General features: G+C 27.4%; 3 protein-coding genes across 7 annotated transcripts; 2 read left to right on the forward strand and 1 right to left on the reverse strand.

Moving 5' to 3' along the window:
• Nucleotides 1-4,656: 4,656 nt before the first annotated feature.
• On the reverse strand, nt 4,657-6,029 carry LOC135930197 (probable serine/threonine-protein kinase clkA). Its single transcript, XM_065466978.1, has 4 exons — nt 5,876-6,029; nt 5,430-5,710; nt 4,971-5,217; nt 4,657-4,919 (listed from the first exon to the last, which is right to left on the reverse strand). Exons 1-4 carry the CDS (start codon nt 6,027-6,029, stop codon nt 4,657-4,659), a joined length of 945 nt encoding a protein of 314 aa, XP_065323050.1.
• Nucleotides 6,030-21,680: 15,651 nt separating this feature from the next.
• On the forward strand, nt 21,681-46,070 carry LOC135930515 (ferrochelatase, mitochondrial-like). Of its 5 annotated transcripts, none has more exons than XR_010572801.1 (9): nt 21,681-21,797; nt 21,865-21,997; nt 22,035-22,147; nt 26,979-27,150; nt 27,193-27,291; nt 27,362-27,469; nt 27,511-27,744; nt 39,934-40,031; nt 46,022-46,070. XR_010572801.1 is itself a non-coding variant. In XM_065467317.1 (8 exons), the coding sequence occupies exons 1-8, from the start codon at nt 21,700-21,702 to the stop codon at nt 42,424-42,426; spliced, it is 1,092 nt and encodes a 363-aa protein (XP_065323389.1). In that variant the 5' UTR covers nt 21,681-21,699; the 3' UTR covers nt 42,427-43,181. The 5 variants fall into 5 exon arrangements, 3 of the variants coding, with proteins under 3 accessions (XP_065323389.1, XP_065323390.1, XP_065323391.1); XR_010572800.1 differs by lacking the exon at nt 46,022-46,070 and adding an exon at nt 42,292-42,426; XM_065467317.1 differs by lacking the exons at nt 39,934-40,031; nt 46,022-46,070 and adding an exon at nt 42,292-43,181.
• A 6,607-nt stretch (nt 46,071-52,677) lies between these two features.
• LOC135930198 (uncharacterized) lies at nt 52,678-54,651 on the forward strand. Its single transcript, XM_065466979.1, has one exon. It carries the CDS (start codon nt 52,678-52,680, stop codon nt 54,649-54,651), a length of 1,974 nt encoding a protein of 657 aa, XP_065323051.1.
• Nucleotides 54,652-72,089: the final 17,438 nt, after the last annotated feature.

Raw genomic sequence — 72,089 nt, forward strand, 5'->3', positions numbered from 1 at the left:
TGAATGTGATAAATAATATATATATATATATATATATATATATATATATGTATATATGAGATAAGAATAAATATTAACAAATATAAATTAATATTAACAATAATATTTTTGAAAAATATAATCCGGCATCTGCATTTTTTGGCTTTGGGGGGGGGGGGGGGGATTTGTCCCCCTGTCCCCCCCCCGCTGCGTACGCGCCTGATTTTTAAATGTAAATTTAAATTTTAAAATAAAATAAAATTAAAAGATTATGATTTTAGAATTAATTATAAAATTGTTATAATTAATTTTTGCTATTTATTTAGTAACGAGCTACCGTTATCTCTCTTTTTAAAAAAATGTTGCACGCTAAAGATATCGATACTAAAAAAATAGCTATGGAATATCGTGCTAATATAGAACACTGCATATTATATATTTCAAGTTCAGGATTGGAACCGAAAAAAGATTTAAAAATTGTTTTATCTTCATTCTCTTTTATTTCTGTAAATTCTATCCAACTAGACATTTTGTTAACATGTTGACCCCCCCCCCCCAGACCAAGTCATACCCATCAAGACCAATCATACCCATCAAGACCAATCATACCCATCAAGAACAAGAATAACGACTTTCAATCAAACCATATTAAAATTAGCTATTTGATACCCATATCAAAAAAAATTATTTTTTACAGCCCCCTATTCCCACCCCTGAGACCAAGTCATACCCATCAAGACCAAGAATAAAGACGTTCAATCAAACCATATTAAAATTAGCTTTTATTTGATACCCATATCAAAAAATACTTTTTTACAACCTCCCCCCCCCCCCCCACCTTCACTCCCTAGACCGCCTATTATGGGGCAGACATTGACCTCCAGTTGAATAGATCTTTTAATTGGTTATCGATTGATACCCATATCACAAAAAAAATTTTACATCCCCCCCAGACCCATTTTGGGGTAGAAATTGACCTTTAGTTGAATAGATCTTTTGATTAACTATCGATTGATACCCATATCAAATAAATTATTTTTTACACCCCCCCCCCCCCCTCACCCTCAACCCCCAGACCGCCCATTATGGGACAGAGATTGGCCTTCAGTTGAATAGATCTTTAGATTAGCTATCGATTGATATCCATATCAAAAAATATTATTTTTATACCCCCCCCCCCCACCCCCACCCTTACCCCCCTAGACCGCCCATGATGGGGCAGATATTGACCTCCAGTTGAATAGATCTTTTAATTAGCTATCGATTGATACCCTAGACATATCTTATATCATAAGGCCAAAAAAACAACATAGAAAATTAAAAAACGCAACGAAACTCGTGGAAAACGCTTTTAAAATAAGATTCCTCTTTATCACGATTAAAAGGTGATAATACCGTATAGTTCTTTTATCCTTTGAAAAATTGAAATTTTAATGGGATCCTTTTAAATCCCGTGAAGATCCCGGATAGTCATGATCCCTTTAAAAAATTACGACATATATATTATCTAAAAATATAAATTAGAATATATATGATCAAAACGAAAAACAAAAAGTAAGGTTACAAAAATTATATTTAAAATATAAATTTCTGAAAGAAAAACAAAAAGTAATAATAGGTAAGGTTATAAAAATTAGATTATAAATATTAATTTCTAAACGAAAAACAAAAAGTAATAATAGGTAAGGTTATCAATTTTGAATATATAACATTCTCCTTCTTCTAAAAAGCCTTCACACTTTAATTATGTTATCGTAGTTAGTTTGTTCATCAAGTTGTTTCACAAGTCATCATATCGTTGGCTTGTCCCAATCGTTTACTGTGTTTATACGTTGGTTTGTTTAAATCGTAAGCTTGATATCCTTATCGTAAGTTGTCCTTATAAATCGTGACTTTGTCATATAGCTTGCTTGGTTGTACTCAGTTGTTATTATTATCATTTTTCAAAATTGTTATTATCATCAGTAAGTTGCGATAGTTCATCATATTGGATATAAGAATAAACGAAGAATGATAAATCAATAAGATTGTTATATAATATTTTCAGCCTTTTAATTTTTTGCGTTTTAGTGTAAGCGTTTTAATTTTTAATTTACTTTATGCAATTTAATATTTATTTAATATTTTAAGTTATGTAGTCTTTTAAATAAACAGGTTTTTGTTTAATTCGCATAGGTCTAGAAATAGGTGTTATATCGTTATTATCAGTAATTTTTATATTTTTGTCCACTATTCCCTCCTTAAAAGAATCCTTAGAGTCATGGTTAATAATTGTGTTAAAACAGTTTCTAATTCTTATTTGATCTAAATGTCTCCTCAAAATACCTTTCTCTGTCTTAATTTGGAACATCATGTCACTTTCTTTATGTGTGATCATACCTTTGCACCATTTATCATCACCTTGTACTTTGTACCAAAGAAAATCTCCTACGTTAAAGGTTCTATTACGTGGTAAAGTAACGTTTATTTTATTCTCCTTCTCCTCCAACGGTTTTAATAAGTCCCATTTAATTCTAATATCTCGATTAAACATTCTCTGAGATGGTGTAACTCCTGTAGTATCATTACGCGTATTTCTGTAAATAAATAAAAATTTGCCAAGTGCGATATCTAGGTCAATTTTAATATTCCTTTTCATATGTGTTTTGAACGTTCTCACCATGCGTTCTACCTGGCCATTGGATTGCCGGTGATAAGCAGATGTGAGCACATGTTTAATACCGAAATTGTTGCAAAATTTTTCAAAATCGTTACTCGTAAAGTTAGTGCCGTTATCAGTAACTATAGTTTCAGGTATTCCATATAGCGAAATACTTTTGAAGATTTCTTTTAAAGCAACATCAGTCGTAATATTTTTAACAGGAATAATAATTGGAAATTTGCTGTAGGCATCGACTATTATCAACTAAAATTAATAGGTAAATCCCCATATTCATTTATTATAGTGATATTTTCAATAGTTTCATCATGACATTCTTGTGGTAATCTCGAGAGACAATCAGGAAAAACATTATATTTACCGGCTTTATACTTTATATTAAAATCATATCATCCTAATGTAATATTCCACTTCTGGAGTCTTAAGGACATGGTGTTATTATCCTTAAGACCCTTGGTAAAAATGTGAACTAGAGGTTTATGGTCAGTAATAATTGTAAATTTTGTGCCGATTAAGTATTCCTGGAACCTCCTTATAGCGAACATAATGGCGAGAGCCTCACGCTCAATATTGGTATAGTTCATTTCGGATTTTATTAAAGTTCTTGACGCGAAAGCTATAGGTTTTTCTTTACCATCTTTTTCAGTATGAAATAGTACAGCTCCTAAACCACATTTCGATGCGTCAGTGGCTATCCCTATAGGTAATTCAGGGTTAAAATATGTCAAAGCAGGTGGAAGACTAATCAACTTCTTAAGATCATTAAAACTTTTAGAGTGTTCTGGGTTCCAAGCCCATTTTTCTTTGTTGACAATCTTATATAGAGGATCGGCAATTTTTGCAAAATTGTTCAAAAATTTTCTATAGTAGCCAGCCATTCCCAGAAATGTTGATAATTCAGCAGCTGATTTTGGTTCTGGCATATTAATTATTGCTTCAATTTTGTCGTGATTAGCATGAATCCCCCTAGCGTCAATATCATGACCCAGGTACCTCACTTTGTTTTTAAAGAACACACTTTTATTGAAGTTAGGTATTAGCCCAAACGATGATATTCTATCAAACACTTTTTTCATGTTGTTAAAGTGGGCTTCATTGTTTTTTCCAGTTATAAGTAAATCATCAATATAAAATATGACGTCATCCATATCACCGAAGATTTGATCCATAATCTGTTGAAAAATTGCAGATGAGGTCTTAAGCCCAAAAGGAAGTCTAGTAAATTGGTAATACCCCTTGTGCGTAGATATGGTTAAAATATTTCTGCAACTTTTATCAATTGGTATCTGTAAGAAAGCATATTTAAAGTCAATCTTCGTAAATTTCTTTCCTTCTGAAAGTTTAGCTATTAGATCATTGATTCGTGGTAGAGGGTATCTGAAATCTTCTAGAGCTGGGTTTACAGTGTCCTTGAAATCAGCACAAAGCCTAATGCTCCCATCATCTTTGTAGACAGCGGTAACAGGACTTGCCCATCGGACATCATTCACCGGCTCAATTATTTTATCATGTATCCATTTTTTAAGTTCATTGCTAACAAGCAATTTTTGAATAAGGAATACGTCTAGGCGGTATAATTTTAGGTTGGGCATCTCTTCTTAAATGTAACTTGACACTTGCTTTGTTGATTGGCCCATTAGTCAATTTGAATTCACACTTATTAATCAATTTTTTTATTTCATCTTCGTAATTAGTGTCTACATTTGCTATAAATTTATTTAAAATATTTTTGAAAGCATTGATCCATATACGTCCCAACAAGGCATTTTTACTTGATTCGACGACTATCGCTTGTAAATATTTTGAGATACCATCATAAGTCACTTTAACTTGAGTGGTGCCGATGATCTTGATTAAATTTCCGTCATAAGCGGTAAGTTGTAGCTCGGATTTCTTAACATCTCTAATACCAAGTTTTTTAGCCAGACCATGAGGTATAATAGTATGTTTTGAGCCTGTATCTACTTGCATACATGTAATCGTTCACTTTTAAAGTAGTCAAAAATGCATTATCTTTGTCATTGATCACCAGATAAGTTCTTAACATTGAAATCATTATCATTTTTGTTCTTTGTAGAGTCAACTTTCTCTTCAATAATTTCTTCAATATTCATATTATAATCATTGTTGTATTGTATTTGCTTTCTATTATTGTTGTCGCCACCTCTATAATTATTTGAGTTGTTGTTATATTGTATTTGCTTTCTCTGATTATTGTCACTACCTCTATAATTATTTGAATTGTTGTAATAAGATTGGTAATTGTTACGATTTCCGTCAGCTTATTGGATTTGTTTTCTTTGATTATTATCATGCCATGTATTATTTCTACCATAATTAGATTGATTATTATTGTTATAGCGATAGTTATTGTAGTTATAGTTGTTATAATTATCGTGGTATCTCGAATTATTATTACCGTAATTCCTATCATTGTATCTAAAATTATTATTGTAATACCTATTTCTATCTCTATTATCATAATTATTTCTAAAATTATTTCTAAAATTATTATCAGGTCTAAAATAATTATTGTTGTCGTTTCTATTTCTATTGTAAAAGTTTTTATCTTTATCGGACTTTTATCGTTATTCATATAACTTATATTATCAACATCTGACTTATCGCTGATACTGTCTAACTTAATTCCTAACTCAACCATCTCATTTAAAGTTAAATTAATATTTTTACAAAATTTATATTTTATTTTGTCATTTAAGGTAGATGTACGTAATTTTTCTTTTAATCTACTGTCATCCGAAAAATTACATTTTTTATGCAGTTTGGATACTCTTATGTACCATTGTATGAAATTCTCACTCGAGTTCTGCTGTAATAAGTTAAATTTATTTATTAAAATGTTTTTATCTTGCACAGGTAAAAGGTAAGTTAACTTTTTAGTCACAATTTTAAGATCTAGTATGTCGGTATCGGAACAAATTGATTTAATGTTGTCAAAGACCTCGTCTGATAAATTATTAAGCAAAGTATTTATTTTAATAGAGTCCGATAATGTGCTGGTCGAAAAATAACTTAATATTCTGTCTAAGTAAATCTCAGTAAGTGGTCCAACTAATTTAGGAATTTGTATATTAATTCAGGTTTTATTTCCATATTTTATTAATAAATCATATATATTAGAAATGATAACATTTCAGATTTTAACAAAAATGCAGTTTAATTGGAAAAATTCTGACTCCTTATACACGTAATATTTGCCATTCAATGATTCAAAACAATTTATCATATCTTTGAGGTTCACAAACTCAAACAAAACATCGTCACTACCCAGTATTCTAGAGTCGTGCACGTCACAGTTGTAAGTCAATTCGAATAATATGGCGTAAACGGAAATTTCATAAGGAATATTGATGAGTTTAAAAGCAAACATAATGGAAATAATATCAAAATGATTTTACTTTTTTTCCCTTCTTTATATAGAAATTATTTGTATCGTTTTATAATTTTTTATTATTCATATTTACAGAGAGAAAAAAAAATTTTTTTAACAAAAGAAAAATTTCTAAAAAAAGAATTTCCATAAGGCGAGTTTTTTTTGTCAAACTGGGAGCACCATGAAGAGAATCATGATAAACGTGCGAGTAAGTAAAAATATATTTTATTATTATTATCTCTTTTTACACATACTATATATATATTATCTAAAAATATAAATTAGAATATATATGATCAAAACGAAAAACAAAAAGTAAGGTTACAAAAATTATATTAAAAATATAAATTTCTGAACGAAAAACAAAAAGTAATAATAGGTAAGGTTATAAAAATTAGATTATAAATATTAATTTCTAAACGAAAAACGAAAAACAAAAAGTAATAATAGGTAAGGTTATCAATTTTGAATATATAACATTTCTTTATGAAAAAGAAATAGAACTTTTAAAATACTACTTCTCTTAAAGGGCATGGTGGGCAAAGCCAATTCCAATAACTCGAGGTCTGTAACTGATTTTTTCTTATGGACCACATAATTTGCTATCAAACAGGCCGCTTTTACTTCTGAATTTATGTTATCACTTGAAATATTTTAATCACATACTTCATTAAATTCACAACTAGTAATATGCTTCTTTTGATATCGGAGTTCCAATAAATAAGAAGCATTGTGATCACATGTATTTATATCGTTTTTTATTTTTTCAAACATTATTTTAATTTTTTCCCCAGATTTTTTAGAATATCTGACCGTATTTGACAAGGTCACCTGTAAATTGACCGACTTACTAACCTCTATAAAGCCTTTAGATAAAAACTTAGAAATAATAGCGATTAGATTATAATTTAAAGAATCACACTTAAAGTATATCAATTTAAAAGGTATTAGTTATTTTATAACTATTTATATAATATATAAAATTTAATGATTTTTGCTTTATACTTTATGTAACAATTATAATAATAATAATAATTTAATAAGCATATGGATTGAATCTAAAATAGGCTACTTATCGTTTTATAAATAATAAATACTACAATCAAATGTCTTAAATTGAAATTTGAAGATTTTGAAATTAATATTATACTTTTTGGACATTTTGCATTTGCTAAGGTTAGAATTAGTTCCTGGAATATAGGATGTTACTATAAAGTATTTATTATATTTGGGCCATGGTATGTAATTCAAAATAAGATGTCTAACAACATCCATGCTTATACTAATCCATAAAATATAAATAATTTTAAAATTAATAAATTCTAATATTAGAAAGCCAGTTAAAAAAAATTCAAATGTTATAAAGGAAACAGCTGATTAAAAAATAACCCTTTTTCTTAAAAAATTTGGATTTATATTATATTAAAGTAACATTTTTTATTTAAAATAAGAAGATTTTCAAAAATTGAACAAAATTAAAAACGAACAAAAAGAACGTTTACGTTTGTCAAAAATATAAGAATGTTCATAATTTTTTCAAACGGCGCTCTAAATTTTTTAAAAAACAATGGAACGGGAGCAGGAGCTAGCTTCTTTTAGGGCTAGAGCGAAAATTTAATGTATAAATTAAATTTTTTTAAAATATTAATAATATTTGTTAATTAAAATTCAATAAAAATGAAATATTATATTTAAATTTATCCATTATTAAATGTTTAGCCGAGTTTTATATTAGTTTTTCATCTAATCATTTTAAATATTAAACATCATGTTTTTCCTTTTTATATTGAAAATTCTTTTGAAAATCTTGTAAGTCATATTAATATTCATTTCATATATATATAATAAAAAATAGTTTTAGATATTTTGGATTTAGAGATCATAGATGAAGAAATCGAATTTCCATTTCCATCATGCAAAAATTATTTTTAACTCTAAAAGATATTGATCCAAATGATCAAACAAATTTAAGGGCAAAATGTCTTATAAAGCTATTTATTTTCAAAAGTGAGCAGTTTCAATCTAAAAAAGCAACTAAAAGTAAAAAATATTTCTTTTAAATACAAAATGATTTGGAAGATTTTTTTGGATTCCATGAATGTTCATCAGGAAGATAATATATTGGACAAATATTTTTTAAATAATGATAACAAAATTACTATTTTTGATAAATTCCCTGAATTAAAAAATAGCTTTATAAAATACAATACCCCGCTACCCTATAGTGCTCCTGTGGAGCGCCTATTTAGTATTGCAAAAGAGATCTTAGAGGAGAGGCGTGGATGTTTGTTAGATTCTAATTTAGAAAATTTATTACTTTTAAAAACTAGTAAAAGGTTATAAATATTTTGATAGATCATTTAATATAAATAAAACTTTTTGATAAAAAAATATGATTTTGTTTCGTATACCTTCTAAAAAAAATGAAAATCAAAGGAGCGGTTATGGAGTGGCGCTCCAATATTTGGAGCGGTAGCTAGCTACTTTTAAAAATATAGTAGCGAGAGCGGGAGCTAGCTCCTCTTAAGAAGGTAGGAGCGGGAGAGGGAGCTAGCTACTTTTAAAAAGGAGTGTTAACAACTTTGAAAATATTATATAACCCAAATTAAATAAATATAATCATTTATTAATTGAAAATTAACAAATTTAATATTAATTAGCCGAGTTCAAAATCACTAATCAACTATATTATGTCTCTTCCTAAAATTATTTTCAAGGTCCAAATCCAAATAAGCATTTTTTATAAAAAGTAAATAGACATTTAGTTTATAATCCTCTATAATATATAATTATTTATAAAATATCAGGTAAAATGCCACTTTTACAGACGTATTTGACAGCTATATAATATATTACAGTTATTTTAAAAAATTTAATAATAAATGCTTTAGTTAATAAATATAAGTAACAATTTGCATAAAATTATTTAACGCCATATATTTATTTAAAATATTATTAAAATTAAACATCTTATTTTTATCCCACAATGGATGTAATAAAATAGAAATCTTTTCTTCTCTTTTTTTATTTGTTTTTAGGAAAGCTATTTTTTTCTTCTATGAAAAACAGTTTTGAGTTAAATTTTTAATATGAATATATTTTTGATATTATTACAAACTACTATTATTTTAAGATATAATATACCAACTAGAGATGGTGAGACAATAATATATAAAATCTTAATTGCTTTCATGATATCACTCTGGTTCTTATTTTATAGTTATAAAATATTTCATTTCTATATGGCATCCTTGCCGTGTAAATAACTCAAGGCTTCAATATATTTGCACTTTTAAAGATTTTTAGTGTTTTTATATTATCAATTTATCTAACATTACAAATTCTGATAAGGGTTACCATCGTGAGAAATTAACCAGCATCTATTATTTGTTTGGCTATGTAATTTAAGATTATTACTACAGCTGCTGAGAGCATATGATTACATATTTTAGATAAGCAATAATGGTCAACTGTGTAGTCGTTTATATGTCATAAATAATGGAAGATAATCTTTTAGAAATTTAATATCTCACGATAATTTTCTCGATTACTTATCTAGCTTCCATCATGTCATCTAAGAGGAAACTCTAACCACCATATAGTTTTATGATTTGGATTGGTCCTCTTCTTCAAGAATTGTTGAGGGCTAATAAATTTTTCCTTATTAGTCCATTCTATAAAACATTGTCTAAAATGACAATAGAGATTTATATTATTTTCATGACTTTTTGTCAGTGTAACTTGCTAGAATTATATAGTCCTATGTCGTTTTTAAAAACCATTATCAATTGAGGCATATGTATGAATTAATTAACCTTTTTTATCACTTGTAATTCTTTGCGGAAAATTTTTTTATATCAGCAATCGAAAATATTTTATACTGTATAAATAGATTTTGTATTAAAAATCATTATTTTTGGAAATGTCTTGTATTGTTTTAATTATTTATATGCTAGTTTATTTTGTATGGAAAATATTATGAATATTCAGAATAATTGTCTAGAGTTAGCATATTTAAAAAAGGTATAATATATTAATATAAAACGCGGCCGAAGGCCAAGCAAAAGAGGGCCGAAGGCCCGCAAAATAAGGGGTATGGAAGCGAACCCCCCCCCCCCCCCCATCATAAAATTTTTATTAGTTAGCCCCATGAGTTGTAAAGGCTAGCGACGCCCCAGATTTTATAACTTCAAATAGATCTGTAAAAGTGGCATTTTACCTAATATTTTATAAATAATAATGTATAATAGAGGATTATACTATATGTCTACTTACTTTTTATAAATAATTCTCTTATACTTATTTGGGTTTGGACCTTGAAAATAATTTTAGGAAGAGACATGATAATTAAATTTAAAAATCAATAATATAGTTGATTAGTTATTTTGAACTCGGCTAATTACAATATTAAATTTGATAATTTTCAATTAATAAATGATTATTATATAATAATTTAAATAATAAAAGTCAATTAAGCCTCAACTGTTAATACTAAATTTATATTTAGTGAGTGATATTGATATATTTTTAACACAGAATTGAGCAAGCTGACATAATGAAAATATAATTTATATCTATTAATCTAATCTAATAATTAAAATAGTATTCATTTAATAAAAATTTAGATAGTCCTATTAATTTTTAAATAAAAATTAAACTATATATTACGCAATAGAATTATAAAAGAAATCGTTCAGGGGGCAATTAAAAATTCAAGGGGATATTAAGGAGTAGTGTTGTTAATCGACTCAATTTAGTCGACTAACAGACGACTAACTAATAGTTTTAGTGGAAAAATTCGACTAAAAACTTTAGCAACTAAATTAGTCTAATAGTCGACTAATTTAGTCGACTAAAACGAGACTAAAACGACTAATATAGTCGACTAAAATGACTAATATAGTCGACTAAAATGACTAATATAGTCGACTAAAACGACTAATATAGTCGACTAAAACGACTAACATAGTCGACTAAAACGACTAATTTAGTCGACTAAAAGAACTAATTAAGTCGACTGAAACGACTAACATAGTCGACTAAAACGGCTAATTTAGTCGACTAAAAGAACTAATTAAGTCGACTAAAAGAACTAATAAAGTCGACTAAATTAAGTCGTACATAAACATAACAGAATCGTTATTTTTGAACATTTTTTAAATTTTTTAGGTAAAAATATATATATTGTAAATGTGTTAAAATAAAATTTCAGTGAAGATGTACCATAGAAGAGTGACAATTGTCATAATCGTTATTTTTTTTTAACTTTTTGAATTATTTTAAAGTAAATAGCTAAAAATTATATAATGTAAAAAAATAAAATTTCAGTGAAGATATACCATAGAAAAGTGACAATTGTCATAATCGTTATTTGTGAACTTTTTTGAATTTTTTTAAAGTAAATAGGTAAAAATATATATTGTTAAGATATTAAAATAAAATTTCAGTGAAGATGTACCATAGAAAAGTGACAATTGTCATAGCCGTTATTTGTGAACTTTTTTGAATTTTTTTAAAGTAAATAGGTAAGAATATATATTGTAAAGATGTTAAAATAAAATTATAGAAAATAATTGTCATAATCGTTATTTTTTAACTTTTTTTGAATTTTTTTAAAGTAAATAGGTAAAAATATATATTATAAAGATATTAAAATAAAATTTCAGTGAAGATGTACCATAGAATGACAATTGTCAGAATCGTTATTTTTGAATTTTTTTGAATTTTTTTAAAGTAAATAGGTAAAAATATATATTGTAAAGATATTAAAATAAAATTTCAGTGAAGATGTACCATAGAAAAGTGACAATTGTCAGAATCGTTATTTTTGAACTTTTTTGAATTTTTTTAAAGTAAATAGGTAAAAATATATATTGTAAAGATATAGAAATAAAATTTCAGTGAAGATGTACCATAGAAAAGTGACAATTGTCAGAATCGTTATTTTTGAACTTTTTTGAATTTTTTTAAAGTAAATAGGTAAAAATATATATTGTTAAGATATTAAAATAAAATTTAAGTGAAGATGTACCATAGAAAAGTGACAATTGTCATAGCCGTTATTTGTGAACTTTTTTGAATTTTTTTAAAGTAAATAGGTAAGAATATATATTGTAAAGATGTTAAAATAAAATTATAGAAAATAATTGTCATAATCGTTAATTTTTAATTTTTTTTGAATTTTTTTAAAGTAAATAGGTAAAAATATATATTATAAAGATATTAAGATAAAATTTCAGTGAAAATGTACCATAGAAAAGTGACAATTGTCAGAATCGTTATTTTTGAACTTTTTTGAATTTTTTTAAAGTAAATAGGTAAAAATATATATTGTAAAGATATTAAAATAAAATTTCAGTGAAGATGTACCATAGAAAAGTGACAATTGTCATAATCGTTATTTGTGAACTTTTTTGAATTTTTTTAAAACAAATAGGTAAAAATATATATTGTAAAGATGTTAAAATAAAATTTCAGTGAAGATGTACCATAGAAAAGTGACAATTGTCATAATCGTTATTTGTGAACTTTTTTGAATTTTTTTAAAACAAATAGGTAAAAATATATATTGTAAAGATGTTAAAATAAAATTTCAGTGAAGATGTACCATAGAAAAATGACAATTGTCATAATCGTTATTTATGAACTTTTTTGAATTTTTTTAAAGTAAATAGGTAAAAATATATATTGTAAAGATGTTAAAGTAAAATTTCAGTGAAGATGTACCATAGAAAAGTGACAATTGTCATATCCGTTATTTGTGAACTTTTTTGAATTTTTTTAAAGTAAATAAGTAAGAATATATATTGTAAAGATGTTAAAATAAAATTATAGAAAATAATTGTCATAATCGTTATTTTTTAACTTTTTTGGAATTTTTTTAAAGTATATAGGTAAAAATATATATTGTAAAGATATTAAAATAAAATTTCAGGGAAGATGTACCATAGAAAAGTGACAATTGTCAGAATCGTTATTTTAAATTTTTTTAAAGTAAATAGGTAAAAATATATATTGTAAAGATGTTAAAATAAAATTTCAGTGAAGAATTACAACAAAAAAGTGACAATTGTCATAATCGTTTATTTTTAAATTTTTTTAAAGTAAATAGGTAAGAATATATATTGTAAAGATGTTAAAATAAAATTTCGGTGAAGATGTACCATAGAAAAGTGACAATTGTCATAATCGCTATTTTTTAACTTTTTTGATTTTTTTCAAAGCAAATTGGTAAAAATATATATTGTAAAGATGTTAAAATAATTTTTCAGTGAAGATTTACCATAGAAAAGTGACAATTGTCATAATCGTTATTTTTTAACATTTTTGAATTTTTTTAAAGTAAATAGGTAAGAACATATATTTTAAAGATGTTAAAATAAAATTTCAGTGAAGATTTACCTAGAAAAGTGACAATTGTCATGATCGTTATTTGTGAACTTTTTTAAAGTAAATAGGTAAAAATATATATTGTAAAGATGTTAAAATAAAATTTCAGTGAAGATGTACCATAGAAAAGTGACAATTGTCATAATTGTTATTTGTAAACTTTTTTAAATTTTTATAAAGTAAATAGGTAAAAATATATATTGTAAAGATGTTAAAATAAAATTTCAGTGAAGAATTACCATAAAAAAGTGACAATTGTCATAATCGTTTATTTTTAAATTTTTTTAAAGTAAATAGGTAAGAATATATATTGTAATGTTAAAATACAATTTCAGTGAAAATGTACCATAGAAAAGTGACAATTGTCATAATCGTTATTTTAGAACCTTTTTAATTTTTTTTAAAGTTTATAGGTAAAAATATATATTGTAAAGATGTTAAAATAAAATTTCAGTGAAGAATTACCATAAAAAAGTGACAATTGTCATAATTATTTATTTTTAAATTTTTTTAAAGCAAATAGATAAGAATATATATTGTAAAGATGTTGAAATAAAATTTCGGTGAAGATGTACCATAGAAAAGTGACAATTGTCATAATCGCTATTTTTTAACTTTTTTGATTTTTTTTCAAAGCAAATAGGTAAAAATATATATTGTAATGATGTTAAAATAATTTTTCAGTGAAGATTTACCATAGAAAAGTGACAATTGTCATAATCGTTATTTTTTAACATTTTTGAATTTTTTTAAAGTAAATAGGTAAGAACATATATTTTAAAGATGTTAAAATAAAATTTCAGTGAAGATTTACCTAGAAAAATGACAATTGTCATGATCGTTATTTGTGAACTTTTTTAAAGTAAATAGGTAAAAATATATATTGTAAAGATGTTAAAATAAAATTTCAGTGAAGATGTACCATAGAAAAGTGATAATTGTCATAATCGTTATTTTTTAACTTTTTTTGAATTTTTTTAAAGTAAATAGGTAAAAATATATATAAAAGAAATAAAATTCTCTCTTTATTTCAATAGTTGCTGATATAATATGTTATCAAAAGTTTATAGTAAATAATAAATTTTTTTATATGGTAAATTTAATAAAGGTAAAAAAAATATAAAAATATAAAAATATAATTTGCGAAAGAGGGTAAGGGATAAAAGAATAGAAACTAGGAAAGAGAAGGGAGAGAGAGAGCATAGACATAGGAGATTATTCAATGAAAGAGATGAAACTTAGGTAGTTAGAGCGAATGATGGCGGTAGCAAGTCTTTGTCGTAAGAAAAGGGACTCTTTAGGCTGATCGGTTTTTTCCCGAATCCGTTTGTCTAATTCTTTAAAAAAACTTAGAGCTTTGCTACCGAAGGTGGTAAGAGTAGAGCAGGCGATAGGTATGAATAAGAAAGAGGGGTCTATGGAACTATATTTGATAGTTTTACGAGTTTCTGCTAGAGCGAGGGCATCGACGTTGTGGTTGGATGGGCATTTGGGTCTATGCAGGTGAAGTCCCAGACTAGTAGCTGGCCCCTTGACCAAGAAATCAAGGACTTTCCATCAGGACGTTTTCCGTCGGATCTAAAAATGCCGGTCGGTTCAAGTCTTGATGGAATGCCTGCGGATTTGAGAGCGCGCAATATGATGTCATTGCAATTGGTGTGCCGTGGAAAACGGCCTCGGCAAAAGAGGCAATGGAGGCAATGTCTGCCCTTGCGATCGACGCTGGTTTCGCAGTGTTTGCATTGGTATGGTAGAACAATTTCGCAATTAAGCCGTAATCCAATGGCAAATCTTAGCTCGTCAGCGGTCAGCAATAAGTCGAGGTTGTTGGAGGGTATAGTTTCCAGAAACTCGTAACCCGATCCTTGGTTTAATTGGTGAAAGACTGTGAGATCGTCGTCATGAAGGCTCGATTTTAGGTAAGCGACGGAGCCTTCGTTGAGTGGAGTATCCCAGTCTCTCTGTAAACAGGAGGAGGGTCGAGGAGTGTTTGGGACAACGGAATTGTCCCAAATGGTCTGGGCTTCAGCTAATAATGGGTCAGGAAAGTGAGAAAGCTGGCTAATGTGTGAGTCAGATGAGTGGCGGGAGGCGATGAATCCACTGATGGAAAGAGTTAAAGGTGAGCGTAAGCCGATGCCCCCGAGCTTACATGGAAGTGATGCTTGTAGCCATGAATTATGGTTGAAGCGAAGATTAAGGATCTCTTCGGCAAGAGATTTGACGGAAGTTTCAAATGATTTTAGTGAGTCGGGAAATTTAAAGATTGAGGTGGATCGAATAGCGTAAAGAATTTTAGGAATGTAGTAAAAGTTTTTGAGGAGAAAAAAAGCTTGATGGCGAGGGAGAGATTTAGAGATGTTTTTGAAATGAAGTAAACTAGATGATGCGTTAGAGAAGAAGTGATTAATGGATTGCAAGCCACCGACAGGTGAGCCGAGATGAGTGAGGGATGATAGCTCGGTTGTAAGGAAGTTATGGGTGAATGGGATGGAACAATGAAGTGGACAGATCTCGGTTTTTTGTTCGTTAAGTCAAAGTCCAATTGCGGCGGAATGTGTATTAATGATGGCGAGGGTCTTGGCGACCTCGTGAGGGGAGCCGCAGAACATTCCGTCGTCGATGTACCAAGTGTGGAGTGGAAGATTGCAGTTGGTAGAAATGTTTTTGACCACTTCATTGATTCCAATGCAGAAAAGTATCGAGCCTAGAGGATCGCCTTGCTGGATTCCTTCAGATGATGAAAGTAAGTAGTTGTTGAATTGGAGATGAGATGGCTTGGAATAGCAGGAGTGGAAAAATTGGGAGAAGGTGGGAAATGAGTGGTATATTTGTGGAAGAAAGTGGGAACGGCGAATGGAGTTGAAGGCGTTAGAAAAATCAATTTTGAAGAGGATTTCGTCGCTAGGGTTGGTTTGGAGATGGATGCGAGTAGCGTGTTTGGCTATTTCGCAACCTCCCTGGATGCCAATACCGAGTTGATGGGGTGCTAAAATTAAGGCTGCGTTGTCCTTAATTTTGGAAGCTATGAGTTTAGCAACGAGGCGACGGAATACGGTCCCGATTGCTATCGGCCGGATGTCCTTGTTCGGCTTTTCGAGTGCGATTAATTTAGCGCCGAACAGGAGTGGCCTGATGGATTCGGGAACAGGTCCATGTGCAATTTTGTTGCAGAATGTTGTTAGATTCTGTAAAATAGGGACCTGGCTGACTATGAGGGGGGATGTAAGGTCCTGGAGGAAGATGGGGCGAAGCCCATCATACCCGGGCGAGGAGTCGTGATGAAAGGATAGGATACTTTTGCGCACCTCGACGGGGGTGAAATTAGTGGGAAATATGTTGGGTGGAGGAGGAGGTATGAGGTCACCTCTAGGAGGGTGCTTAAGTTTAAGTTTGTTGTAGCTCTCCTCATTACTGGTTGCAATTGAGTCGTCAGATGCTAGTAAGCGGAGAGCAGATTTGATGTTTAGATTGTTTATTTTGTTAGAAATTATCTTAGCCTTTAATTGGAGGCTGGAAAGTTTTTTAGAATTATGAGGAGAAAAAGTGGATATGAGGGTGAGGGGGTGTATGGTTGCGTCTTTAATTTGTTGGGTTAAAGATTTGTGAATCTCAGGATTGGGAGGTTGGAGAGTCGTGAAAGAAAATGAAAAAAGTTTGAGCCAATGATCTAGAGAGGAAAAGTTATTTAATAGTGAATGAAGACAGGTAGAGAGAGCTTTGGCTACTTGTATTCTAGAGCCTTTGGGAATTCTAGAAATAATTCGAGGTTTGTCGGATTTTAGAAAGTTAATGATGTCGACGTGAGTGGTAGGTGGGAGGGAAATGAATGTGTCTGATGTGGTTGGTATGTGGGCGTTATTGGATGAGGTGGAAGTATAACTGTGAGTAGAAAAAATGGAGAGGGGATTTTGGAAGGGAGGGGAAGGACGCTTTCCAGACTCAGGACAAGCACTGCCTTTGGATTTGTGCTTGGTGAAAAGGCCGGATTTGGTGATTTTTATGTTTTTGGAACACGTGGGGCAGCGTTCCATTGTGTGGATAAAGAAAGGTTGTGAATAATTGTGTTGAGAATGGGGATGTGACAGAGACTAGGAAGAAATAATCTGCAGAGAATAAAGATGTTGTAAAGATAAGGTTATTAAATATGAGAGGAAAGAATGGGCATAAAGGTTGTTGGGGTTGGTTGGTGTTTGATAGAGGTTGGTTATTTGTTTTAATAAATGTAATGGTTAAAGTAAATAAAAGATTGAAAAACTGAGGAACATATATAAAAGGGAGAAAAAAAAATAATTATTTAGGGTATGTTTATGAAATGGAAAAGAAAAATTATGTTGTATTAATGGGGATATTACAAGGAACGTAAGATAATTTGAGTCTTGAAGAATATATATATAAGAAAGTAAAAAAAAAAGAAAAGATTTGGTTCAATTGTGAGGAATAAATGTGTACAAATAAAAAAAAATAAATATTATGCATGTAAAAAGAGAGTTGTGATTATGAAAGAATAAAAAGATATATATATATGTAAATGTTAAATTAGTTGAAATGTTGAATGTTGTTAAAAAGAAACAATATATAAAAGGGGAGAAAAAAAAATTATTTTGGGTATGTTTATGAAAGGGAGAAGGAATATTATTTTGTATTAATGGGGATATAAAAAGGAATGTGAGAGAATTTGAGTCTTGAAGAGTATATAAATGAAAAAGTAAAAAGAAAAAAAAATTAATTTGGTTCAATTGTGAGGAATAAATGTGTACAAAGAAAAAATGTGCATGTAAAAAGAGAATATGTGATTATAGTTGTGAATGAAAGAAAGAATAAATATATATATAAGTGTTAAATTAATTGAAAGCTAAATGTTGTTTAAAAAAATTTGTGAATTTATTGAATATTTAAATGTTATAAGATGAATCAGTATGGAAATTCGTGAATGTATAAAATAAGTGTTAAATTGGTTATAATGTTAAATATTAAAAAGTCTATATGTAAATTTATTGATATATTATAAGTGTTGAACTAATTGAAGGTTAAAAGTTATTTTTAAAAACAAGTTGTTTAATAAGTTTTAAAAATAAGTATTGAAAAAAAAGAAGAAAGTAAGATAACTTCTGGTGAAAAAAAAGGGAGGCAATCCTTGAGTCTAAATTGGGTGGATTGAGAAGACTTTTGAATATTAATGTTTGAAGTTAAATTATCCCTTTCTTTGGAATTGAATCCTCTTGAAGACATGTTTGATTTAATAGAGAAAATAGACCGGATTTATTGTTGGTACATAATTGTTGTTAAGATTCCAATTAGTTTTCCTTTACAACATTCTGTTATATTGCTGGATTCAATTTTATGAGGTTGGGTGACATAATGATGATGTTAAGGTGAATTTGTGGTTGCTGTAGAAGATGTTACTTTATATCTCTATTGTTTCTCTTTAAAAAGAGTGTCAAATGTCATAAATGCTTGAAGATATAATAATGTGCTGTAACCATCTTGATGGATGATGCTAAGGTGAATTTATAAGTTGCTTCAGTTTGTAAGGCCAACTAAATTCAATTTTAAGGTTGGGATGGTAAGGTGGATTTATAATTGGGGAGATGTTACTTCTGATGTGTATAAAAAAAGATGGAGTTGCTTGATTAAGGTTATTTCAATTGGTCATTGATATAATAAATGAATAGTCAAATAGGTTTTGTTAGTTGGTATTATCTATTTAGTCTGTTGTTTTCTACTTAGAGAATATGAGGTCACATTATATTGGTAATTATAATTTGATTTTTAACTTTCATGAAAAATTTGCCAATTCTTCCAGAATATTTTGTTTTAATTGGTCAAGATGATTATACAGGGGAGTAGAAATTAATACTTCTTTTTAAAGCCATTTATGAACTGTCCATGAATATGGTAATTTTTCTGTTATATTGCTGGATTCAATTTTATGAGGTTGGGTGACATAATGATGATGTTAAGGTGAATTTGTGGTTGCTGTAGAAGATGTTACTTTATATCTCTATTGTTTCTCTTTAAAAAGAGTGTCAAATGTCATAAATGCTTGAAGATATAATAATGTGCTGTAACCATCTTGATGGATGATGCTAAGATGAATTTATAAATTGCTTCAATTTGTAATGCCAACTAAATTCAATTTTAAGGTTGGGATGTTAAGGTGGATTTATAATTGGGGAGATGTTACTTTTTGCTATATTAAGATTTCTTTAATTTTTGAATATCACTTACACCTGATATACCAGAATATTTTGTTTTAATTGGTCAAGATGATTATACAGGGGAATAGAATATATTAATTATTTTTAATATATATTATAAAATAAAATTGTCGCTCAAAGAACAACTATAATATAACACAATAATGAATAATTAATGGTTGTTTTTTATTTTATTTTTATAAAATAAAATAGAAGAGTTTACAGAAAAAAATTACAATTGTCACTTTTCTATGGTACATCTTCATTAAAATTTTATTTTAACAACTTTACAATATATATTCTTACATATATTTACTTTAAAAAAATTCAAAAAAGTTGAAAAATAATGATTATGACAATTGTCACTTTTCTATGGTACATCTTCACTGAAATTTTATTTTAACATCTTTACAATATATATTCTTACCTATTTACTTTAAAAAAATTCAAAAAAGTTCATAAATAACGATTATGACAATTGTTACTTTTCTATGGTACATCTTTACTGAATTTTTAATATAACATCTTTACAATATATATTTTTACCTATTTGCTTTGAAAAAATTCAAAAAATTTTAAAAATAACGATTCTGACAATTGCCACTTTTCTATGGTACATCTTCACTGAAATTTTATTTTAACATCTTTACAATATATATTTTTACCTATTTGTTTTAAAAAAATTGAAAAAGTTCACAAATAACGATTATGTATGACAATTGTCACTTTTCTATGGTACATCTTCACTGAAATTTTATTTTAACATCTTTACAATATATATATTTTTACCTATTTGCTTTGAAAAAATTCAAAAAGTTCAAAAATAACGATTATTTTAACTTAATATGTTTACAATATATATTTTTACCTTTACCTATATATGCTGCTAACTAAAAATCAACTTAGTTAACTAAATTAGTCGTTTTAGTCGACTAAATTAGTTGTTTTAGTCGACTATATTAATCTTTTTAGTCGACTATATTAGTCGTTTTAGTCTACTATATTAGTCGTTTTTATCGACTAAATTAGTCGACTAATGGAATAATTTAGTCGCTAAAGTTTTTAGTCTATTTCCATGATTACAACTATTAGTCGTAGTCGAAAGAACTCGACTAATTAACAACACTAGTTGTTAATAAAAGCATTAATAATTTTAATTTTTCAAAATTTATGAAAAATATTATAATTAATAATGTAGAAATATCGCTGTACAAGATGCAATAGGGAGGTAGCTATTGTTTTTGAAGGGGGTTTGCATCTAGTGAATATTCTATAATGTAGAGGCTAGTTCCATCGAATAATCTTCCATGCCTCATCATGCTTTCTTTTTTCATTCTCCTTCCTTGATATTTATAATTATTTTCTTTATTAACATCTTTTAAATCTAAACCGATGACCAAAAAAATAAATAAAATAAATGATAAAATTTTTTAGTTTTTATAATTTATTTGAACTCTTTTCTTTAATTGACATTTGTCAGAGTGAATCAACTATAAAATCATAATCATATCAAATATTGAATTTAATAAAAGTATAATTAGTTAAAAACTACCCTCAAAAATCAATACCTACCCCCAAAAATTCCACCCAAAAATCAATATCTACCCTACAAAAGCAATACATACTCCCCAAAATGCCAATATATTTTGGAGGTATTGATATCCTACCCTTCCATCTCCGGTCATGTAGACACTGAGTGGACTTAAAGACTGGGGGGGGGGGGTTGGGAGAGAATAAAAAGAGTCTGATTGACTTTTTAACACCTAATTTATATATAAATGGACATTTGGTAACCATTAAAGATTAAAATCGTAATTCTCTTATTTTAATTTATTTTTACCTCGGGATTCGTTTCATCTCTATGGGTCATTTAAATTCGCCGCTGCTCTAGGTTGTTTAATCTAAAAATGTTTTGCTTTTCCGAATATGTATTTATATTTTGTCATTTTTCGCACTGCTGTTAAATGATTGACAAATTAGTTTTTGTTCATGTTAGTCATTAGTGCACAATGAAGTAAAATGAAATAATGCTGCATATTTTATATTTTCATAGAAGTAATAATAAAATAGGGGTATTGATGATAAATATGGGTGGACCTAAATTCTTATCAGAAGTTGAAAATTATCTTAGTCGCATCTTTACAGATAAAGATATAATGAAATTGCCTTTTCAAAAGTATTAAATATTATTTAAATTGTAAATATTCACATTTTTTTTAAAACCACATTAAAAATTAAAAAAGATATTTTGGTGCCTTTCTTGCAAAAATAAGAGCTCCAAAAGTTAAAAAACACTATCAGATAATTGGTGGTAAATCACCAATTTATAAGTGGTCAAACATTCAAGGTGAAGGGATGATATATAACTTCTTACAAGTATTATTATTTAATTATTAAATTTATATTAGTACAGAATAAAGACAAATTGCTCAATTGTAAGGACCTAAATTTTTCTGATATTAAACATTATATAGGATTTAGATATGCTGATCCACTAACTGAAAATGCTATCATTGATATGGCTAAGTTACATTTTATAATTTTAATATAAACCTTTTTATATTTATATAAAAAATTTTAGATTATTGTTATGGGGGGTGGGGGGGGGGGGTGCAAGGATTCAAGGCTCATGTCAAATTTTTATCACAAGTATTAGGCCTCATTTATATTAAGCATGAATCTCTCAAGCAACACAACACACATCGCTGGGTATTTTTTTAAAATAATAATAGATAGAATTTATAATCTAGAACATTGTAGTGCAGTCATTACAAATTCTACTTATTTGCTTTGAAAAATACCCAAAGATATATGAGCTTACAATAAATGAGGCATTCGTTGCATTTTTGCTAACAAATTCCATGTTTGTTAATTTTAAAAATTTTAAATTGAGCCCCTTGAAATAAATTTAATATTTATCCTAATTTTTAAACTGGAGAGAATATGGTCTAAATAAATCATTAATATCTGAGACTACTAGAACAAAAGTAAGTTTGTTTAAGGTCCTGTATTTATTGTTTTTGGCGTTTTCAATCCTAAAGAGGGAGTCTCAGATTTTGTAAAGTGATCCAATCAGGTATAATCCCATACCCTTATTTCCACATCTTGTTTGGTGTGGAGGGCTCAAGAGAGGGGGGAATATAAGTCTTCAAAGTTCTTACTATTATGGAATTGACTACATAGTGTTTTGGTAGTCTGTCTCCCTAGAAGTAACAATGTATAGGGTAATATCACATACTATCAATTTACCTTGCTTATATTAAATATTACATCAGGACTGATGTTTACCATTTTTTTAAAAAAAATTGGACAATTTTTTTAATTAAAAGACTAGGTTAGAACTAGACCTGTTCAAAAACAAATGTGAATCAACTAGTGCACTTTTTATATTTGATTTGAATTTGTTTTTTTATATAAGTTAGGGCTGTGCCAATATTAAATATTGGATTGGCACTGATATGTGAGGTTTTCCAAGAATATCGGATTGGGCTGATACTTGTCATCAACCGATCCGATCTTTTTATTTTTCTCTTTTTTGTTATTTTAAGTATATTTATTTTATATTAATAATTTTTTCTAAATAATTTTTTTTTAACAATGCAAATGCACAACACCCCTTAAATTTTATTTATTTTTTAATTTTATAAAATAGAAAGGAACACCCAAAGTTTTATTTATTTTAAATCTTTAAATAAAATTTTTTTTTAAATATGGTAGTAAATTATGTAAATATTTTACAAAAGACAAATATAATTTTGCAAAATGCATTATCTGCGAAACTAATTTCACAAGGAGGAATAATGAAAAATTCATTTAATACTACCAATATCCTTAAACTTTCTAAATTATTATATAGATAAAAAAAAATTAAATTAAATGTATAATTTGATTATTTGAATACAAAATATTGATTTCTTAATTACATTTGGTTCAAGGGGAGGGGGTGAAAAATCAATATAAATATTGGATCGGTTTTGAACCAATATCAGATTGGATCGGCACAGCCCTAATATAAATAATTCATGAAAATATATTGACAGAATTTGAATTTTTTTTTTATTGCATGTCTAATTTTAAACAGAAAAAATTATTGTAACAATCTGTTGATATCATCAGATATTGACAAAATTAAAATACATATTGATTTAATGCTATGCCAACAAATTTTAAGACAGAATTTTCCTTACTGTTTCTTCTTAGGCCATTTACAAAAATGTATCTTGTTAATTAGATCACACCTCAGATTGACAGGTTATCAATAGAAAAGGCATGATTGCTTTAAAAACATTAATAATTGAGAATAATTTGAATCGAAAATTAATAAAATTAATTATTCATAGAATATTTAAATTATTCGATTTGACAGAATATTTGATTCATTTTTGAATAGGCCAAATTAGAACTGGAATTTGTTTGCTGAGGCGGAATTTAAAATTGAATTAAAGGTTTTTCATAATTTGCTTACTGTGCAAATTCAAATTTTTTTTGACAGGCCCGATCTAATATTTTAATTATTATTACTTTAAGCCATGCCAACATATATGGATAAACAATAATTATTCAAAACTAAAATAATGGCATATCTCCTAACGATGTTTTGACAGAAATAAAATCTTGGGCTCATTAAAGAGAGCATAGATTTACTTATCTATTTTTTGTGTGATATGCCTCGTTACCGAAATTGCCCAACGTGAATATGACAATGAGAGCATATTGTTTGTTTTTTATAGAAGAGTATGTTATTTTTGTTTTTAATGAGGAACGGCAATCTTAATGTATGTTGAATTTAGCAAACACGTAGAGCACATGTATGCCTTACAAGTGGTAACCTCTTCTAGAGGATCAGTAACCCATCTGGTCTTTTACCAGTGATTGTCCAGGCCTAGAATTTTTAGAGATGTTGGCTTATTTTAGTTGGACGTTGATAGCGCACATTATCTTGTGTGGAGAATTTACAGTGTAAATGTATAAAAAATATAAATCACTATTTATCTTAATCTCAGGGAAATTTTAATTATCAATTTATCTTAATAAAAGAGGCAAAAACATTATTTATTTTTTTGAATTATGTTTAGTCCGGCCCAATTAAATTTTTTTAAAAAAAAACCCGGATCTGGCCTGAATTTTTAATAATTTAAATCCAAGTTTGCAAATTTAAAAAATTTGTAGACTCTAACTTTGAGAAGATTTACAGTGGGGATGCATTGGCCACAGCTCTGGCAGGCCAAATCAGAACTCGGCGTAGGTCAAGCTTGCCAAAATTAAAAATGAACTAGGGGCTGGGCTTTAATATAAATTTTGAATGATTTTTATGGTTTTATTTTTTTTAAACTTAAAATTTGAGTTAATTTATTTGCTATTTATAGACCTGTGCTTCGCCGGTCAAATAAGCAGCCGGTGATTTTTGACCACGCCGCCGCCGCCAAAAAAGTGCCGGTGTCAACACGCCGCCGTCGATGTAAAAATTCGGCGGCATGGCGCCTGATACATATTTTTTATTTAAAAATAATATTTATTTAATATATTATTTATGAATTGTAATTAGAAGAAAAATAGTATTAAATATTATTTGCTATAAAAGCATTTGATTTTTAACAAGATGGTATGTTAGTAGGCTAGTTGTTTATAGAAAAGGTATTGAAATATTATTATATATTTTATTCTTTTAATTTTTGATGTTTCATATCTTTTGTATAAGACCATCAATTGTTATATAAGGAGTAATACAATATTCTTAATGCAATCTACAACTCATCAAATAAAATTTATTTTTTATCATAAAAGGAAATTTTAATTAATAATTTTTATTCTATTGCCATTATAATATATATATGACTAAAAAAATTATGACGGATGCAGCATTACAATACCCTGTATTTTTATGTCAACACGCTACCTCTCTGTTGCCTTACACTGACGAATTAACCGAATGTGAAACGAAAGTTGCTTCAGAATTCGATTATCTTAAGTCATTGGCTACCAATCATTCATCTATTCATAACAATAATCTATAACAACAAGACTATTTAACTAGTCTAGAAAAAGAGTGTTATTCATTATTTTCATCTTAATTTAGAGATAAAAGATGTCTTAGATTTTAGAGAGATACTAGTATTGGATCTTCCTAAACTTTCAATACTAACTAGAAAGGTCCTGCGCATTCCAGCTATGAGCTTGAGCACACCCAGCGAGCGTGTATTTTCCATAGCTGGGCTCACTCTGAACTTTAAAAGATCGCCATTATGTCCTATAAATCTAAATAAAATAATATTTATACATGATAATTATAACTTAATAAAATCGTTAAATTATAGTCATAAACATAAAAGCATAAATTTTACTTTAAAAGTGTTTCCAGTGAATTTATAATTTCAATTAAAAAATTTAAGTTAGAAAAATATTTGGCGCCGCCGCCGATTTTTGGCGCCGCCGCCGATTTTTGTGGCGCTGCCAGTCGATCGTTTTAAAAAAAGAAACGTCGCCACTGATAATGCTGTCAGCGCACAGGTCTAGCTATATATGTTTAGGTAATTCACAATTAATCACCCATAATTTATAAACATATCTTTTGGGTTTGATTAAACTACACATTCATACAAATTGGTTCATTATTCAAAAAAGGAAATGGTTTATCAGATAAATCTGACCTGGAAAATATTAGTTTAAAATTACAAAGGTAAAATGTCAAAAAATTGCACAGAAAAACAAATACAAACTGGCAAATAATAAACCCTGTCCCTTAAATTTTTAGACTAATATTTGTCATTGTATAGGTTTTCGGCGCAATTTATTTAAACAATTATTTTTTTCGGTTTTTATAATTTACTTCTATATTTCTTTTATTTTCTAAATCACATTACATTGAGATGCTGAACACTTCCATTTTTATGATATGGATGCTTTTTTAGTAATACCCATTATTTTAGATGGCGGGTTGGGTCAGAGCTATATATTTTTATCGGCCTGAACTAAAATTATTCCTTTAGACTGAAGGGCTGGGCCGGGCTTAAATTTAATTTTTGATTTGGGCAGGAATGCCTACAAAATTTCGGCCCATACAAACCTCTATTCCAGATATAATATTACAAATTGAGAAATATCTTTTAGTTATAAACGTTTTGTTCTTTAAATTGAAGTGATATTTTTTTAAAATATGTATAACAATAAATGTTAAAAATAAAAACTATTTTGCTCTTTTTTAAAACAAATTTTTTTTTTATCAATTTGCTTTGCACATTACCATTTGAAATAAAACGCTAAAAGAAACGCTTCAATTTATAGGCTATAAAAACAATATTAAGATTATTTTATAAATTTTGAATAATTATACATGTTTTTCATATAAATAATTTAAAAGAGATGGAATTGATAGAGTTATAGTGTTTTCACAATATCCACAATATTGCTGCTCTACAACTGGTTCCAGTTTAAATGCCATCTACAAATTTTGTAATGCAAACAAAAATTTAGTCGAAAATATTAAATGGAGTGTAATTGATAGGTGGCATAGTCACCCAGGATTAATAAAAGTTTTTAATATTTGAGCTATATATATATTATATATAATCTAGGCTTTTTCTGAAAACATTAAATCCGAATTAAATAAATTTTCAATTGACAAACGAAAAGAAGTTGTGATATTATTTTCAGCCCATTCATTGCCTTTATCTGTAAATCATTTATTATATTATAGCCAAACGCATTAATTTGTTGACATATAAATATTTAATATTGTTTAAGGTTGTTAAAAGAGGGGATCTATACCCATACGAAGTTTCAGCAACCGTTAACCTTGTTATGAATGAATTAAAATGGTGTAATCCGTATAGATTAGTGTGGCAATCAAAAGTAAAATATGTTATATTTTATTTAAATAATGAACGATAAAGGTTGGACCTGTTGAATGGTTATCCCCATTTACTGATGATGTCATAAGAAGCTTAGTTAAAAGGGGACATAAAAATATTTTATTAGTACCTATAGCATTTACGAGCGACCATATAGAGACATTGCATGAGATGGATATAGAGTATATAAAAGATATATCAGAAGAATTGAAATCATACCAAAACATAAATATTAAAAGAGCGCCTTCACTCAATGACAATTTAACCTTTATTAAAGTTTGTTAAACTTGAATAATAATTTTAAAAAACATAAATTAAATTTTATTTTTGATTAGTGTAGGTTTAAATAGATTTTTATAGTAAAAGTATGAAATATAATATTTATGACAATTTTCCTTTATTTTATTAACACTCTTTAGCTTTACAAATTTTTCTTATTTATTATTAAATCTTCAATTTTTATGTTTAATTAATTAATAACTTAATAAAATTATCGAAGTTTCGCATTTAAATTTGAATGAGCTATAACAGTTTTAAAATGTAAGTATGCTAAACCCCATCTAACTACTTACGTTTCTTCACCTAATCTCCTGAGGGTTAACTTCATTATGATTGTACAATGCTTTAATATTCTAAAATTTAAGGGAAGAACTCTATTTTTCGAAAAATTGATATCAACCTCCCCAGTTTAAACCGTCAGATTTTTATTTAAAAAATGGGCGGATTTCAAATCCAGTTTAGAAACCGAGTGGAATCTTATTTTGACAACTAAATCTGCCCAGAAGATGGTATAAAATAACTATATTCTATTTAGTTCCTAAAGCATTTGAATGCAACCAACCACTTTTCTTAAAAAATGTTTTAGGATTGTAAACAGGGTTGCCAGGTCAAAATTTTCAAATTGCGGGAGAAATTTGGTATTATGCGGGAGAATTATGAAAATTGCGGTAGAAATATAAAAATTGCTAAAAAAAATTTTTTGGGCCGGCCTTCGGCCGGAATTTTGAATTGACTTAATTATCCGCCTATTATCTTTTAAAATAGTTTATATAAATACAAAGTCGGTAACTATTTTTCAAAATAAAAAACATCTTGATTAATTATAATATATTAATTTATAATAAAAACCAACGATCTTTTTTAAATATAAAAGAATGTAAACAAGATAAAATTTTATAAAAAAAACGATTTTAATTTTACAATTAAAAATATATTTTATCCGAATGTCCCGCAAAACGACTGCAATTGGAAATCTACCGTGTGTGTGTACAACATTATAGGAAAGGCGCTTAATTATCACGTATCACGTTTAAATAGGTAATAAGGTACTCCAAAAATAAGAAATAATACAGATGCAACTACAGTTGCGGCAATTAATCACTTATTTTGTAGTACAACATTCACAGAGATACTTATCATCACAATGTTGGTAGAATCTTTTTCCCATATTATTTAACTTTAATAAAATGAAAAAAATGAGCAAGGCTATCATCAATGTTTTAGGACCTAAATCCAGGAGGTCAATTGATAATTTGAAAGATGGGCATACATATGCAATTCTAACAGATGCATCTAATAAGGGAAATATTCGGCTATTTCAACAAAATTAAGGTCGTTTCAATAAAACCATTAAATTTTTTCACCTCAAATAGTGAAAAATCCAAAGACAATAGCTAACCATACAATGGTAAATATAGCAGATTCGAGATTATCAATAAATTGCATGTCAGCTTTCTGATCTGATAATGCCTCAGTGAATTTGGTAAAAGCAGAGTGTAGTGTATATACAGAAATGAGTCAGCACAATGTTGGTTGCGATATGTTCCTAATACCAGCCATCGTTAGAATTTTAAAATTTTATAAACCTTTAAAAAATATTTCTTAAATAAAGATTATAAAATCTGTCCTAACATTTGGAAAATTTTTTTCAATAATGAATGGCAGAGGTATATTTAGGAATGATTTTACATGTAGGAAATCTACTACATGCTGTTAATGTGTAGTTGCGATCAGAAGAATCTTAACAAAGATTCACAAAATTATGCTGAAGATGTGTTCGTCTTTACATTTAAAAATTGACAATAAATTTTATGGCGCCATTGCTAAAACTTAATTATATTTTATTTGAGATTTAAATAATAGAATTAAATGTTTACCGTCGTTATTGAGCTATTTATAAAATTCCTGGCATGACATATTTTATATTTGTTTAACCATTAGCTCGGCCTCTAATGTTGTTAAAGCAACCCGATTTCTTCCCTTTTTCCAGGCAGTCCTCATCATGCTAAAAATGAGCTCGGATGAGGCATTAGAATTAGGTGAGGAGAAGACATACTCGCATATTTTTTCCAAGCATGAGGATTTATCGTTATTACGAAAAAATTCTACCCATTTCTCCTCTGCTTTTAGACCATCTAACTTTAAGTATTTTGGCGAATCATAAAAATAGAGAGAATTACAATCTCCCCAAACACGACATCAATGTCTTTCGGTATTTTTAATATATTTTATTTATTAATTTACAAAAACCATCAATTGATGGTTTCTGTTTCAAGGTCATAATATTTATACATTTGTAAATAGAGTTATTAAAATCAAATTTTGATTGAATATTCTAAAATTGTGTTAATAAAAATATATGTTTCATTTAAAAATGTATTAATTAGAGTATTATCTGAACATTTTATTATAATATTTTTAGCAATAGCGCCATAAAATGTATTATCAATTTTTAACTGTAGAGATGAAAAAGGCTGTGGCATGATTTTGTGAATCTTTTTTAATAAAGAATATTCTGATTGCAACTGAATATTAACTGCATGAAGTAGATTTCCTACATGTGAAACGAATCCCAAATATGCTTCTGCCATTTCATACTCGAAAAAATTTTTCAAAATTTTAGGACAGATTTTAAAATCTTTATTTAAGAAGTATTTTTTTAAGGGTTTGTAAAATTTTAAAATTCTATCGATGGCAGATATTAATGACAACCACCTGATAGGTATATATCGCAACAACTCACACCATTCCAAGTCAGACCACTTCACCAACTCTTTTAATTCATTAACTTTTTTAATTCATTAACTCTTTTAATTGATGAACTAAATTCGTTAAAACATTTCATCACAATTATTTCGACATCCACAGATAGTGCATAATTGTCTTCTTGCAAGAATTATGTAGTATATGACATATACAGCCAATTGGTATTAATTCATTATTGTGCTGCCTAATTCGATAACTTTGGTTTTTTCCAAAATTTACAGAGGCATTATCAGCGCAGAAAGCTGACATGCAAAATATTGATAACCCTGAATCAGCTATATTTACCATTGTGTGGCTAGTTACATCGTTGGATTTTTCACTATCCGAGGTAAAAATTTTAACAGTTTTATTGAAATGTTCTTATTCTTGTTGAAATTGCTATAGAATTTCATATGGATGCCCATCTTTCAAATCGTCTAGAATTGACCTCTAGGATTCAGGTACTAAAACACTTGTGATAGCCTTGCTCATTTTTGTTCTGCCAGAAGTAAGGTTTGCACTTATATTGAAGTCGTAAACATCATGAAAAAAAGATTCGACCCACATTGTGATGATACAGCTCTGTGAATGTTGAACTACATGATAGATGTATACGATTTCCGCAAATGTAGTTGCATCTGTTTTATTTATTATTTCTGAGAATATTTTTGTATTGCAATCGATGTTGATATACTCCCCTGTACTGACTTATATGAATGAAATGATGTTGATTTATTATTGGATAAAAATAAAACAGGATAGAAAGAAATTTACAAACTAGACATGTTTTTAGAATAATATTTAAAATTTATTTTAAAAATATAAAAATCAATTAATGTCTCTCAAAATTATTATTTATATATTAAAAACGTTAAAATACTATTAAAAAAATGCGGGAGAAATTATAAAATTGCGGTAGATTTTTGCGGGAGATTTCCAATTGCAGTAGTTTTGCAGGAGTGAGATGTCTGCGTGTAAACTAAAAAAATGCGGGAGTCTCCCGCTGATGGGGGGAGACATGGCAACCCTGATTGTGGAACGGTCTGGAATCTCACATCCTGATTAACCTTCATTGAAAGGGGCACCCTAAAATCAGGATATAAAATAACATTTGAATTTTATAAAATAAATTTTATATGAAAATTATTTAACCCGTTCTTCTTGATGAGTATATTTTGTTTGATAATACAATTGTAATTTTTTTATTTTAATATAATAAATAATAATTAGTTTCAATGAAAACTTATAAGAATCTTTTATATATTTTATAATGTAAACCAATCAGCGACGGCATTTTATTTTATTTCTTCGGCAGTTATCGGTCTGCCGAATTCGCTGATGGCTAATAAGTTGGTGGCACGGTTACCCATTTTAAAAATTTTAATATATTCAATATATTTTTATATAATTTATGGGCACTTTTAGTTTCATCATTGTTAATAAAGTTCTTAAATCTTTTCCGTGTTCAATGCTATATAAATTTATGTATTTCTCATTTCCGAAAATAGATTTATGATATAATATTTAAATCTTAAACTTATATTTACGAATTTAACATTAATATTAAGAAGCAGCAATTAGGAAATATAGGGATAATTATTAGTTGTATTTAAGAATTGTTCTTCATAAACTTTCTGAACAAGAAATACAAATCTAACTCAACAAATAAAACTTGAAATAAACTAATCATGTTTTTTAATTAAATTCTAATAGGAAAAAATATTGGAAACATGAATTAGGCTTTATACAGGCCTGTAATCAGGAATTTACTGTTTATTTAAGTGGACAATTTTTGAAATAAAATAATGTTTACTATTTTTATTGAAAATTTGTAAATGCAAAGAGATCTGCAAAGCCCGGGTTGGGCTGGGAAAATTATTTTCTGGCCAAGCCAGACAAAAAAATATAATTTAAAACTTCAGCTAACATTTTAAATAAATGACTTAATTTTATTTTTTATATTTTGATCGGACCGATATCTTTTTAAAATATCGGTTATCGGCCAATATTATAAAATTTTCCGATCCGATTCGATAAAATGACGTATTATTTTTTAAAAAATTTATTTCAAATTCTATAATATATTTGTTACTTATGTTAATGTTATTATATAAATTAGTGATTTATCAATAAAAATATTTTATATAATTTTAGATTCATGAATATAAACTATAACTGATTATTATTATATATTTATGACTTATGTTATGGTATAGTTAAATTATAGACGTTATACTTTTAAAAAGTATGAGATGAGCAGATGTATGTAATGAGTGATGCAAAATCGCTCCATTTGAGCCGATGCTTAAAAACACTCATATTTTAGCCAAAAATATTGCCTAAGCCTCAAGATTTCGCTAAAAGATGTCCAAACATTTGTGCCATCTATGAACAAAATCTTTAGACTTACATAATATTTTTCTGAATAAAATAGTGAGTTCGTCGTTATTAAAAATCGACTATATTTTTAATTGGGTTAATTTTCTTCCAATTTTATTGGATGCTTTTTAAAAATATTGATGCTTATTAACAAAAAGCAGTTATAAATTTATATCCGTTTAATATATTTATCTAATCTTATCTAGCACGTTGGTCATATACCTGCCCAAAGTGAGCGAACGTGAATTTTATTAAGACCCACCCTTCATAAAATTATGCCGATTTTTTTCTCAAGGATACCAACAAACCTTGTTACAAGTTGTAATTTAACTAAAATAGGTGGAACTTACCCTTTCCAAAATTTTTATTATTTTTATATTTGCTTTTTTTCACATTAGCTGCATTATATATGAGTTTTGTAAACATTTCTAAAAATGTAGAACGCGTTCAACGTTCATTGACAAAATTAGAACGCATTCACATTCACTTTCAAAAAAAGGAACGAGTTCACTTTCGTAAAATTTTATGATAAATTTTTTTCAAAATTTAATTTAATATAAATAAATGTCTTATATTTTTTAACAATATTAAAAAATAATATAGTTTTATTTTGATAATATAATTATAAATGCAATATAATATAGCGAATAAAAAGATATTTTTATTTATAAAAAATTTTTCTTATGAATTTTTATTAATTGTTTTAAAAATTTTCATCTGATAGATAGGAAAGCTTGGCAGTGCATTAGCTATACTAGAAACGCGCTCTACAGGGGCAGATGAGGGGATTGCAATTAGAGATCTGCAGCCGGGCCGGGTTCGGGCCTACTTTAAAAAAAAAATTAGGGTTCGGGTTGGGTCGGGCCTAATATTTTTTAAAAAAATTCGGGCCGGGTCGGGCCGGGCCTTAAAATATTTTTAATATTGGCACTAATATTTTTTGTAAAATAAAAATATTTAATTTTATTTGAAGAAGCTAGACGCCATATGATGGCATGTATCTTTTATTCTTGGTATAAATATATAATTAAACTTTTTTTTAAGAAACAAGGCGGCAACATTTTTTATTTGTAAAATATAAATATTTAATTTTATTTATTTAGAAAGTAGACGCCATATGTCATATATATTTTATTATGGGTAAAATAATTTAAATGTTTTTTTATAAAACTTAAATTTTAAATATAATTTTAAAATGAATTTATTTTTTTTAAAAAAACAAATACAAAATGGAACATATATTTGTTTGCCCCATTTAGGTAAAAGCAATATATGGGAAAATTTTGAAGACATATTTGATGATAAAAACAAAAAACTTGATTACGTCCAGTGTAAAAAATGTAATAGTATATTACAATATAAAAGCACATCTGGAAATTCTCATTTAAGACGTCACAAGTGCGTTAAGAATGACGATTCCTCTATTCCTAAAATAACTAGGTATATTCAAAAGAAAATAGATCTAAATTCTTCCTTAACTATTAAAAAGAAACTATGTGATACCTTGATCTATTATTGCGCCAAGGACATGCGTGCCTTTGATTCGATAACTGGAGATGGCTTTATAAAAATGGCTCAAAATTTTATTCAAATTGGCTCCATTTACGGTAATATTGACTGTAGCGAAATTATTCCCCATCCAACTACTTTATCGAGAAATGCTATAGTTATGACGGATCAAATTAGAACAAATTTGGTTAATAAAATAAATGTTCAATTATTTGATAAAAAATGCTCTGCTACAACAGACATGTGGACAGATTCTTTTAAAAAGTTTTCCTATTTAACTGTTTCAATTCATTATATCGAAGGTGAAACCTTATATAAACATGTTTTATTTACGAATAAGTTTAAAGAAGAGAAAAAAACCGCCGCGAACATACATAAGGAAATGCTACAAAATTTTGCTGCAATTGGAATAATTCCCGATCAAGTGAAAAATATAATATTTATATCTGATCAAGGAGCTAATATAATTAAAGCCCTAGAAAAATACACCAGATTAAATTGCAGCGCACATCTATTAAATACTGTTCTTCGAAATACCTTTAAGGAACAATCTTTGAAAATTATCGCTCCTAATATATATCAAACCCTTATTTCTGCTAAAAAATTAACCATGTATTTTAAACAAACCGGCATGAATCAATATTTAGACAAAACATTACAACAAGATATCGAAACTAGATGGAATTCAAAATTAAATATGTTGAAATCTATTTATAACCAATATGATGACATCGTCAATTTTTTATCATCCAAGGGAGATATTAATAAAATGGAAAACTTGGAGAAATCTATTTTGAAAAATTTGATTGATATTTTATATCCTTTTGATAAAGCTACTAAAGAACTAGAAGGAGATATTAATCCTACTTTACATAAAGTACTGCTATGCTTTAATAATATTCTTCACGAGGATTTAAATGATTCATTTTATCAAAACAATGAAATAAAAGAAATAAAAACCAATTTAAAAAATTTTTTATTATCTAAATTTAAAATCAATATTTTGCATAAAATAGCGACATTTTTATGCCCCAAATATAGAAAATTAAGAATGTTATCATCAATGGAAATATTAGAAGTAGAGAATTCAGTCAAAAATATAATTAATTCTGAAGAATATTGTCCTTCAATTGATATTATAGATTTGGATATTCAAGGCGTTTCTCAAATTGTGGAATCGCCTAAAAGATCTAAAGGTACATTTAAAATTGTTCTATTTATATTATTTTTATATATCAGGCAATGAATATGAAAGATGGGAGGACAATGACGAAGAATATGAAAAAAAAGAAACAGATGAGCTTGAAATTTATAAGAATTTAAACATAAAAGAGAATAATGAAAATATAGATCCAGAAAAAGATATATTAAAATGGTGGAATAAAAATGAAATTAGATTACCAAAGATGACAAAATTGGCTAGAAAAATTCTAGCAATTCCTGCAACGTCCACAACTTCAGAGAGAACTTTTTCAAAGACTGGAAGGTTATTAGACGAAAGAAGAAATAGTCACCAGAAAATGTTGATGCTTTGATATTTTTAAATGATAATTATAAATATGAATCTAATATATAGTTGTGTAATTTAACATTATAATTATTTTTGGTTTATAGGTATTTTTGATAGTGTTTTAAATAAATAATTAAATACTAAATAAATATTCTGTTTACTAAGATATTTTTTGCAAAAACAAAATCTTAAATATAAAAAATAAACTAAAAGCTAAAAAAAATATAATTATTACTTTAGGATGAATTAAAAAAAATTCGGGTTCGGGCCGGGCCGGCAAAAGTTTCTAAAAAAAATTCGTGTTCGGGCCGGGCCGGGAAAAATTTTTTAAAAAAAATTTCGGGCCAGGCCGGGCCGGGAAAAATTTTTTAAAAAAAATTTCGGGCCGGGTCGGGCCTAAAAAATTAGGCCCGTGCAGATCACTAATTGCAATATTATACTTAATAAACAAAAATTTTATCAGGACTTATGGTACAGTATTCTTCCAAAATTTTTTTATCATTGCTTGAAAATATGGCTAATCCTCCCATATATATCACAAACTTTGTCAAACAAAGAATTTTCTTTTACTAATGAGTATCAATTTCAAAGAATTATAATAAGAATTCCATCTTGTAACAACAGGCTTTATAAGCAACCTTGAGAAATTATTCTTTAAATCAGCAGCAAATGATGTAGATTGATTTTGTTTATTCCATAAATTTTTGCACTTATTAAATGCACTTTCAATATGTTTTTAAAAGATAAATTCCTTTATTTGTGACCGGTTAATTTATTTTCCTATTTTACTTTAGGTCAGGGGTTTTTATAGCCATTATTAATTTTTTTTAGATTAATTACATAGAACAAACTTACAATGAATAAGATAAATCCTACATTAACTGCCTGCATTGAACCCTGAATCTTCCGTCTTGGAGGCGAAGGCTTTGCTTATGAATACATTTTAATGATCCATTATTTTATAAAATAGACGTTAATACAATATATTAGCAACTTCAAGATTAACAAATGGAACATATTGATAAATACCATTTTAATATATCAATTTCAGGCGCGTACCCAGAAATTTTCTACATTGGGGTGGGGGGGGGGGATAATATTTTTTTGGAACGTTAAAAATTTATTAGAAGTAATCATATAAAATTTATTAGAACTATATAAAATATATTTAAACAAATGATAATAAGAAAAATAATATGCAATGCTTCCGCTGCATTTCTTGGAGAATTATTTACGAAAATTAATCTCATACCAATATTTGATTTTTGAAATTAATTGGCCTTCAGATACATTTATATCAATTTTTTCAATATTAAGATTTAATATATACTCAGATCAGAGGGAGTAATAGATAATATATAGTATTTTTAAATTGGATAGAGCCGGAATCACAAATCGTTCATTGATTTATATCAAAAATGTATCCAAAAGTAGAATAAAAACGGGAATTTTATTGTAATCCTCAATTGAGTCCACGTTAATGTTGGAACGATTTATTTATCTAGGTGAAAGTCGAGGCTTGCGAATCTCTAAATCGTATAATTTCGCTTTCACCTTAACAATCACATAAATTTCGTGAAATTCTTGGTCGATGTTAGTTACCCCTTTTTCCAAGTTATAATATAATAATATTCGCGATTGTCATAACTTTTTTAAAAAAGTATATTGCGTAATGAATAATTTGGTAATACATTTTGATGCAAAAAAAATCGGCAGTCGTATTGAATTGATACTGTATCAGCTTCAGATGAAATATTTGGCTAAGCCATTCTGATAATTCTCAGGACACTCAAAATAGGCTCTTCCAGATTCAAAAATGTGTAACAGCTTGATGTTAAAGGCTCCATCTTGTCGGGCATACTTTTTACAGTTTCTATCTTCCTCTAGCACAAGAAGTCTCAGAAATAATTGTATTCAGCAAATCCTGTCTATACCTGAATATTTCATACTTTTAAAAAAATGTTTGAATTTCTCTTTCTTTCTGAAAATCTTTTTACGGGTCACATCAATTTCGTAACACCTAAAAATTTGTCCTTATATACAGAATAAAAATCTATTTGCCTACTTATTTATACATTTGTAATTTATGACGTAAAAATTTCAACCTGCAAGATGAGGGTTTTGCATACTAGATATTTCCCCTTTATGGGTATGAATAATAAATGAACCTATATTTTGATTCGTGAATACTATTTTTCTCCTTTAAATATTAGTTGATTAATTAGATATTTCCCTTTTGCTTTACAAAGTATATATATATATTTTTCTGAGAGGTGATTTTATTTTCTCTTATTTTTATTAAATTCATAACTACTTTATGCTAGGACGAGGTATTATAAAATAACTAGCATATAACCCGTCATATATTTCTCCTTCATTTGATGATGAATGAATCAAAAATGTGATGTGAGTCAGAAATATAACTTTATTTTGATGCGAGATGATTCGTGAATTTCTATTATTTTAAATATCTTAACACAGCATATTAATACCTTCAATCAAGGACCCGAACCTTTATTTATAACAGTTCAGTACTGTTCAGTATGCAAAAAATTATAATGGTTACGGTTCTTAAGATTTATAAAGTTACGGTTCAGCTAAATTGTAAAGGTTCATTATGATTAAAAAAATTTTCCTAAGTTTTTTATTGAAGCAACACCATCGTGTAAATGATTTTAATTATAAATATTATTTATTAAAATTATTTCCATCACTATTTATTATTTTTTATTTATAAAATAGATGAAATTAATTATTTTATTATAAGTATCTATGAATTTATATAAAAAAATATATAAGAATCATAACTCATTTCTAAATTATTATTTGAAAGTATAATTAATATATTTTCTAATATAAGTGGATTCATTTTGTTCATTATGGCGATAACACAAATTTGGCCCCGAAAAAGCCTTTTTAACTGAAACTTGTGGCGGGAACCGCAAGTACTATGAGCAAGTTTATCTAATTTTAAATTCAAATTTCTTTGATTCCCAATATATAAAAACGGATGATTTTTTAGATTAATTAAATGCAACTAAATCTAAAATTGGTTATTTAGATATTTTGCATATTAATATATAGGAAATAGGAATGCTCTAGTACTATATAAAGCAGTTAAAAGATTGTGGATCAATTTAAGTCATATTGAAAAATTAATACTTCATATTAAACAAATATTTTGATCATTTAATAATTATAAATGAGGCAGATATTGTAAAATATATAATAGTAATACACCCACCACAAGGAAAAGAATGTAATAAAATGTAAAATTATTTATTTTATTTTGGCTGAAACCGGTTCAAACTGGTTTAACTAAAGGTTCTTTTTACTACTTCAAAAAATGGTTACGGTTCAGATATTTTTAAAGGTTTATAACGGTTTAGCGGTTTATTTTGGTTCACTCCGGATCCTTGCCTTCAATAAGGCAAATAATTGATACACAATGTTAAATATACTATTTTAAATTTATCAATTTCATAATTTGTTTATATGCATAATAAAAAATCTTTTTGCTTACATTTTTTTCCCTTTTTATATGTAAATGATCTAAAACATTTAATCTTGCTAGCCCAGGTTTATAGAGCAATAATAAGTTATGCAATCGAAAATAAATTATGCAAAACCTCACCTGGCATTAAATTTGTAAAAATTAGCCATTAATCAAACATTTTAATTTTTCTGACATTTTCAGTATTGATTTCTTAATTGTGATAGTCATTTTGTTTAAAATTTCGTAAAGCTAGAGCTATGCCGATATTTGGCGATCAAATATTTTTATTGATTTTGGTTATTTTATGATATGTATAATATATATATTATTTTATTTTATACTTAATAATAATAAATTAATAAAACGAACCAAAATTCAATTTATTTGTAATGTTATAAAAAATTGAAATATTTCAAAAGATAGGTAACTAAGAATTCGATATTATTTTTTGTTATATTATCTGCAATAAGAAAAGGATTTGAAAATATTTAACAAGTCACATTAAGCTTGCGTTCTTTAACGGCTCAATTTATTCGATTTTTAAAAGCAACTAACTCCAGATGTTAGCCAAAACTAAATTAGCCAAGCTTGGAGATTTCGCTCACAGATGGTAGAAAGGTTTGGATCTATTGGCAACATTTCGAAGTTTACTTAATAATAAATACACTTATTTGTGAATGTTAATTGGTTTTTTAATAAAAAATATTGATTTTTTTTATGAAATTGGTTCAAAGATAGATGATAAAAATCAATATAAATATCGGTTTCGGATCAGTGTAATATCGAGTTGGATCGGAAAAATTGTGAATCAGTACAGCCCTATCTAAGACCCTAAATTAAAATAGAATATCCAATAAATTAATTTTTAAAATTTATCGAATTATTCATTATTCGATTCAATCAAAAACGACTGCTTAAATTTGAAATTTACGAAATTGAATACGAATATTTTTAATTCTTTCTATTCTTTTGAAGCCTTATAAATAGATTATTCATTTTATTATAAAAATTGCGTGTTTATTTTAATTTACCAATAATAATTTATAAACTTAAATCTAAAATGAAAATGTTTACTTAAATGAATTGAAGCTGCTTATAAAATTTTAAACTATATTACTATTACAAAATTTTAATTTCCAATATAAGAAAGGATTACACAAGATTTATTTTAATGAACATACATTTATAAAAAATAATTTACACTTTTTATTTAAAATATAATAAAATAAAATATAGTTTCATGCTAAAGTTACCTTTTTCAATAACTAGTTTAAATTCTTCAAGAAAGTTAGATGTAGTTACATGAAGCTAATTGCCAAAAGCAGCTGTTTAATTTATCAAGTTCTCAATCATATGAAACTAGCCAAAACCAGCTGTTTAATTTATCAAGTTCCCAATATTTGAGAATTAATTTTTATACAATTTCTTGGCTTATTGTTCAATCGAGTGTTATGATTTTTTATATTCATAACCGCCTTTTTTGTCCTTGATATTTTAATAAACATATATATAGATAATAAATATATAGTTATAATTGATGAACACTTAGACTGTGTCCTTATTGCTTTTTAAAAGTCTAATTAGTGAATTGTAGATTTAAAAATAGGAATAAGTGCACAATAAGCTTATTTTAAAGATAACATCACCAAGTCTAATTAGTGAATTGTAGATTTAAAAATAGGAATAAGTGCACCATAAGCTTATTTTAAAGATATCATCACCTTATGTTAAAATCTATCATTTAAAAAACCAAAAAATGGTGAACAAGATGTTTTTCTGAATAGAATTCATAATGAAAAACAAAAATTAAATCAAGCTAGGACGCGGCCTTAGTCCTTATATAAAAAGTATTAAATAAATTAGTTTAAAAAAGATTCAAACATTTAATTAAAATGTTAATTAAACTACCAATTTCCTTTCATTATCTCCTTCATAATAATTGGGTTAGTCAAGATTTTAGAGCCTAAAATATCTAATAAATCAAATATATCTCTTTCTTTTACGAAGTTCCATCGAACATGTTCCATAAATTTTGTTATCAGTTTTGAATCTTTTTTAAATTTTATATGGTTTGGTGAAACGGCTATCCAATTTAATATCAATAATATAACCTGGAAATACATATATAATAGTTATTTATTATATATCTGATAAACTTCAATTTCTACCAATATCGGTAGGTCATCTCTTGATAAAAAATGACAAAAAGTACGAGGGGTCATATTCACATAACTACATTTATCATAATACTCGTTATCCTTTATTTTATAATAATCTTTAAAGCCATATTCTATCATTTCTTTAGAGTCAGTTTTGATAGCAGCATCGAGCGTAATCAATATATTTTCTTTTTCCACCAATTTATTCAAAATATTTTTGATAAGAAATAATAAATATTTTATGCCTAATTTTTCAGCGCATGCCTTAACGGCCAAAATGTTTCTATTTTTAAAAAATGTTTAGTCTTTCTATATAGTTATAATTAGCTATAATATACCTAATATTTAGATTTATATCACCAAGATAACAGTATTCAATTATTAGGAAATCATGTAAATTTATTGAGTTTAATGATTGGTTGTTTGATTTAGATTTTGTTTGATCAAAATATTTTTCATTCAAATATTTTTTTTTTTCTTCACTTTTATCTAGAAAATATTCAGATATTCCATGACACGCCAATATTAGCGAATGGATATATATATAATCACTTATTATCTCTTTTTGTGGCTCTTCATTTAATTTATTTATTTTAACCAATATATCGGCTCCGCAAGACCAATATTTTCCCCGCTGACTTCTTATCCAAGTTCTTTTAGCGTATTCTCCAACTAAGGAAAAATGGCGAATTTTAAAGCGCGTTTCATTCATATTTTAATAATTTATTGTTTTATAATAAAAATAGGCGTTGGCTGATATTCTTCAAGAACACATTATGAGAAGAGAACCTTTTTCCAACCAGATGCGTTTAACTTGCCCGCATTGTATAAATCCTGTGTGTTTGAACATGAGAAATTTTTTTGAATCCCAATACTCATAATGCCAGAAATCTCCATGATGCGAATATAATTAAATTAATATAGACATTTTTATAAATTCTATAGATAAACGATAATATATTTATGTTATGTATTTTATAAAATTTATTGGCAATCATTCCAAAAATATTTTTTATATATCATATTCTACAAAATTTTTATGTTTTAAATTTTTTTTTTACCACTTTCTTTGATTAGATCGTAAATATTTCTTTAGGGCCTAGTTTATGGTAAACGTGTTTTGTTCAGCAGTGCGGTATTTAACGCTGTGTTATTTACAAAATAATTTATTGATATGGAACGAAATAATGATAACTCTATGATTAAATTTGAAAAAAAATATGTTTCTGTGCGATGATAAAAAATGCGATACAATTATAAAAATGCATTCGATAAAAAGTATATATTTTTAATTATCTATTTTTATATTAAAAAATATTATCACTATGACAAATTAATTTCTATAGCGTTAAATACCGCACCACTTGAGCAAAACTTGTTTACTATAAATTCAGCGTAAGGCCTTTAATGTTAAGATAATACTAAAATATAATTAACAGTCATTCATAGACCCATAGGCATCGAATTCATGGGAGCTTCGAAACTCTTGCCCCCCGTAAAAAAATATTAAAAAATATGCATTTTTTCCATAAAAAAATTAATCTTTGAAAAGTGAGATTATATAGAAACAAAAAATAAAACCATTTTATTTGTATACTATATTTAGCATTATGACTATAAATACTGCATTTCTAAAAAAGCAATAATTAAAATTTTATGACTAAATTTATTCTTAAAATTTTTAGAAACATGTAATTTATTAATCAATTTTATCAAATAAAATCTAAATAATTTATCTACTATATAAAAAATCATTATATATCATATTTGGGAATCCGAATTATTATTTCCTTAGAATAGGTTTTATTTTAATATCTGAGTTAATAATAGCATACTTATAAGGCACACTTTACTAGCGTTATTGATCAAAAATCTTAATTTTTGTTTTCTATGTCTGTATTTACGTGTATAACATTCCAAAAATTCTTAAAATATTGTGATTTTACCTATTGGCAACCGTATAACTGAATAAATACTTAATTGCTGGCCTTTTTTTTTAATGGTTATATTTAAAATAATTTCACAATTAAAATATATTCTAATACCACCCATCACACCTGCAAAATTGAGTAGACAAAGCCTGGGGAAACACACAATTAAGTGGCTCCCACCACCCAAAAAAGGGCGGATCCAGTGCAGTGGATTTGCATCCACATTTTTGGCAGTAATTTACCCTACTATCAGGGCCCATTTAATTTAAGAGAGCCTACGTTATCTCTTGTGGATAAAGCTGGTATCCACTAAATTGATAAAGATATAACTTAATAGTAGGGTAAGAATTAGAAATTTATATTTAGTAAGAAAAAAAGGTGTTATTAAAGATATGTATACAAGAAATAAGTAATAATGATATAGGTAATAGAAGTCTAGACTAAAAGGAAATAATTGGTAATTTGAAATTTTTTTAGATTAAATTGGAAAAAATTAAGATTTCGTATTTGTTAGGTAAAAGAAAAAGGACACAAAGCCTTTATTAGTCACTAATCCAATTCTTAAATATTTTATGATTGACATCTTATTAATTTATACATTATATGATTGTCATTTGATATTGAATAATCTGAGACATGTAAACATTATTTGAATGCCATTTGATATATATAATTTAAAAATACAAAATTACAACAATATTTAAAAGTGAAACATCCCCAAAAATATTGTGGTTTGACCTACTGACTCATAAACATAGTTTACTAAAAATTTGGAGGTACCACATTGCTGGCGCTATCCTTTGAAAAATTACTATTTTTGTTTTATATCCATAATTGCTTATAATCCCAAAAAATGTTTTTAAAATATTGTGATTTGATCGATTATCGATTCATAACCAATGACACATTGTCATAACGGACCATATGCCTAAATATAAATACTGACGTTATTTCGTGAAAAATCTCCATGTTTGTTTTCTACGTTATTTAGGTGAAACATTCCAAAAATATTATGATTTGATTAATTCCAACTCATAACCGACCGCTTTCTAAAACTTTGAAGGACCCACATTGCTACCGTTATCCATTAAAATTTTTTTTATTTTCTATCATTAATTACGTATAAAACATTATTACAAGAAATATTTTTATTTGATCAATTATCGACCTTATTAAATATAGCATTGCTGGTGTTATCCATTAAAAAAATCTTCATTTATGTTTTCTATCTACGTGTAATGACCAATTCTGACTCATATCCGACATCTTATTTATGGGAAACATCGCCAGACCATCAAAAAAAAAATTTCCCACATTTAACATTATCCTATAAAATCAAGAATATTTTTATTTCAAATTATCCTATATCTAGAAATACAGTTGGTTACAATCGGAAATTTAAAATAATTGGGATAATTTTTTACTAGTGTTGTGAACGCACGCGTTCGGTTCCTTTTATTTTTGACGAACTTTGAACGTGAACGCGTTCCTTTTTTATGACGAACGCGTTCGAATTTAACGTCGTTCAATTTTAAAAATATTTTTATTTTTTTGAAATTATATTTTTTAATCGGCTGTGTATTTCCTTTTCACATTATAATTTTTTTAACACATAGTTTATTAATTTGAATATTATTGTTTATATTTTAATTTAATAGATTAGCATAAGCATGGATATATCCTCATCATCTGATTCTGAAAATCCAAAATCAGATGAATTATCATTACTATGGCCAAATATGATAAATGTTTCACATTAACATCCTATATTGAAGAAACTAATCCAATGCTTACCAAGTGTAAAATGTGGCCAAAAAGTATTATATTATCAAAATCTTCAGGTTCCAATTTAAAACGACATTTGAGTTTAATATTAATTATTTGATTTCTCAAGCCCGCCAAAGACCATGATAATTTTGGTAGTTAAGAACTGAAATAAAATATGTAAAAGTCATAATTCATTTAAAAATACAATCATATAGTTGCATGAGCCTTGGTTTTTTAATCAGGCCTAGCTATGTCTGCAAAAAAAATTTTATAGGCCAATGTCTAACCCATATTTAAAATTCAAAAATCTTCAAGCATCTCTATTTTAAATTTTATCCAATGATTTCCATCACAAATTAAAATTTTGATATTTCTAAAACTCTTAATGCTCACTATATTTCAACAATTTTACCTCTTTTCTCCTAAATTTTATTTTTATAAAATTTATTAATAAAATATATTTAGTACCATACACACAAACTAAATAACTACCCTTCAACACAACACCGTCAGCTAGTTATGGTAATAAACGGCAAAATTTTAAAAATATGCTATTAATTAATATATATATAATTAATATTTTAAATTTAATTATATTCAAGTTGGTGCATGGCTAAAGCATACGCTGGTTCGACTCTCGTAGATAGCAAAAAATTAACATTAATTTAGTCTCCTTAAATTTTAAATACATTAGGGGAGATACGAAAACGATCTTGTTTTGATTATGGAGATTATATATATTAGATATGAGTATCAATTAAATTATATTTAATTTTAGGTCATTCAGTTTCAAAGATTTCAAACCCAACGATGCCCATAAACAAGTGCTTACTTTTAATTTATAAATCTAAAAATAACTATTTCTTTTTTGAAATATCAACCTTTTTTCACAAATAAAAATTTATTCTATTATTTAGTATTTGATTTAATAGTCCTAACTTAGTAGCTTCATAGCACACGTCTTTATTGTAAAATTAAAGAATTATGAAAATTTTCACAAGTTTTTTTTAATTTTTAAATATACTCCGTTTTTATTGTAAAATTAGTGAATTATTGATAAAAATAATTTCCACCAAAAATCCAGACGATCATTTATTTATTATTTTTTATAAAAAAATTTTAAAAATTTTTTAAAAACATAAATAAATAAAATATATTTAAAAAAATTTTTTTTTAAAATAATATTAAAAATTTCCCCGTGATTCAGTGAGTTACCAAATAATTTATCATTATAATTAGAATATAAGCGAATTATTATATCTTCCAAAATCATAATTTTAAAATTAAAATATCAGAATTTTATTCCTAACTTTGACAGTGCATTGCAACTTGCATTTAATAAAGCTATTTTACCTAGTGATAATGTTCTTTTCTTTGTTTTTACTAATTTAGTAAACAAACAAAAATAAATACTTTCTAAAATACATATTTCTCTATTAATAAAAAAAAGTAATGAAATATGCTTGAAAATTTTAAAATTTTTACACAAAATGGAGTACTCTTAAAGATAATAAATTCCACGTGAATTGACCAAAAATGTTTTTATATTGAAAATAAAAAAAATATATTATATGTTTTAAATAAATTACATGTTTTTTTTATGTTATATTCGGTTTGACTAAACTACAAATGCTAAGGTAAACTGCAAATGCCAAGGTAAACTGCAAATGCTTAGGTAAAATTTTTTGACATATTCTCTATTAATTGGAGCGAGGTTCATTTTTAATTTAATTATACTAAAGGATTTAAACTCTTTATTATGAGATAAAAGGAAATACAACTATTAATGTCTATTCATTTATTATTGAATATATCTATGAATACAATTTTTTATAAGTTATTTATAGAATAAGAAAATGAACCTCACTCCAATTAATAGAGAATATGTCAAAAAATTTTACCTAAACATTTGCAGTTTACCTTGGTGTTGCGTTATAATCTAATTCTTTTTGTTTTTTGCATTTGAATTTTTTGTAATCTAATTTTTATTATTTTTTGTAATAACTTTATTGCATAACCTTATTTTTATAACTTTCGACGTAACCTTACTTTTTATATTTTATAATATTTTTACTTTTTTGTTTTTCGTTTGTATTCTAATTTGGACTTATAAAAATGTATATATACCTTAAGAAAAGAAATTAGTTAATAAAATATATTTTTACTGACTCGTACCTCGCGCTATATCGTTAGTCTCCTTATTCTTTTCATGGTGCCCTGGCTCTGGGTGGTGGACTAGAAAAAGATGACTACCTAATCTTCTGAGATAACTATCTAACCTATGGAGACTGTTTAACCTATGGAGATGACTACCTATTATGACTACCTTATCTATTGTGACTACCTAATCTACTGAGATGACTATCTAACCTATGGAGACTGCTTAACCTATGGAGATGACTACCTATTATGACTACCTTATTTATTGTGACTGCCTAATCTATTGATATGACCAATGCCTAATCTATGGAGATGACCAAGAATCAAACCTTAGCACGTTCTTTCATGCAAAAAGCTTCTTTCTTCATGGTGTCCCGGCTCTGGGTGTTGGACTGGAATATGATAACCAGCACCTAACCTAATGTGACAACCTAGAAAGAACTGATATGGAAGTTGAACGATAGATTATGAATTCTATTTTGTGAGACCAATGATGATTACTAATTATTCTAAACCACGTAAGAAGAAAGGTTATTAAAAATTAAGATTTTATGCCAGGTTAAGGCATGTTATAAATTTTTAAAATCACTAAAATGTAAAATCTTAATGGATATATTTGAACACACAAAAAGCCTTTAAAAAATTATTACTTAAATTCTTAGTGAAATATTATTTTTTGATTTCTTGAATGATGACCAATTGTTGTAAATTAACAACTAATCCTAAAGATGAATTCTTAGATATTATTAAATATAAACCATTAGAAATCCTAAACAAGAAGATAAAACTTTAATTTTAAATATATTAAAATGGAATTAAAACATGAATTAAAAGGTTTAAATCACATGATAGATTTATATAACCCTTATAAGTAATACTTAATATGATAAAAATGTTTTTTGAAATAAAACTTTTGAAGATAAGTGGTTATGTTACATCTTCATTTTAGATAAATATTTAAATGATGTGATGAGATCATTTTCTAAAAATTATCTTATGAAGAATTTTTATTAAAAATAACACTTTTTGAATTAAAATTAGGGTGTGAAATTTAAATTTTTTATTTAAAGAGAGGGAAATGTGAATAATATTTTATTTGCATATTTTAACCTCGGAGATTGAAAATAAATAAAAATAAATTAATTACTAAAACGCAAAAATTAATTAAACACTAAAACGCGAAAAAATAAAAGTCATTAAAACGCGAAAAATTAAAACGCTAAAAATATAACAATCTTATTGATTTATCATTCTTCACTTATATTTTGATGAACTATTATTTCTTATTATTCGCAACTTACTGATAATAATGATTTTGAAAAATGATAATAATATCAACGTCACGATTTGTAAAACATTCGATATGGATATCAAGCTCACGATTTAAACAAAAACGAACAAAAATCGATTTAAACAAACCAACGATTGGGACAAGCCAACGGTATGATGATTTGTGATACAACTTGATTACTAAAACGATAAACCACTTGGACAACAAACTCTCTGTGTCTTCTCCGATGAAATTATCAGAAGAGGGAGAATGTTGCGTTATAATCTTATTCTTTTTGTTTTTTGCATTTGAATTTTTTGTAATCTAATTTTTATTATTTTTGTAATAACTTTATTGCGTAACCTTATTTTTATAACTTTCGGCGTAACCTTACTTTTTATATTTTATAATATTTTTACTTTTTTGTTTTTCGTTTGTATTCTAATTTGGACTTATAAAAATGTATATATACCTTAAGAAAAGAAAAAGAAATTAGTTAATAAAATATATTTTTACTGACTCGTACCTCGCGCTATATCGTTAAGAACCTTATTCTTTTCACTTGGCATTTGCAGTTTACTCAAACATGTGAAACCACCTTTTTAAATAATAATACAATATGATTTTAAAATATCCTAAAACAAAGAAAATTTGTATTTTTTTTCTTTAAATAATAATACGCCCACTTGCGGATTTGATATTAATGAAATTTTAAATGTAATTATAATTATTTTTAATTTATTTATATTAAAGGATTTAAACTATTTATTATGAGATAAAAGGAAATACAACTATTAATATCTTCATTTTTTATTGATTGTATCTAATAATATAATTTTTATAAGTTATACATATCATAAGAAAATGAATCTTACTCCAATTAATAGAATATATATCAAAAAATTTTACCTAAGCATTTGCAGTTTACCTTGGCATTTGCAGTTTACCTTAGCATTTGCAGTTTACCTTATCATTTGCAGTTTAGTCAAACACTGTTATATTTATTATTTTTAAATAGTTTAATTTATTTCTCTTTAGCTTTCACCTTTTCTGGTGGTAAGAAGCTCTTTCAATATCTCTCTCCATAAATTATTCATACTATCTCGTTTATCTAATTTATACTTCTTCATATTGGCTCTAACTTTATGTCCTCATTGAAATGTTGGCCTTCCTCTTTTACGTTTACCCATCACTTCCAAACTCTCAAATTTCCTATGTAGTTCATAGGCCTTCTCATTGTATGCCCATACCACCTAAGTCTGTTTACCATTATCTTAGTCTCAATGGGCACTACCTTTAAACTTCCTAGTATTCTTGTACTTCGCACCTTATCCTTTCTGACTCTTAACCTCAGGGTCGTGGGTTCGAGCCCCACGTTGGGGGTAATATTTTTAAGAATGGGGGTGACTGGAAAGTGTGTATCTATCTAACGTTGAGTCAGTGGTTCGAATCTCGTTGATGTATTTTTTTAAATAAATTTAATATTTAAAAAAAAAAGAAATTATTGAACTGAACTCTAAATTTTTAAAATTGGATGTAAAATATTGAGAGTTCGAAAGGTTCGGGTCATTTTTATCTTTTTTACATCCTCTATATGGTTTTATATGCTAAACGCTTTCCTTTCGGTTACACATCATTTCGGGTTATTGGGCATTTATCAATGAGCCTCGCGACAAATAGGCGTATATATATAATCTGGGAAATAAAAATTATAAAATGGAATTTAAATTGGGTAAAATAATATGCCGCTTGGATGCCACAACAAATCGTCACATAAATATTGCTTAATAAACTATTGATTAGATGTTACGTCAATTAGACGCGTTAAGTTTACCATGGTTAATTTTGCCATAACTCACAATTGCCGCAAATATTTGTCCTGGGAAAATTATGCCAATCGGTAATTTTTTATTATTACTAAAATTATTTATAGTATATATATATAAGAATATTATACCAAGCCTGAAATAATTCTTATATTTTTTATTTTAGAAAAAAATTGATATAAGTAATTTACTAAATAACAGAAGATGAAATATAATGAAAAATATTTTATGATACATTGGTGATAGAATAGCAGGGATGTAGCCCTTTAACAAAAAAGAGGGTTCACGTTCAGAAATAAAAAAGGGTTCCGGTTCAGGGTTTGAAGAGCATAAAGTAATCAGAGGTCTGCAAGGCCTGGTACGTTTCGGCCCGTTAAAAATTTTTGCATAAAGTGTCCAGCCCGGCCTAAGAATATTGCCAGACGCCTGGCCTGGCATGAAATCTAAAAAAAATTTACCGCCCTGGCCAAAAATTTATTAAAAGTCGACCAAGGTCCTTAAAAATTTTCACAGACTTGCAGGCCCGGCCCCTGAGCCGGACCGTATTTTAATTTTTTTAAATATACCCGGGCCGGGCTCGTAATTTTTTTTTTAAAAACACCCGGGCTGGGCCTGAAAATTTTTTAAGAAAAAATATCCTAGCCGAGTTGTATATTTTAAAACCAAATATTTGAAATCGCCATTATTAGCTATAAATATCAAAAATAAATATAATTTATTTTAAAAAATTCGGGCTAAGCCAGCCGGGCCGGGCCTGAAAATTTTTTTTAAAAAAAACCCGGGCCGGAAAAAATTTTAAAATAAAATCTGGGCCTGGTCCTGCAAATGGTACCACCTCTGCAAGGCTCTGTTATTCTTCTTAAAAAAGTGAATGTTCTCTCATTAGTTTACTAAAGAGCTGCTAATATATATATATAACCATTTTAATAATTGGGAGTATAATCTAAAATGTGTTTGAAATAAAAAGCATCCATAGCATTTTTTGGGACTGTATCAACCATAGTTAATCTTTTAATCATAGTTATTCAGCTAATAAGGCATCATAAGATATTTTAACATCTTCATGATAAAAATATAACAAATATTTATATTTTTTTTCTATCACCATATGAAAAAGGTTGGCATAGGGGACATTTGTTTTGTAATACTCTTCTACTGATCCTATATTAATGTTTTGACGATGAGCTTGCTTGCTGCAAGTCGAGGGGGGCAGATATTAAGCACGTATAGCTCTGCTTTTGACTCAACAATAACATATAAAATAGGAAATTCTTCAACAACATTAGCCCTAATTTCCTTGAGTTCTAATAAAATGCTCTCCGCTATTCTCATCTTCTTAATCAAGTCCATGTTATGTTTTTGAAAAGTATTACATAAAATAGTTGTATAATTAAATAATACATTTGAGAAAAAAAATTTGGAATAAGTATTGAATCCAATAATTTTCTTGCTTCTGAGGAAATATTTCTTTCAAGCCATTGTGATATTTCAGTAATAGCATTAATAATCGGCTCTTCTAACTCCATAATAGCTGTTACTGCTTGTGGCGGAGACTCGCTCTCGTTGGACAACCTTGCAATTTCTTTCTCCCTGTTGGACAAGTTTCAGAGATAATTATTATTTGACTAGAAATTTAGATAAATATTACGCCACTAAAATTTGAAAATAATAGGAAAATTACGCCAAGGAAAACTTGAAATAGAAATTGATTGATAAAATAACTTAGTAGATGAATGTGATAAATAAAATATATATATATATATGTATATATGAGATAAGAATAAATATTAACAAATATAAATTAATATTAACAATAATATTTTTGAAAAATATAATCCGGCATCTGCATTTTTTGGCTTTGGGGGGGGGGGGGGGGGGAGGGGATTTGTCCCCCTGTCCCCCCCGCTGCGTACGCGCCTGCCTGAATAAATTAAATAAGTTGATTCGATAAGACACCCTTAATTAATTTTTTATGAGAATTTTAAATATAAGCATCATTAATGATATTCTGAAATCACGATTATTTTTCCTTCTATAAGACATCAACGTAATATTCTATAAATGCATACGTCTTACAATTGTTATCAACATTTTAATATAATTACTATTCATTTAATGAGTTATTATTTAAAATCTTATTATCAGGTAAATATATAATGAGATAGTAAATTTACCTGAATGGGAATTAAAGGGTTTTATGGATTTATCAGGAAACATTACCCAAACGCATTTTTTAAGGCTGCATCAAATTCTAATGACATGAAGGCTGAAACAAAAGTAGATCATTTGTATATAGATGCAAATTTTTTGGTTCACAGTTGTAAAGCAATGTCCATGGGAAAAATTGACAAAGTATCATGGTTTTTAAAAATTTTCAGTGAAATTGATGATTTAATAAAATGTTTTCATCCACAAAATACAGTGTATATTGCATTAGACGGAGTTCCTCCTGATTGTAAAATAAATTTACAACGATCAAATCGATTTAAAAAAATGAAATCTATAACTAATAAAAATCGATTAAATTCAAATAAAGATAAAAACTCGTCATCTGTTTTATCGCCAGGAGCAGAACTAATGGCAGAAATTGTTATACAAATTGAAAGCTTTATTTATCTGAAAATGAATGTAGATTCATATTGGAAAAATTTAATCGTTATTTTATCTAATGCCAATACTCCAGGTGAAGGTGAAAATAAAATAATGAATTTACTGCTATCTCAAGAAAATATAAGAAAAAATGATTCCAATTTTTTAGTGGGTGGAGACGCAGATTTGATTGTTTTAAGTTTGATAAGACATGCCTTTAATAAAATATACATTATCACACCTGGTGAAAATAATAAATCTCGTTACTCAAAAAGAAATAATCATTACAGTTATTGTAGTTACTGTTCTAAATTTGGACATAAGGCACAATATTGCTCAACTTTCTCTCAATATGATAGTGATTCAACGCGTTCGGGATACAATACCGACGAAGAGCAAAGTAGTTCTGAAATTTTGAGTAGTATTAGTGAAAATATGCCATGTAATTCAGATTATGAAGTCGTCAATATCGAAAAATTAAAAATATACATCAAGGAAGATTCTAAGGGAATTGGCTTAAATATAGAAAATCAAAAGCTCTTGGACGATTTCGTTGTTTTAAGTTTTTTTTTAGGAAACGATTTTTTACCTAAATTGTATATCAATGACTCAAAATCGAATATATGTGATTTAGCCAAAATATATTCAAAGGTTCAAAATGAATCTAAATCATATTTAATTCAAGAAAGTAAAATAAACTTAACTTTTCTTTCAAAAATATTTATTGAATTGGCTAAAGATGAATCTTATTTTTTATCAAAATTGCGTAATAAAGAAAAAATCTATCAAGATTCTTCTGATTCAGATGATACAGAAAATGATAATAATGATAAGATATGGTACTATAAAAAATATTTTGGCGAAAAAAAAGTAAACTTTGGGTTCGAAGTAGCAAAGGAATATATAATTGGCATTCATTGGAATTTTTATTATTATTTTCATAAATGCAAATCATGGACATGGTTTTACCCATATAGGCTACCTCCTTTAGCCAGCGATTGCGTAAACATTGAAAATTTTCAAGATATTAATTTTAATCTTTTGGATGAAAATAATGAACCACTAAAACCATTAGAACACTTAGTTGCTGTGTTAAACCCTCAAATTAACCTGTATTTACCTAAATCTCTTCAATTTCTTAATTCAGAAAGTCGATCTAATATTATTGACATGTATCCTCAAGATTTTAAATTAATATATTTAAGAACAGAACCATCTCCACCAGTTGCCATGATACCGTTTTTAGAAAGAAATCGATTAAAATTTGAATTTATAGGTGTCGAGAATCAATTACAAAAGGATGAAAAAATTAGAAATGCTGTTGAGGTGGATCAATTGTTTTTAAATTATAATAATCAATTTTATCAGCAATATCTAAAAGCATATTTGGATAATAAGGACACCTTTTTAATTGGCAAAAATGACCGTATAAATGGAACTCTCAAAAAAATTATCGATTCACCTAAAATAAACGATAAAATACTATTAAACAATGAATTTTTTAATAGGATAACTTTACAGAATAAATTAATAAAATTTAATTATCTTTCTTCAATAAATTAAATACGAATACTATATAAATCTATATTTTTGTTCTTTTTTTAATTTCATGAAATATCCAAATTCATAATGAATATATGAGACTAATTTTTTATAAAATGAGGATATTTAATATGAAAATGATAAATATATCATTAATTAGTAGCAATATGATATGTATATAATATCTAACTTACGAATTCCATAACCCCTTTCAATGTTATACATCAATTTTACCTAAGAATTTATGGTATGTAGACTGTCTAAACCTAAATTTCTAAGTATGTATTTTTAAATATACATCGAAATAGGTCACCCAGGCACAGAAACCTGAAAGATTCGCATCATCAAACAAGGTTTGGCGTGATACTTGAATAAATTAATGGTTATCATTGAAGAAAAAATATGAAGGTTAAGATAAAACCGACCTCAAAAAAGATTAACGATTAAGTTATTGTTATTTAGAACATGTAGCGGTTACAAAAGCTATATTTAAAAAAACGAATGAATGAAAAATACAATAATGATTCCTTTCATTGTAAAATAGAAAATAAAAAAACACTTTTTGCAATGAAGATTGATTATTTTTTTTGATATTCAAAAACGTAGTAAATATTGGTAAAAATAATTCAAAACTATAAATTTTTACTGTTTTAAAAATATTGTTTTAAATTTACTTGGGTGATCAAAAATATTAAAATAATCCAACAGAGGACAATTATTAATTAATATTTCAAATAATTACCATTATAAATAGGAAAAAAATATAAGATTATAGTAGGCTAAAATTTGATAAATTTATTTAAATTCGAGTTAAAACCTCAGCCTGAAAATTAAATCTCTTTCAAATTAATCACCATCCTAAAAAATATAATGTAATGTTATTAAATGCGTTTTAAGAGTACGATAGTTCAGGAACACTAGTCTTTCTTACTTTTTTATGATAATATTATTCAATTATATTAATATAATATTAAAAATATTTTTTCTACAATAGCTTTTTTATTATACTAATACAGTAATAATATGATTTGTTGTAACACATTTTCATAATGTGAAAAAACATTCTTATATAGTTAAATAACTTTCCATAATTATTGTAAAAAACATTTTGATATAAATTAAATTTTTTTTAAAAGTTTTTAAACTTTAATGAAGACTAGCATCAAAGTTATGAATCAAATAGTTTTTTTTGGACACAAGTTTAAGTGGAAAAATGAGAATTCAAAAAAAAATTTTTAATAATAAAGTTCTTTGACTTTAATGAAGACTAACGTCAAAGTTATGAAACGAATATAGTTTTTTTTATGTTTTGGACATAAGTTTAAGTTGAAAAATTAGAATTTTAAAAGATATTATATAAAAAAAATTTTCTAAGATTTCTACAATACCTTTTTTAAATTTAAAGAATTATTCCAATATTCTAATTTTACTTTTAGTTATCCAAAGAATGGAAATCAGGATAAGAAAGTTGAATAATTTCTTAAATAAACATGAGTGAAAACTCGAATTTAGGGTTTTCAGATAATTCTTATTTGTTTAGAATTTTTTATGATCAATTCGAAACACCAAAATAAAAAAAAACCATTTGTTTATTTATTCTTTGTAAATAAAATATTACACAATATAAATCAATTACAAATTCAATCATTTAAAGGAATGCATCGAATTCCCTCTTCAATAAACTTTATGGTGTGAGAATAAAAATTTGAAATATGTAATATAATTGCCTAAAATACTCGTAACAATTGAAATAACTTCATTTCGGTTATTGGGTTTAGGAGAATTTGATCTATAGATTCTTAATTACTCCGAAAAAAAAATTTTCTATCGGATTTAATTGCGGCGAATAGGGTGGCAAAAATATGATATTTGGATAATTCTCACTAATTATCCTCGTTCGATGTATAGGAGCATTATCCATTATAAGTAATGAATTTGATGGTAAAAGTGCGAATAATTCATCCAGATATGCCTTGAATTTTATCGCAGTAAAAGCCCCATCTATTATTGTGAATTTTTTCAATCCACTTATTCCTATTGTGCATAGGTTACCGGAAGTTTTAAAAATATAATGTTTTTCTTAAAATTTTCTTTCAATTTTTTAAAAAAGGATGTATTTTTCTCAACAAGTTTTTACAATAATTATGGAAAGTTAAATTAAAGTGTCGGGGCTTCCGTTATGGGTAGAATGGTTGGTGGCACATCTCGATGATTTTTGGTATGCGTCATTTTAGGTTAATAAAAGCAACTACAACAATTAAATTTTATTTAATTTTAAAACCAAAAAAAAATATAAAAAATAAGAATTATCTGAAAACCCTAAATTAGAATTTTCTTTCACTATGTTAACTAAGAAATTATCAAATTTCTTATCCTGATTTCCATTCTTTAGATAACTAAAAGTAACATTAATATATTGTAATAAACTTTAAATTTAAAAAAATTTACAATACATTTAAAAAAAAATTATTCTAAAAATCTTGAAATTTTTTATTCTCATTTTCCCACTTAAACTTGGGTCCAAAACATAAAAAAATTATATTCGATTCATAACTTTGACGTTAATCTTCATTAAAGTTAAAAACTCTTATTATTAAAAAATTTAAAAAAAAATTATATCAAAAATTTTTAAACATTTTATCAAAATGTTTTTACAATAATTATGGAAAGTTATTTAACTATATAAGAATGTTTTTTCACATTATGAAAATGTGTTACAACAAATCATATTATTACTGTAGAAATAACAGCTGTTCAAGGTGTTGATAATATAGCACTAGCAGAAGATGATAATTAACTACTTTAGTCTTCATTTCCGATCAATAATTTAACTCAAATTAACCAATTTATATATTATCGTAAGATCTTTTTAGGCGCGTAGCCAGAGATTTTCTGTGGGAGGGGGTTAATTTTTTTAAAAATTGAAATGAATATTTTTTTAATATTAAAAATTTATTGTAACAATAAAATTTATTTAAACCAATAATATTTATAAAATGACAATTTGGAACACAAATAATATATTGGTAAAAAAACTATTTTAGAGCGAATATAATATTGTTAAAAATATTATAGCTATATAACCCGGTATGTAAATCACAATAAAGTATAGAATTAAATATTTATAGGATGATTTAAAGTTAATAAAAAATCGTTCATTATTGAAAACTTAATTTTATTTGCGATTGTTTTTCCAATAATTTGTTTTTTATTTGAGGATTAAATCTCTATCAATATTAAGTAAAGCTAGTCTGTTCAATTGATTTTATGATGTTATACTTCTGAGATTAGGTATTTATTCTAGCCCTCAGATGCATTTATTTATATGAATAAAATTGAGCGAAATATTTAATTGCAATATCAAGATTTAATACCTATGGATTTCTAGGTAATAGTATTTTTAAATTGAATAGCGGCCATTTTATTAATCATAAATCGTTCATTGATTTGAGTCAAAAATGTATCCAAAAGTGGAATAAAAACGGTCGTTCTATAGAAATCCTCAATTGAGTCCACATTAATATTGAAACCATTGTTTGCCTTGATGCAAGTTGAAGCTTGTCTCAAAATCATATAATCTTGCTTTCGTTCGACATTCACATGAATCTATTGAAAATATCAGTCAATATTATCTCTTAGTTATCTAGGTTATAATATAAATAATATTTGCATAAACACAGCCAAATCCATATCATTTTTTTGAAAAATATTGCAAAAAATTGTTCTATAATTAAATCATTTAGTAACACATCGCAATGCGAAAAAAAGCTGCCCTACTAAATCTAATAATGTATCAGCTATAGGTGTAATATCTGGTTCAGGATATTCTGATATTTCTTAAAATGCAATCAAATTTAGTGTTGTTAAACGGTTCGTATTGAGCCGATTTTTAAAAACGGCTAACTCAATATTTCATTCAGAAAAATATTACTCAAGCCTGAAGATTTTACTCATAGTAGGAACAAAGGTCTAGACATATATTAACGAAATCTCGAGGCTTAGGCAATATTTTTCTGGCTAAAATATTGAGTTAGCCGTTTTTAAAAATCGGCTCAAAACGAGCCGTTTAACAACACTAATCAAAATAGGCTCTTCTAGATCCAAAAAAGTTGACTATTCCGTCATGTTTTAAAAGAGACGACATCTATTTGAATTTCTTTCATGCTTATCTGACCCTTGCAACAACAGCAGAATCTAAACATCCATCTGCGTTTAGCATATCACCCAAACCAAAACTTTTCCACTTTTCCCAGGGTTAACCTATTGCCAATATCCAAATTACCATAATCTACATTGTCAGTATTATGTACTCTTTTTATGCGCTCAACAAATTAAGTCATTCTTGCCAACATAGGACTTATTTTTACCCTCTACATTTATTATGCACCCATTTCTGCCATCTGGTGCATTAGATTGAATTTCTACTAGCATCTCCTTTCCCACATACATCACAAGGAGGGTTGATGGATTCCTCCAGATTATCCCCACCAATCATCACCTTTGTTTTAACTGCATTCATTCTAAGGTCCTTTGTTTCCATAGCCATCTTCCATCAATTAATTTTATCCCTCACTTCTCTCTCACTGTTTGCCATTAGGTCATCTGCATATAATAGCTCCAAGGGTAGTCCTTCACGCATCTCTCTAGCCACCACATCCATCATCAAGATAGATATAATGGACCCACTACGGATCCTTGATGAAGTCTTACCTTCGAATCTTTCACTAACTCCATCATCCGTTTGTACCGCTGTTTGTGATTTCATATTCCTCACCATCACTGCCATAACCAACTATTTCCACACCTGATTTTCTCAAGACCCATCTAGTAAGCTCGATCGGCACCCTGTCAAATGCCTTCTCCAAGTTAACAAACGCATGATACAGTTTCTTTTCCTTTGCAAGATACTTCTTCTGTATTTGCACCACAAAAAATGCTCCAGTCGTGCCTTTCCCCGGTAAAACCAAACTAAATTTCATTAAATTTTGTTTGTTCCCTTATCCGCTTTTCTAACACCCTCTCAAATACTTTCATTGCAAGTTCCAAGAGTTTAATAGCTCTATAAGACTCGCAATCTAAAGGATCACCTTTCCCCTTGTATACTGAAATAATTATACTTCTTCCCAATCCTCGGGAATAGTTCCTTCTGTGGCAATTAGATTGGCTAAATTCATTAACCATTCAATCCCTAAGTCATCAGAATCTTTAATTATTTCTAATACCACTCTCGCTAAACCGGCTGCCTCCCCCTTTTCAATGCTCTCTTAATTTCGTAATTGTCAAATTTGCATCCTGGACACCTTTGTACAACTAACATCATTATCCCATTCATTCTCTTTGTTCAAACCTCCTACCATGTAGATCTTCCAGGTGTTCTTAATACCACTACTGCATTCATCATTTTTCCTTCTATAATTATCAAATATTTAACATCTATCACAACCTGCCTCTTTTTTGCCATCTGCTCTGTTATATAGACCACATTTTCCATTCCTTCCCCACATCTTATTTTTTTGGCAAACTCCTGCCTTTGTTCTTCTTGAGCTTTCGCTATTAATTTCTTGGCATTTCCTTTAGTCACCTTGTATATATCATTATCATTATTTTCTTTTATAATATTACTTGAAACACCTCCGTTTCTCTTTCGCAGCTTTCGCTACTCCGGATTCTACCACCATATCTCCTTATATCTAGGCGGCCCTTTTGTCCATTCAGATATCTCCTCAGTTATCCTCGGCCAGAAATCCTTTATGGCTTCGCGTCATTTGCCCCAGAGACTTGTGCCACCTCCGCCTCTCTTATCCCCAATGTCATATTGAATTGACGTCTAGCACCTTCTCCTTAAATTTTTAAACCTTCAGCCATGGCACTGGCGCCATTAAGAGTGAGATCTTCTATAACTAGTCGGTGCTGATCAATACATTCCTTTCCCGGTCATTTTCACATTTTTTATTATGCTCTTATCACATTTCCTTACTTACAAATAATCCACCGCACTTTTAGCACTACCCGACTTGTAAGTCACCAGCTTCTTAGTTTATTTCTTAAACATTTTATTGCATTCATATCCACAGCATCACCAAAATTCTCTCCCATCCCGAATTTATCATGCCATAACGAAATCCTTCATGTACTCCCTCATAACCTTTACGCTACCACTATCCATTGAGATCACCAACCAGGTTTCATTTGCCAGTCTCGATGTCACCTCCAACAGATTGTTCCATAATGTTTATTTCTCTTCTTCTTCCACCTGAGGAAGATATACTGAAATAATATCGTATAGCTTTTAACAAATCATCGTGATAATCATTATCTGGCTATATAGTCTTCATACTTTGATTACTTTGTCCGCCCATTTCTCTATAACCAATACTCCAAGGCCAGTCTTACCATCATTACTTCCTTGCCAGAAAAATTTATATTTTTCACTTGTCCTGCCCCAATCATTCTTGTAACTTACCTATCCATATTCTTGTATGCAAAAATCATATATATGCCTTCTATTTTTTATATTCTTCACTTTGTTCGGTAGTTTTATTTTCAATTGTGTATCAGATTGTGACGATGAATAATCAGTTACTATAACTTCTGATAAAACTATTGGTTTGGGTTATATATTTTATATTAAATTATATTACTTTTAGATTTTTAGTTGATAAAGTTTTTTTATAATCATCAGTAGATAAGGTTAAAAAAATTGTAAGGAAACATGCATCAAATTTTAGTGGAAAAAGATATATATACAAGGAAAAAATATAAAAATTTATTTAACTAAAATACATTGAATTTCGCAATTCATGCCTTTTATAATTTTTCAAAAGGAACACTAAACATAAATAGATGAGGTTGATAAAAATTTAAGCCTAAATAAAATATGATGGATTTTAACAAGCTTATACTTTCCTGCGATCTCTGTTCTAAGAAATGATTTTTGGATCCTGAGATATAATATTAACAATAAATATGTAAAATAAAATTATATTTTTTCTTTTTATTAAAGATAAAATATACATAAATATGTAGAATTTACTACTTACTAAAATTATAAAGATATTAATACAAATGTTAGAATATAAGTAACTTAACTTTATAAGAATAATATTATAATTTTAGGTTGCAAAGCAAAGTATACCAATTTTTATAAAATTGCAATATGTTACAAAATTTATGTATAAAATTTTGCAATATCTCTTTTTTAAATAAAACATAATGTAATAGCTCTTGGACTATTAATTAAATTTGCAAACTAAAGTAAACGCTCAACGGAAGTAAAAGAGGGTAGACTTGTATTGTAATTAGAGAACTGCAAGGGCTGTCCGTAGCCCGACCCGGCCAGCAAATAATATTTATATAAATATCCTAAATTATCATTATAATTCATAATGACAATTATAAAACCATATCATATTTTATTTATTACATTTTATTCTTAAAATATCAATCAGAATAACATATTCAATTATAAGCATCATTCCAAATCTCACGACAATTTCTAGAAATTTAATAGACACTGTTGATGGTATACGCAATAAATTATTTTCAAAATTAAACGCATATATGAAAACGATGTGCTGATAACAAATATATGAAAATAGGGTTAAATTATTTATAACTTTTAGATTCGATTGTATTTTAACTTTTTTATAATATTTTTTACAAATTAAATGAAATGCAACTTAATATAATATATTGATTAGATTCGTCAAATAAACTTTTATTTAAGGTGGTGATGAATAAATATATATAATTTTTTTTTGGTTATTATAATATTCTCAAATTGTAAAATTTTATTCGGGCTCGGGTCGGGCTCTGGTCGGGTTGGACTAAAAAATGTGTGCTCGGGTCGGATTCGGACAAAAAAGTTTTTTAAATTCGGGCTTGGGTCGGGCTCGGGCTGCGAAAAAATTAATTTGCAGACCTCTAGTTGTAATGAATAAATTTCTTTGATTATTGAATATAAGCCGTATATTAATTTTAAATGATAGGTCATGCTCATAATGGGATTACTTCAATTTTAGTGTTATTATAAAATTACATGTATAGGTATTTCAATATCAATGCTATTAGAACATTTTTTTTAAACCAAGGCCGTAAAAAAAATTATATATCGGGACTTAAAGAAATACAAATTTTTTTTAAAAAAACTGGGCCGAAAATATTTCTGTTTTAATCCGGGCTCGGCCGTGAAATGGATACCCTTGCAGGCCTCTGATTTTTTTAGAGAGACATAGCTTTGTTCTTACATTTAATTAAATCAAAATTTTATTTTCTAAACTTAACTCCTTTATTATTCCCGGCTTCACAATTATCTAAACTGATAATTTAATACTACTCGGTGCCCTTTAAACTCCTAGTACCCCCTCTAAAAAATATTAATGATTTAACAGTGGTCTCTACACCCCCTAGCTAATAAGAAAATGGAATACCCCCATGGGAAACACCCACATTCAACGGAAGTATTTAAAAATATTTTGACCCCCACCCTCAATTATAATTTCCAAATCATAACAAGTGTCAGAATCATCATCATCAGAAGAAGATCAATAATGTATTAGTATAAATATTTAAAAAATATATATTTACAATTCTCAGATTCTGACAAGTATTTTGATCATTTATTTTCCTGGTCATCTGTAACATTTTCATTCCTCTTTCAAGCCATCATCTAAATATTCCTAAATTTAATCATTTTGTCTAAAATTTGACTAGAATTTAAATGGTAAAATTAACAGATTTCCTAGATATCATCTTTAATAAATGTCTTCTCAACCATTCCTTTTAGTGTAAAAAACGAAAGATAAAAAAAATTCATGCAATTGTCATTAAATCTTTCATTAAAGTGCATTATAATAAAATCGAGTGCAGCATAAAACACGTTGGCTTAGGCTAAAACAATATAAAATGTTGTACTTAATAATGAAAATGTATATATACCCTTCTTTTGAAGCCTATAACTTTCAAAATCAGAAGGTAATTTTCCCCTTCATAAAATCTTGAGCCTATGACAAACTATATACTATAATAAAGCATTTATCGTAAATGAGGGGAAGGTTTTTAGTTTAAGTCATATTTCCAAAAATAACTCTTTTATATTCATTAATTTTTGATAGTTTATAGTAGTATATTGTTAATTTAAGAAATAAATTAGAGGGTAGCTATAGGTTTCTGAGGTGAGGGGGGGGGGGGGAAGGAGGTTATTTCTAGTGAATATTTTGGTATATAGACGCTAACACCGAATAAAAACAACCTTTGGGATCTCAGCTCTAATCAAGATCTGTACTCCATTGATCCTTTCATTCATATTTGAAGCACCATCATAACTTTGCCCAACTAAAATTTAATATTTATTTTTTTAATACCTATACCAGTCGTATTATCATATATAAATAGGGTTTTCAACTGGGTGCTTTAAATTACATATATCTTAGTATAAATGTTTTTTCTTCTGATAGAAACATAATATGTACCATTGAGAAGCATCTTTTAGATTTATTTCTCTTTGAATTTTTTTTTATATATACAAAGAAAGTTTGGAATATAGTTTGAATTTTAATTTTTATTTGATATTCCTTTTTTTCCTTCAATTTTTGTCCATATAATTTTAGAAAATCTGCAATAAGTTTTAAGACTTATATTGCATTCTTATTGCATCCCCTATAAAGCTTGGTTATGAGAAATCAAATAATCATGACATCTTATTATTATTTTTGTGATTGAGGAATTCTTATTAAAGCATTCTTTTTGTTGAATTAGATATTAATATTGAATTTTTGTTATGGGCAAATCTTTCATAAACAGTATCATATGTGTCTGTGAAGATTTATGTACAATAATATTATAGCGAATCTGTCATTTATCTAAGTGTTGGAAAAGCATGAGGACATGGTTTAAAGAAATATTTATATTAAATAATTATTTATATTTTATCTACTAAAGTTTAAAGTATTAATATATATATTACAAAATAATAATTAAAATAATATTCAGAATTACAATGTTAAATATTATAAGTAAAAAATATAATATAAATTGATAATCTATATTATAATTTTCCGATGTCCTCACTACGTCATCGTGACGTCATGTCATCGCTACGTCATGTCATCGCTACGTCATGTCATCGCTACGTTATCTCATCGGTACGTACTTATTTTTATGTTTTTATTGATTTCATTTTTTTTATAGAAAATATTTTTATAGAACATTCTCTTAATTATCAAATATAAAATTTCTCAAAATTATATGGGATTTTTTAATGTTAAATGTTAGTCTTATGATATTATTTTTATAAAGTAATATATTTTACCTGTAGAATAATTGGTAAATTAGGGATTTCCTATTCATTAATTATAAATTTAATATCTCTGGGCTTGGTTTCAAAATTATTAGGGAAGGTGGGTTAGAGAAATTCTTTTTAAATATTAAGATCTTGGATGCTTTTTTCTTGAACCTATATTGGGATTTTTTAATGTTAAATGTTAGTCTTGGATGCTTGGATATTTTTTCCATGTTAAATGTTAGTCGTATTATTCTTTTTATAAAGTAATATATTTTACCTGTTGACTAATTGGTAAATCAGATATTTCCTCTTCATTAATTATAAATTTAATATCTCTGGGCTTGATTTCAAAATTATTAGGGAAGGTGGGCTTGAGAAAATCTTTTTAAATATTAAGATCTTGGATGCTTGGATATTTTATCCAGATATTGTAGGCTTGAACCTATATTTAGATTTTTTAATGTTAAAGGTTAGTCTTGGATGCTTGGATATTTTTTCCAGATATTGAAGGCTTGAACCTATATTGGGATTTTTTAATGTTAAATGTTAGTCTTATTTAATATCTCTGGGCTTGGTTTCAAAATTATTAGGGAAGGTGGGTTAGAGAAATTCTTTTTAAATATTAAGATCTTGGATGCTTGGATATTTTATCCAGTTTAACCTATATTGAGATTTTTATTATTAAATGTTCATCTTGGATGCTTGGATATTTTTTCCAGATATTGTAGGCTTGAACCTATATTGGGATTTTTTAATGTTAAATGTTAGTCTTATGTTATAAATTTAATATCTCTGGGCTTGATTTCAAAATTATTAGGGAAGGTGGGCTTGAGAAAATCTTTTTAAATATTAAGATCTTGGATGCTCGGATATTTTATCCAGATATTGTAGGCTTGAACTTATATTGAGATTTTTTAATGTTAAAGGTTAGTCTTGGATGCTTGGATATTTTTTCCAGATATTGTGCTTGAACCTATGTTGGGATTTTTTAATGTTAAATGTTAGTCTTATTTAATATCTCTGGGCTTGGTTTCAAAATTATTAGGGAAGGTGGGTTAGAGAAATTCTTTTTAAATATTAAGATCTTGGATGCTTGGATATTTTATCCAATTTAACCTATATTGAGATTTTTATTATTAAATGTTCATCTTGGATGCTTGGATATTTTTCCCAGATATTGTAGGCTTGAACCTATATTGGGATTTTTTAATGTTAAATGTTAGTCTTATGTTATAAATTTAATATCTCTGGGCTTGGTTTCAAAATTATTAGGTTAGGTGGGCTTGAGAAAATCTTTTTAAATATTAAGATCTTGGATGCTCGGATATTTTATCCAGATATTGTAGGCTTGAACTTATATTGGGATTTTTTAATGTTAAAGGTTAGTCTTGGATGCTTGGATATTTTTTCCAGATATTGTAGGCTTGAACCTTTGGGATTTTTTAATGTTAAATGTTAGTCTTATGTTATTATTTTTATAAAGTAATATATTTTACCCGTAGACTAATTGGTAAATCAGATATTTCCTCTTCATTAATTATAAATTTAATATCTCTGGGCTTGGTTTTAAAATTATTAGGGATTAAGGTGGGCTTGAGCCAATCTTTTTAAATATTAAGATCTTGGATGTTTTTTCCGGTATATTGACTCCTCATCAGGTTCAATGCATTTATTTTATTTATTTATTCTTTTGTTTTTATTTTAGGTAACAAGCCATGTCCTAACCCTGACACTTTGGCAGAAATATCATTTTGCGTTCTTCTTTTACCAGTAGCCCAGGGCCTCAGCTTTATCAGGACGCAATGGGTGTTGTACACTGCTTTGGTAATCCGTCATTATTCATTACTTTCACCTACAACCCTAAATGGGATGATATTATACATTAATTTTTCCTTCTGCAGACGACTGAAAGGATTTGCTACCAGACACACAGAGTAATAATTATTCCTCATCATTTTTTAAAAAAATTACCTAAATTTATATGGCAAGAAAAACATATTTCTTAAAAAATATATAAATAAATTGCATATAAGTTTCATTAGTATTGATTGGCATTTTTGTAATTTAAATAGATAGCATTTTTTTGTACTTAACAAAAGATATAGATAGCCCTTATCAAATTTTTTGATAAAAGGATTTAACCCACTAATTGGTAAATCCGAGATTTCCCCTTCTTGTGTTGATAAATTATTTAGAAATTTAACTATCTCCGGGTTTGGGAAAAAGTTTTGAAACTTATTATGGGATGAACTGGGCTTGGAAAATATTCCTCAAGATTAATATTTGCTTGCACCTGACTTGGGAATATCTTATACAAATTATTATGGGCCGGGCTAGGAAAAAATTTTCAAAATTATTATGGGTTGAGCTAGGCTTGAGAATTTTTTTTATAAATTATAAGGTCTTGAACGCTTGGAAATTTTTTCCAAATATTATGAGCTTGGACCTGGCTTGAAATTTTTTAATGTTAAATGTTAGTCTTATGTAACCAGTATTATATTTACAAAGAATTTTGGTATTGGGTACAAGCTCATTTAAATATATTTTGACTCAAATAATAGTTTCCACTCTTAGTCCTAATGGGTTGGACTCAATGACATTGATTGGACTTGACATAAATGGGGAGGGGGGGGGGTTTAAAAATTATATAAATTGGAGATATGATTTTTTAATAAAGGTTAACATCTTTCTTTAAAAAACGAATAAAATTCTCATTCTCCGTGATTTTTGACGGGCTATCTACTAGTTTTTATAATGATACGTCTGGGAAAAATCTTTGATAAGAATATTCAATATATAAACTAATGGTTTTAGACAAAAGATATAAAATGTTTATTAATTTAACCCAAAAGGTATTTCTCTTCAACAATTATAACAAAATTGGATTTATTTATTAGACTGGAGAATAAAAAAATATATTAACAACATAAATATCATAAGTAGAAAAATTGAGGAAGGAGACAAAATACGGGTACATATAGAACATTTAAAGAAACATAAGGGAAAGGGATAATGGTAATCACTAAAAAGAAAGCGATTTATTATATCAAATAAACTACAATGGCTCGATAACAATACTCCCATAGGATATCCATTGAGGTTGATACTCTGGTGGGAGATCAAGCATACATTGTAACTGAAAAGAAAACTCCGGTGGAATATCTGTCGATATTGATACTTAGGAGGTCGAATAATCAACAATGGTATTAATATGCATACTCGGAGAGGATATCCGTCGAAATTGATGCTCCGTTGGCAGATCAATCAACAAGTAAAACATTATTGATATGTAGGTGAGATTAATCGTACCAGCAGCTAATATGAATGCTCTTTTAGAGCCAAAATTTTTAATGCGGGAGAAGAGTAAATGTTAAAAGATAAAACCACACTGTAAAGATAAATGGAGACCAAAGTCAAAATTTTTTAGAATAAAATTCAACTCGTGGATGTCTATAGGAGATGTTGGTTTTCTTTCAATTAGGGAAAATAATGTAGAAATTATACATAATATCGGATAAGGTTTTAACTGCCTAACATTATTTTGGAATGAAGAAACTTCTACTATAATATTTTATATCCTGCTGCCTTATAAATGATCATGGTTGTATAAATAAATAAATGTTGTATGAATTATACCATAGGCGTAGCCAGGCCCTTCAGAAATTTATCACTTTTTGTGAATATCATTTTAAGCTAATAATAAATATCCCACTTAGTCCTCCCCCCACTCCCTGACCCTCAAAAATGTATGCATATATCTTAAACAATACTTTGAAAGAAAGATAATAGTTGATATTTTTCTATAAAACTATTCATCATAATTTATACATTTTTGGGAAAAAGCATTTATATATATAAAGTGAACCAAAAATGTTTTTTGAGAAATGGAATATAAGCCAAAGATAAGTCTTAAGACAAATGTGAAATGTATTATAATTATTAATAATAGATCCATAAAATTACTAAATAATATAATATATTAAATATAATTTTTTATATATCGATAAAATTAAATCATAAATTAAATAAAAAAATTAAAGCACAATACAAACAGTGGAATATTATATGTCTTAGATTTACTGTATATCTAATTTTATCAAATATCATATGACAATCAAGTAATTTTTACCAATATAGCGAATTATATATTTTACAGAAAACTATAAAATATTGATAAGGACATCAGAAAATATCTTTTAAAGACATTGTGGGATGAATAATATGAAGATTAATTTTTAATATCATTTTCTATTTAATTAAATAGATGGCGTTAAATAATTGAATGCACATTGTTGCTATATTTATTATCAAGAGCATTGATTAATAAAATTTGTTAAAATATTAACTGTAATATATTCTCTAACTGTCAAATATGTCTGTAAAAGTAGAATTTTAAATAGTATTTTGTAACTAATTCTATAAAATCGAGGAATATCAACTATATGTCTACTTACTTTCTATAAACAAATTTCTTATACTTATTTGGAATAAATAATTACCATGCTTTTATATTAATGTATATACAAGTAATTTATTATATTTTATATAAACTGATAAAAATATTTCATATTTGTTCCAGGCTTGTTTTTTATACTAAAATTAACCTTCTATCTTGTAAAAAATTTTTATGACTATATATAGACTAAGGTAAACCGGCCGAAGCCCCACCCAAAATGGGATCTGGGGGCGAAGCCACCAAAAATTTATTAATCCCCCCCCCCTTAGGAAAATCCTGGCTACGGCTATGAATTATACTATGTGATATGTGAAATTTTCTCATTTATTAGAATGGATCTCAAATTTTGAAAAAAATATAAATTACAACTTGCCACAATTATATTGTAGGCAAATTTGTGTATCGCTTATATATATCAATATAATTATTCTTATATTTTTATAAAATAAATTATCATTGATTTAATTAAATTTATAATTACTATTTATACTAATCACAAATTTTGTCTATATTTTAATATATGGGCTTTGTAAGTTTTTATAAAAATCATAAAATGCATTGTCAATTAATTCAAGTAAAAATTATAAACTATGCACTGTGTTCAAATAATTCTAATAAAAATCAAATAAGCTGAAAAGCTCAGATTTAAAAATGAAATGCTATAATTATTATGAGTTAATAAGGCAGTAAATTATTATAGACCCATAAAATATACTTGTTTTATTATAAACAATTAAAATAAGTTTAAAAGGTAAAAATTTCAACCTTAAAAACTTTGACTTTCCTAAATACTTAGAGTTGTGATCAGTTAATTTTTTATAAGTTTCCTTTTAATACTCATGTTGAGATATTATATTCCGTAGCGTCACTAGTGCTCGCAGGTACTATAACCCCCTTAAAAAAAATTTTTAATGGATCTTTAACAGCGTCTACATGACAGGATTTCACTGGATGCAAACCCCCTTCAATTTGCCTACCCCCCTAAAAAATGACCGCCGCCTTCGACGGCGGTGTCTGTCTATTATTATTTTTACCTTTTTAATTTATTGATACTCTTTTCAGAGGATTTATAAAGGTTAACTTAAATTAATCAATCTTTACTACCAACTATCGATATTTTGTAAAGAATTTATTTTGTAAATATAAAGAATTTATTTTTTAGATAATAAATTCAATTAAAACCTCCATTATTTACAATGAATTAATTATTATAGCATTATGAGCTTGCTGAAATATTTAAACCTTTTAAATTACATTTAAAAGGATAGCAGAAAGTTTTATTTGGAAAACAATGTGTATGATTGTGAAAGAAACAAGTTATGTTTTGAGTTTTAAATTAATTTTATTTATTATTTTAAAAAATCAAATAATAATAATAATCATATGTATAACAATCAACTGGTATATATAATAAAACATTTCAATAGATATTCAAATTAATACTCAATTAACATTAAAATAAATTATTTCAACTGATCACAAATTTAAATCAACATTACAATAAATTATGTTAATTGAACACAATTAACATTCCCCTCTTCGACAAAGTATCAAGTTGCTGCTCGGTGAGCGTATAAGTCTATGTTTGAGTCGCGTGAGTCCATACGTTTTCGTAGGTTTGATAAAATTGTTGTACGCTATCATTATCATATGGAATAATTGATCAAATTTGAATATATGGAATATGGAATAAAATTTTAAATTTGGAAAAAAGAATTTGGAATAGAAATTTTGGAATATGGAATGATAAATATGTAGAATTCCGTAAGAATGATAAATCAAAAGATTATTATATAATATTTTGCGATTTGGAATAAAAATTTTGGAATATGGAATGATAAATATGTAGAATTCCGTAAGAGTGATAAATAAAAAAAGATTATTATATAATATTTCGCGTTTTTTCAAATTTTGCGTTTTATATATTTTATTTTAATAATTTAAGTAGCTTTTAATATTTTATTTTAATAATTTAAGTTGCGTTTTAATATTTTATTTTAATAATTTAAGTTATAAAATCTTTAAATAAGAAGGTTTTTGTTTAATTCTAGATGGTCTGAAAGGTATCTTACTATTTTTACTTATGTTCCCTCTTTACAAGAATTCTTAGGGTCACTTTCATAATATTTAAAATTATAACATTTCCTTTTTCGTAACTGGTCTATATATCTCCTTACTTCACCTTTATCCGTATTGACTTGGAACATGGTGTCACTCTCTTTGTGCGTGATGTTGCCTTTGCACCACGTGTCATCACTCTGTTTCTTGTTCCAAACGAAGTCTCCTATATTAAAGGTTTGATTTCTTGGTAGCGATATGTTGACTTTATCAATTTTATCCTCCAATAGTTTCAATAAGTCCCACTTTATTCTAATATCGCGGTTAAACACTCTTTTGTATGGCGTGACACCTGTAATATCATTCGGTGTGTTTCTGTAGTTAAACAAGAATCTGTCCAGTGCAGTTTCTAAGTCAATTTTTATGTTTCTTTTCATGTGAGCTTTGAATGTTCTCACCATATGTTCAGCTTGTCCATTAGATTGCTGATGGTAGGCGGATGTTAGTACATGTTTTATTCCATATTTACTACAAAATATCTCAAAGTCTTTGCTTGTAAAGTTGGTACCGTTATCTGTAACAATGGTTTCAGGTATGCCAAATAGCGAAATAGTTTTATAAATTTCTTTCAACGTGAATTCAGTCGTGATGTTTTTTACAGGA

Source organism: Gordionus sp. m RMFG-2023, chromosome 5 (genome assembly GCF_954871325.1).
Source record: "Gordionus sp. m RMFG-2023 chromosome 5, tfGorSpeb1-WG-v2, whole genome shotgun sequence".
Lineage (NCBI taxonomy): Eukaryota > Metazoa > Nematomorpha > Gordioida > Chordodea > Parachordodidae > Gordionus > Gordionus sp. m RMFG-2023.

Excerpts from the sequence above, each read along its gene's own strand:
- LOC135930197 (XM_065466978.1), bottom strand. The coding sequence starts at position 6,029 with ATGTTTGCTTTTAAACTCATCAATATTCCTTATGAAATTTCCGTTTAC. Across the intron at positions 5,711-5,875 it reads CCTCAAAGATATGATAAATT|TTGGACCACTTACTGAGATT; the intron begins GTTTTGAATCAT and ends TTCCTAAATTAG. Across the intron at positions 4,920-4,970 it reads TAATAATCAATCTAATTATG|CTGACGGAAATCGTAACAAT; the intron begins GTAGAAATAATA and ends AAATCCAATAAG.
- LOC135930515 (XM_065467317.1), top strand. The coding sequence starts at position 21,700 with ATGATAAATATGGGTGGACCTAAATTCTTATCAGAAGTTGAAAATTAT. Across the intron at positions 21,798-21,864 it reads ATGAAATTGCCTTTTCAAAA|ATATTTTGGTGCCTTTCTTG; the intron begins GTATTAAATATT and ends AAATTAAAAAAG. Across the intron at positions 22,148-26,978 it reads GCTATCATTGATATGGCTAA|AGATGGAATTGATAGAGTTA; the intron begins GTTACATTTTAT and ends ATAATTTAAAAG.
- LOC135930198 (XM_065466979.1), top strand. The coding sequence starts at position 52,678 with ATGGGAATTAAAGGGTTTTATGGATTTATCAGGAAACATTACCCAAAC.